Genomic DNA, 72,089 nt, shown 5'->3' on the forward strand with positions numbered 1-72,089 from the left:
ACTTCCTTATCTCCTCAGTCTATCCGCGTCTCATTATTTATTCTTCAAACTATCTCAAGGTTTTCTCGAATCCTCCCAACTTACAGGGGATAAAATATATGTATCTCTTATGCCCTCAACCATCAATTTTTAACTCATGGTGAATCACCCTCATCCTGACGATTACATACTTTTTTTTCTATTGCTACGAGTCTTTAGGGTTTCCTCATACCCAACTCCCTTATCATTCCTCAAACTCTATTGCCTTTATATTCCTTTCCACTTCAATTCCTTTTTATTTTCCTTTCTCTTATCATTATTTCATGAACCAACACAACATAAGCATTGATTTTAAACATCCCGTCATTCTGGAGTTGTGTCCTCAGAACGAATCTTGATAACTTTTACATCTTAGATTCATAATTTATCATACTCTTCTGCCTTTGTTCTGGCTCTAAAGCTTTTACACTATCTCCATAACCTTGGGAAGTACTTTCCTGAAAATAATTGACTGAACTTAAATCAGTTTATTATAGTCTCTTGCTCCGTGCCTTCCTCGGCCTTTCATCAGCGGGTGGCCTCTCTCTTAGGAGGGTAAGTGACAAAACAGTCTTTTGTGATTCGTCAATCATTTAGAATCTCAAATGATTCCTATATTTCCTTTAGCCAGACTCTTGCCTCGACTGGGTTTGCTTGTTCCTTGGAACTCTGAGAGCTTAGAGACTTAAAGGTCCTGAAAGAATTTCCCACCGCACTGTCCCCTCAGGGTGGAGGTTGGGGATAATAGTCTAAGTTCTCTTTAGACAGGTCCATGAATTGCCGTATAGGAGTACCGTCCTGGTTCTCCCTGTCTTGCTCGACTTCTGTTTCCTCAGTATGAAATGTTTCATCCTTCTCCCATACTTGGTGTTATCTTATACGTTAAAATCCTCATTTTCCACTCCATTATGTTATGGGCTCCTCTTATCTTGATGGCGACCTCCCTGACTATCACGTTCAGGGTTTGCTCTAAATCTTATTCCTCAAACTAGCTTTCATCTAAGATTTCATCTTTAGGCTCTTGAACATTTGGAACCCAAATTCTGTAGGAATACCTCATTATTCCCTTATCATTTTTCTCGGTATTAATCTTTTATCTAATTGTTGGCTCTCTGCCTTCATTCATCACTTTTTCTTGGCACAATATGATCTTTTCCAATAATTCGGGCTGTATTGCAATCTCAAACAGCTTTTCGGTACCGGCTCCGCTTACCTTCACTTCTATTTCCATTTTCTCAAAATCTCTTATTAACTCTCCCAAAGACATTTTCATTTTGAGTCTCTCTTTTATACTAAGGGCGTTAGCCACCATTTTGGCTTTCCCCGAATGATAAAGAATCTCCCACTCATAATTCTTGATTAGCTCTAACCGCCTCCTCTGGCGTCTGTTGAGCTCTTTCTTCGGGAAAATGTACTAGAGTACTTATGGCTTGGGTAAATCTCGCACTTCTCTCCATACAAGTAGTGCCTCCAATCTTTAGGGCAAAACTATTGCCACGAGCCCAAGCTCATGGGTGGGGATATCGAATTTTATATTCCCTTAACTTTCTTGACGCGTACGCGAGTACCTTGTTGTGCTGTATAAGAGCACCCTAATTCCTTATGCGAAGCGTCAATACAAATCAGAAAATCTCCTTTTTCCATCCAGCAATGCCAACATAGGGGCCATCACCAATCTTTGCTTCAGTTCTTGAAAGTTATTCTCGTGTTTCTCTGTCCATTCAAACTTCTCAGCCTTACGAGTAAGCCGCGTTAAAAGGGCTACTATCTTTACGAACTTGAACGAACCTCTAGTAGTGACTGTCCAATCCTACCTCTGGGAGTTGCCCTAACCATGGTCATCAATTCCTCAGTGGTCCTTTATTCATTCTTGTCAGGATCCTCCACGGGATCCTCCTCAGCAACAATCCCTTCTAGGACAGCATACTCAACCGCTACATCCTCAATATCAACATCATTCGGTCCTGCGTTAGGATGCTCTATCGGATCCACAATTCGATCTCCAATTACTAATAAAACACCATCGCGCTGTTACTCCTCAACCTCAGGGTTCGGAGTCCCACTACCATATACAATAACGAACTACGCTTCTATCGCTACATTTATAAGGGTTCCCATAAGGGTTTTAAATTTCAGTACTACGTTAGGTAGTCTGACCATGAACTTGGCAAGAGTTCTTATTATCTTAGTGAACTTAATATTTTAACGCCACTTCATCTCTGAGGTTTATAACGCTTGGCTCTGATACCATTTCTATAACACCCCAAAATCCGGAGTCGGGGATCCGGGTTGTCACGAGTTCCATTTCCCTTAATAACACCCAATCTTAATAAATAATCAACTATTCTGTACTGTGACCCCACCATAAACACACACACCACAAGTTATAGTCTCAGAGATGAATATCCAAAAAAATAATCACAAGTCGTTTTATTCCACAATTATATGCCAATACACCTTAAAAGGGTTTCTGAATAAATTTACATTTCTTTGCCATTATTACAATTGATAAATATACATAAATCTGGTACATCAAAAGTTGAAAGCCTAGCCTATTGGTAGTTCCTACCTCAGCTACAGCGACATCAACGCCTATAGGAAACTGCGGAACGTTTCCTATCCGCTCGCGAATTTGGAAGCTTGGTCATGTTCATCTTGTCTATCTGATGTTGTGTGATGAAAGAAGAAAGCAAGGGTGAGCAGCAAGCCCACCAAAATAATATGTATAATGATTAACAATATATGAGCCTTCTCATAGTACTCATGGAAGTCTTGGTCAAAAGAAATGGACCAAATTTGATATCTTAATGCGATGAAGTCGCAAAATATTCAGTATATATACATATATACTTTTCAAAATATTGGAAGTCCTCTTCCATGCATAATACACACAGAGTTCCAGTGTATAACTGTATCAAAATATCGTTGCAAGGTGATCTCATATATCTAACCTTGTCTCAACGTTTTTCTGAAAATCTTTGTCATGCATAAGATAATCATTTACTAGATATAAGTTTAAAAGATGAAGTTACAAGATACTCCAATATACTTATATCTTTTCCGAATACTACTTGAACTACCACCGTTCAAGTTATAATTAGTTTCAAAAGTTCATCACATAGATGAGACTACAAGACAAGATTTGAATAGATTAAATCTTTGAAGTATTATTGAAGGAAATCAAGTTATGATATACTTCATTAAGTTCCGATATATATATCCACGTATATCTCTTCTTTATACATTTCCTGAAAACCTCTGTCATGAAAAGTATGGACATAGTTTGTAACATCCAATAAATTTTTGGAAGGAAAAAGAATTGTGGCATAAACCCGATATCTTGCTGATCAGGCAAAGATACCAATAAGTAACCTTTTCTACTAGTAGACGGACGAATTCCCCACTGGTCATCACCCTGGTCGCAATAGGACCTTATGTTGGACTGCCACTCAGCCACTTACGCATTTGATGGACTCCCACTGAGCCACTTACACTTTTATGGACGCCCATTGAGCCCATGTTGCTTATGCCGACTCAAATAGATGGACTTACTTCCCGAACGTTGGGTAAGTAATCAATTCATTTACCAAAACCGCAACCTTGTTGCGAATATAAAATACACCACAGAGCCGGATCCCTCTGGTTTTGAGCGAGTATTTAAATCCCCTTTAAAAGGAATATCTTAAATATATAAAAAATGAGTTTTGGGATCCGCTCTAACTTTTAAAAATCATTTTAAAGACTCGAAAACACTTTAAAGAGTGTTTGGAGTAATGCTGATTTAATAAAGTAAATCAGTCCCAATATATTAGAGAATATCTGAATATTATTATTTAAATAATATTCCCATAAAGAATAATCTTTATACAAATAATTGAAGTAGAAGTTGTAAAACTTATACTTGAAATGAGTATTAAATAACCAAAGATATACTTATACGAAAGTACTATCTTTATTTGAATAATCAAAAATAAGTTTGATTATCGACACCTTATTCTTTAATAAAATAAAGAATATATTTCAGTAAATAATCGGAGTCATAGGTCCTCAAATGGATATTCAAATAATATTCATTAAATAATATAAACTGAGTCATAAGTCCCCGAATGAATATTCAAATAATATTCAGGTAATAAAATAAACTGAGTCATAAGCCCTCGAATGAATATTCGAAATAATATTAATTAAATAAAATAAAAGGAGTCATAAGCCCTCGAATGAATATTCGAATAATATTCAATAAAAAAAAGAGTCATAAGCCCCCGAATGAATATTCGAAATAATATTCATTAAATAAAATAAAAGGAGTCATAAGCCCCCGAATGAATATTCGAAATAATATTCATTAAATAATATAAAGTTATCGAATAAACCTTATTCAATTAATAGTTTCGAAAACTACATCAACATATATATATAAATATATATATATAATATACTCGGGAACATCTACTCCCAGTTTTAGAAAAGGGTTCACCTTTGGGTCCCCTACACTTAGGGTATACGCAATTACCGCTTATCTCTAGCATAGGTATTATGCAACTAATAAGCATTTGAACCAACAGATATATAAATCAAGAATACGAAACAGGCATGCATATATATCATATCAACATGCTCCAATATATCGCAAGAATTTGCTAATAACAATCATGCACTTATCACAAGATAATGCATATACATATATACATCACAACAAAAGTATAACGGGTAGAAAACTTGCCTGAGCGACTGGGGGTTACAAATGGCTCGGGACGAGTCTGGTAACCTATAAACAACATGTGAGTTGGAATTAAACCAAAGTCACTTGTAAATCTATACTTTAACCAAATTAGACTATAACGCTCGCTTTGCGCTTACTGATTCTCTTAAGTCACTCGAGTACCCTCGGCTCCACCATTTTTAATAATTTAACCATTACGAGTTTTAAGGAGATTCTTTCGCGAGTGTCTTACCAACTGCCTAACACACTCTACATAAATGTTTCATACTCCAATTAGTCCTTTAAGGTCTTTAACCAAGGTTTCAAAGTAAGGCGAGGGGTAATGATTTGTTCGTGAAACGTCGTTACTTAAAACGGTCGTTTCTCCTAAACCGTACATCGGAATCAAACGAATCACATATCAAAACGAAGCTCGTAACATGAACTATCTAAAAATGGCAATGGTCAAAACCTAGCAGGGAGTTCTCGGGTCCTAATGTTATGAACAAAAGCAGTCTAAAGTAAATCGGACATTACGACGGCTATGTTTACGCGATTTCCCAATTTTATACCATTCCAATTCAATCACCAATCAATCCCAATTCATTCATACAACCAACATCCATCCACACTACATCATAACATCCCCAATCAACTCAATATTAACAATTATACTTATTTTTAAACTTGAATTTAAACTATATTTAAGTCCTTTAACCAAACCATAAGATTTCAACATTCAATTCACCACCATTCCAACCCAAACTCTAAACCAACAAGCATTAAGCTACTCTATTACCATAACAACCAAAATCATCCTAATATAAAAAGTAAAGCTAGGGTTTGGAGATGATATACCTTCCTTGAAATGATGTGAGTAGCTAGGAAGCCTTAAGAAGTCTTGGGATGTCTTAGGGATGCTTGGATCTTAAAGGAAAAACAAGAAAAATCAAGTTAAAAATCTTGAAATCACTATTCATTATCTTCTTCATTGATTTCTTGGAGAAGATTGTGAATGATTTGGAGGCTTAAACTCATAGGATAGCCATAACTATGCATAAGGAATACTAGAGAATTATCTTACCAATTTAGGAAGCTTGGAACTTGAATTTTGAAAATTCTTCTCTTTGAAATGGGAAAAAGCCGAGAGCAATGTGGGAGAAATGAAATGATTTTGTGTTTTTTGATTTGCTTAGCTTAGCTTGGTTGTTTTTGTTTTGGTTTTGGTTAATTACCTTTCTAACCTTGAAGTTTGTGTGGTTTTAAATCAACCACATCTCCTTCCCCTTATGTCATGCTTATGTCATGCTTATGATGTCATCATCCCTTACTTGCCCTCTTCTTATTGGTTGGATGACCTCATCATCCCTAACCTCCTTGATTAACTCCCTAATTGTTTGCCTAATGACCGCTGATCTGTTATACGGTTCGCTTAACTTTCGTTCTCGTTTCTCGTTTGAGGGATCATACCCGGGATCTTATTACTTGGGTTTCCTTAACCTTTCTCAATACATTATATTCGTTTTATGATCCTCTCTTATAATCCTCTAATTTAAATCCTTTTTATCCTGTTATCTTATACTCAATTCTTTCCGTATCTATTGGATTTCCGGGAAAAATCAAAGTGTTCGGAATTGGATTCTGACGATTTTTACATACACTTATTTACCATATAAAGTACTAATAAAATCTCAGAATATCCATAAAAGAAACCCTACATAGTGTGGCATGAACAGTTTTCTTATTCAGCAAATCAGCAAAAACACTATTCATAAGGGTTACAAAAAGTTCAAAATTTTGAGGTTATTACAGTGAAGCTGGGTTGTTTTGTTTTTGTATTTAAAGGTGATTCTATTCAAGATTTATTTTCATAAATATGGGGATTATCTCTAAAATCATTTTTATGGCTTCATAATTTTATTAATTATTTTAGGAGTTTTTTTTTTAGAATTGAGAAATCAATATTTCATCAATTATTTAGCCCTGTACGATTTTCTGATTGTATTTAATTGTAAAATCAGTATTTAATTCTAGAATTCTTCAAAAATTACAAAATTCATATTTTATTAAGTTTGGAATATTACGAGAATTTTAAAATTTGTTCGGAGATTTTTGGGATTTATTCGCCCCGCGCGTTATTCCGTTTAACTGTAAAAATGCCGATCCAGTGTACGTTTTAAAAAAAATGATTTAAAAATCTTGAAAATCTTATTTTATTAATTCCTATTTATACCGAGAAAAGTTTTAGTTGTTCGGGAAATTTCCAGGTTATTTCTACCCGTAATTTTGTTCGTTAAATTGCTATATCGCGGAGTCGAGTCCAGCCCTTGTTTTTGGAGTTTTATAAAACAAAATTTTTATTTTCTTAATCTCATCTCTCTCCCTCAATCTCACCTCTTCTCTCCCACCTCTCGATTCTTCCTTCTCCTCCGGCCGTCGCCGTTGTTGTCTCGGGTTTCCGGTATTCCCCCCACCACCAGTGCTTCATCTCTCCTCCTCTTTCTTCCTCCCTTTTTTCTCTCCTTTCCCTCTGCGTTTCTTCCCCTTTGCTCCCCTGTTTCATAGCTATATGTGTATCTGTGTGTGCGATTATGACTGTGTGTGTGCATGTTGCGCGTGTGCGTGTGTGTGAGTGTGTTGTGTGTGTGCGTTGTGTGTGTGGGTGCGTGTGTTTGTGTGTGTTTGGCCGTGTGTGTATGTGTTGGTTCAATTGTTCAGTGTTGTTGTTGTTTCCAGTTACTTTGCCGGCTTTTAATTATTTTCCTTGCTGATTGTTTTGATGACTGGTTAATCATTCTGTATAATTTGAGTTTGTTTCGTGAAAAGATTTTGGGTGCAGAATTTTTTTATTATTATTTAATCGGTGAAATTCGTAAGGAAACCCGAAATAATCGGGTACCGACGAATTTTACCGACGTCGGCAATGAGCCTCAGCGAGCCGCGGTGGACAATGATGATTCGATCTGAGTCCTACGATTTAAAACACAAAATACGAATAAAAAAGAAAAAGATTGTAAAATACGGATCAAAACATAAAAATACGGATGATAACGATTAATAATTATATTTAATTGGTATTGGTGAAATTGCGAATTGGTGTTGTTAATTGAAGTTGGTGATTAGATTTTTTGGATTGCGATTGACTGTATTGTGATTGATTTGGCATCTGGATGTTCGACGGGTAGGCCGATAAACAAAGGAGACGCTGCCCGATTTTCGGGAAATTAATTCTGAAAATACGGGAACGTAACCTACGATTATCGGAGACGTCGAACGAGGATATGTAATTTTACGAAACCTAATTACGTGTTGTTGGGACAAGATATCTTATAAACAAATCGTTCGTCCGTTTAATACGAAACGAACGCTTCTAGACTCAGAAAAATATTCTGATTTCAATAAAAGTATTTTTGAGACCTAATTTCTTTTATATTGAAGGACCGTTTGATTTTTATATCATTTTGAGTCAATTTTTGATCGATAAATCATATTTTGGACTCGATTTCAGTTTTAAACGTACCAAGTCGACCCTTTTGACGAACCGAGGCATGTGTTATATGAATTATGTGATACATGAGTTATGTGTTTATGTGTTATGTGAATTACGTGCGTACGCGGGTCAAGAGTTTTGTGTTTGACTGTTTCCTTTATGTGTGGGCTATCGTATGGGTAGACATTAAGGTTTTGACGCGCAGTTCGTCGAGTTATTATCGTTTAGACGATTAAAGCTATATCTTTTAATTATAGATGCGGATCATTCGAGTTGATCAGGACCAGATGGAATGGATGAAGACTAGAGTTGAATAGTATGGAATATTGGGTTGCAGCACTGCATGAACAGCAAGCCAAAGGATTAGTAGAATAAAGGCGGTGATATTTTGAGATAATATGTCAGAATAGATGCATTTCTACTAGTGTGACTAACTGCTAAAACCCAAAGGCAAGTATCCCTATCATCACTTATTGTTCAAGTGATATTTATTTTAAATCTTATCATGCAAGTATTGATTTCCCTATTTTCAGTTCTGAATAGATAAATGTTTTACATATCGCTGAATTATATGATTCTGTTTATGCAAGTACTCTTCTGTTATTCTATGTTCAGAATAACTAAATGATTTTACTTATCAAATGAATGGATTTATAAATGTTTTGGGTTTTGAGGAAAAAAATGAGTTGGTTTTGCGAGTATTCCTGCCAAAGTAAATGGGCGAATAAAATTTTTTAAGGGTGTCGAGTATTATGACCCCTCTCAATAAAACGTTTTAAGATTGGATGGTTGCGTAAGAGGTCGCGGCGGCGGTACAGCAGAGAGTTAGGTATTATACACGATATACTACCAATAGGCCAATATGTGCCATGGGTGCCCCATTTGTTTAGTTGGATATGCTTAGGCATACCGGTGTTGCTCCGCGGCTGATCACCGGCGGCAACACACCGTCGTCCGAGGATTTCAATCTAAATTATTATATTGCTTTGATAATTTTATAGAATAAATGATTTATCAACTGTTTCTATTTTGGAATAATGGTAAAATGCAGTTTTGATTCAGATTCTGATTTATGCCGATACTTACGTTGTTGTTAAATATCAAAGGTGGTATTAGTATAGATGATTGATGTTGACTTCAGTATGGGATGTTGTGAGCATCAAAGTTCGTATTGATATCTAATTTGACATGACAACAAAATAAGTATTAATATCAAGAGTTCAGTTTTGAGTAAAGTTTATGATTCAATCCATAATCATTGTTTCATGTTATTGTGGGTTACGATATTTCCGTAAACACTGTTTTATGAGTTTTATTCTCGTCAAGATTCAAAGTATTGCTGAAGCATTTCGCTCAAAAATATCAAGATGGTTTTGAATACAATTAAGGAATCAATTCTGGGGTTCCTCAACTAAAATTTTATGATTCAGAAATTATGATTTTAAATGTTCAGCTCTAAGCAGATGTCGGTTTTATATCAAAATGACCTTATATTCACTGTAATGATCTTGCTGAGCATTTCTTTCGCTCATACTTGCCTGTTTTCAAATTTAACCTCCAGTGAGGATTAGCTTGCGCTGTTTAGCTGCGAAATTCGAGGAAGCAAAGAAAAAGCTCTTGGAAGGTGGTTGGTCCAGGGTTTGCGGGCTAGTGTAAGTTTTATTGTGTAAAGTTGTTTTTATTATATTATAGTTGTGTATTTTATAGTTGGGCCTAGTATACTTCTTTTCGAAGTTATACTAGCGGGTTAGTATTGAATTGGAATTTGTTGAAAAGAGTTTTAAAAGGAAGTGAAAAATTATTTATGGAATTTGGAATTTTTCTTTCTAGAACTGTAACCTTAAAAGATCTTGGATTAGTTTGGGGTCATTTATGATAAATATCTTCCGTTGGAATTTAATTATTGATTAAACAGGTTGATTTGGATTGAGGTTTTATAGTGACGACCAAATCCCCTGACCCCGGATTTGGGGGTGTTACAACATCAACTGCAGAAGCAGGATATATTGCTACAGGAAACTGTTGTGCACGGATTCTTTGGATGAAGAATCAGTTACTGGACTACGGTTTAGAATTTTCTAAATACCTATTTACTGTGATAATCAAAGTGTTATTGCTATGACATGAAATCCAGTTCAAAACTCAATGACAAAGCACATCAGCATTAGGTACCATTTCATAAGGGAACATGTGATGGAAGGTACAGTGGAATTGCATTTTGTTCCAACAGATCAACAACTAGCAGATATCTTCACAAAACCACTATATGAAGCTACTTTTACAAGACTGGTAAATGAACTTGGAATGGTTTCAGGTTCTTTCACAAAATCTGTTTAGTTTTTGTTCTCATACATTAGACTTTATGATCAGTGTTTGCAGATTGTCTTATCTCAATATAATTTGTGCTTAAAATGTATCATATTAAATACTGATTGTTATCTGATGTGATTCTATATACTCTGATAGTGTTTTGAATGTTCTGTGACTATTCAATCCAATGAGGATTACTTTGCTAGATGCTGACTTAGTAGTCTTTAACAAACTATGTATCACATGTTTGAATTAGTTGTTTATGTGGAAATCCATAACACAAGCAAACTCTGATTTTGATCTTAGTCAAATTTACTTCTTGTATCTTATTACTAAGTCACAAACTAGATTATTATTTCTTATCTGTCAAATTCTGATGTCAGTAAATCTTAAGGATGAACTACATGTTTGATAAGCCTCACTTATCTAAGAAAATAAAAGAAAAAAAAATTGAAATCAGGTACTCCTTTGAGATCTAGAGTAAATATGTGAAAGGGAAGACCCAAGTACATTGCTGGTATTAAGTTTATATGCATTAGAAAAGCAAATAAATTTTTCTTGGTGACTTTTCACATTCTCTGATTACTGGAGAAATATTCTGATAACAGCATAAATTCTGATAGCAGTTGTGACTCATTTATACTGAGAAGCCACTGTAAAAAGAATGTCAAAAGATGCATAAAAATGAGCACAAACAGTTAAGGTGAACTCTTGCATAAATTTATTCTATAGTAGACTTCAAAATTAAAGACAGATTTTAAGCATTTTTCTTAGTTATACCTTATTTCTAAGATATCTAAAGTTTATCAGACTTTAATCTTTATCTGATCATTTTCAAATGCACACACTCTCGCTCCATATGAATGATGAAAATTACTGTGGTGATTAAGTAGTTTCTGACAAACAGTTAAGTATTATTTGCATAAATTCTGAGGACAAGTTCTGATTATGTTCTGATGATTAAACTCTGAAGAAAGCAGTCAGTATTTGTGTGAAGAAACACAGAAACAGACATTCACTTTTTGAGTACAGAAGCCATTTTCTGATGACCATTAAATTATGATAATAGTCAAGTTCTGATACAAATCCTGATGGAAACTCTAATACTTACGTGGCATTATTTATTTACTTGACTTATTTTTAGTTTTTACTGTAACGGTCATTTTTATCAGGAAAAAATAATTAAGTGAGATAAAAACAGTAATAATCATTTGGTTTATGGGTTGCGTATTTATTTTGAAAACAACATGTGAGCAATAATTACTGCACATTTCCCGTGCCCACTAACCACTGTTTTGACTATTTACTGCGTCACAGGTGTCAAATGTCTGTTTTACTTACAAAAAGAGCCGTTGAGTGGAAAGATTATATATATTAGAGTTAAAATATTTCACAATCTTTTACCTACTCTTACTTTATCTATTCTTTCTTTTACTCTCTCTATCTTTCTCTCTCTTTTTTTCTCTCTATTTTCTGACGGACTCTCTTACAGGCATTTTATTAAACACCTTTCGTACACACAACTTTTCACTTAATTTCTTACATAAATGGCACCCAAGGACATCATCTTTAATGGAGCCAAGTTTGTCCCCAATAACTATATGACTATTCTCAGCAAGGATGATGCTCCATCAGATCTTCATTTTATTCAAGACTTTCTTACTTGCAGTGAGATTGGGTATGCTCTGACCCAATCACAATTACTCTCAGGAACACAGATACTGGAGTTTTGGAGGACTGGAGTTTATGATGATGGTGGTGAAGCTGGGTCCCCAAGTATTATTTTCACAATAAGGGAGGATGAGCATCTGGTTACTTTGTCTACTGTTCGACAAGCTCTACATCTGCCAGAAAATTGCAATTTCGATGCTCAGATTAAAGATCCACTACTACAGAGTATGATGGTCAATCTTGGCTATGAGAAAAGCTTGTCCAAGCTGTGACAACTGAAGAGACCCTACATAAGAAGGGAATGGAGCTTTTTCTTTGACTGCATCACCAGAGCTTTTGCCAACAAATGCTCAAATTTTGATGCCATTCCAATTTTGAGTCAGCAAATAGGGTATACACTTCTTAATCAAACTCATTTTGATTATGCTATTGCTATTTTGGTTTTTATTGGGGATAGGATGAAGGAGGACCCAAATACTGTTTATTTTGCTAGATTTTGTCAATTTATTTACAATTTTTGTTGTTCTGATAAGCCCCGAAACTTTAGTGAGTCAATTCAACCTTTTAAACTTGCTAAAAGGGCCTTCACAGACTTGTTATCTACTGATAATAAGAAAGAGATACTAAGACCCCTTCAAATTCCTACATCAGTAAAACAGTTCCTAGTAAACTCTGACCCCAACACATATACATCCCAATTTCCTGATATTGCACAATCTTCTCAACCTCCACCAACACAGCCTTCCACTACTAAACCACAGCCTACTATCAGAACCTACTATCAACCAACCTCTGATACTTCTCAAAAGGTGCCAGTTGTAAAATCTGACACAACCAAAAGAACTAAATATGTTCCTTAATCTCCACCAAGGAGAAGAAGGATGGTTCTTAGAGATGAATCAGATAAAGATGAACAGGTCCAGGTTCCAGCATCAGAACCTGTGACAGTAGAAGCTGAAGAGGTAACTCTTCAGAAAAAGAATGAAGCTGAGGGTTTTAGTCTTTAGAAAAGAAAAAGGTCTTCAAACTCTGATACAGATAATGTCTCTCCTATATCTAAGAAATCAAGATCAAAGAAGAAGAGAGCAGGTGTGAGAATAACACAAGCTCAATATGAAGAAGCTGAAGAAGGGGATCAGGAATCTCTGATCTCATCAGAACCAATAGTGATTGAAGTTCTACCTCAACTTGAAGACACTGTTCCAGACACAATGATCACACCTCCTATCTCTCCACTCGGAGAAATATCTGCAGTTGAAGATTCAGGATTAAGTCCTGAAATTGACATTCATAGGCTGAACATTCCATCTGTCTTATTTCTGGAAGCACCACAAGGACAAGTGACAAATCCACCTGTTTCTCCATTAAATGCTGAAATAGCAACTACTCCAATTCTGGATGTGGAAACAGATGAAGTTGTACCAGAATCCCATACAGCCACACACACTCTTGTGTTGTTAGAAGATGATGAGCTTCTAGCAAGTTCTGGAGAGTCAGCTCCAGTAAACACTCCAGCTCCAATTCTTGGAAAGGAGGAACTGTTGAAATATGTTGAAGAAGAAGCTCTTGTTCCTTGGGAGGAAACTCACAGAGGAGTTGAGTGGACCAAGAAGTGGAATGAGCCTGACTTCATTCCAAGCTCAAAAGTTCTGACAGATCATATTGCAAAGCTGATGAGTTGTTGACAAATTCTGACTTCAAAGCTCAACTTAAAGTCACAGCTCTCAGTACTAAAAATCTTTAGGGTCAACACTTCGTTACTCATGAAAAGGTTGATAAACTTCTGGAAAAAGCTGATAAGCTGGACATGGAGATCAAACTAGATAAAAAGCAGTTTATCATACCAATTAAAGAGAAAGTGGAAGCTATTGAGGAGGCTCAAGAAAAGCAACATGCCCAACTGAATGAGGTCCTGCAGAATCAAGCCTCTCAACAAGCACAACTCAATGAAATCCAATCTTCAGTGGAACTCCTTCTTTCACTACTCCTACCAGATGATGCCAAAAAGGGGGAGAAGGTAGTTAAGTCCAAATGCTCTACTATTCAAACACTGAAGAGGAAGGATGATAAAGAAGATGACCAGGGAAACCCTAGCAAGGGCAAGGGTCAACGAAAGCAAAGCAGCAAAGTTTCTTCACAGAAACTAATTTCTGATTCTAGCAAATCTTCTACACAGAAGAATACAAGTTCTGAAGTTGTGAATGCTCAAGTTCTGAAAGAAAGATCTGATGATCAAAGTCTGATGACAAATCCTGATGTTCTTATTCAGTCTAGAAGTCAAGACTCTCAGAAGTTTTTACAAACTCTGAAGCTTAAGGGAAGGGAGACTGCTGTCTACTATAAGGATCCCAAGATTCAAACTCTTGATGAAAAAATTGCTAGAAGATTATTTCTCAAGGATAATCCTAGAATGGATTTAGAGACTCTAAAGGAGGAAGAAGCTAGATTTTCAGCTGAGAAGACAAATTCTAAGTCTAAAGCTTCTAATACAAAGAAACCTCGTAGGCCTAAAGAAAAAGGCATTGTCATCAAGGAAAGGTCAACTTCTGAGGCTTCAAAGCCCAAGACAAGATAACAAGTTGAAATTGATCCCAAAGAAAAAGGGAAAGAAAAGGTTGATGAACCAACAAAGTTTCAGAAGAAGAAAATTCCTTCAGTTCTAATGGATCCTGCCTACCAAGCTACAATGCATGATGATGATACTCTGATAGAAGAGAAAGTTGAATCTTTGAAGAGAAGGAAGAAGCTGAAAGAAATAGAGTTAACTACTGATAATGCTCAAACTACTCAAACTCTGGAAGCTCAGAGTTTATCAAATTTTGAGAAGCTATCTACTCAAGAAGATAATGAAACAGCAAATCAACCTCTGACAGAGCTCAAGTTGATTTGAACAAGATGACAATTGCTGATAAGAAGAAGCTGCTATGGAACAAAGCTACTCCAGTGGAACCTAAGTCCAATCTAATGATTAATCAACTTGCAACATTTGGGTTAAGAGCAAAGCAGCCTAGAGATATGACTGGATTAGGTTTTGATAAAGAAAAGATACAAACAGGAGTAGAAGTTACTCTCAGAGATCCTTTCATGTTGACAGACAAACCATATGAACAAATCAAACAAAAGCACCTTGACAAAGTGCTGTCTGCTCAAGTTGTAATGGATGCTCATGATAAAGATGATCTAAAAGAGAAATTGATCTTATTTCTCAATGATGGCAGAACTTACAGACTAGATGATACTGATGTGCTAAAGAAGTCTGTCAAAGAGTTTCAACATATTCACTACCTTCTGGAAGTAAAATATGATGTTACAAGAAGATGGTCAGAATATATTTTGAAGGCTATAAGATATCTTCTCAGAATCTCTGGTACAAAGGCTTCTCAGTACATTCCAAAAATAGCTGAAGATGATGGAAGGGAAATTCCTATGAGGAAGAATTCTGCTAAGGTAGAAGTAATTCTGAAAGGAAAATGCTTATGTTATAATGAAGACTCTTCACATCCTAGAGTTATCAAACTTGGAGATGGTCTTGAAAGAACATCTATTCCAGCACTCAGAACAGCCATTTATCAGATTGGTGATAGTAAAGATGAAGAACTGATGCAAGTCAAAGCACAGTTAGTTGAATATCTGAGAAAAGCTGAAGACAAGCTGGTAAAAGACTTTCCAAGGAATCACTTTGGATTCAGATTGATCCAGTGATATTGGTAAAGCTACATGTATTGTAAGTTATAGTTAGTTGTCTAAATAAACTCTCATTGCATTTTTACTTAAATTTTTTTGACATATCAAATCTATTAACTTGTATATTTTTCATAATTTACAAGGTGGGGGAGATTTTTAGATATATTTGTGATGTCATGTCTAATCTGTTGTGTTTAGTTTCAGAACTTAATATCAGAATTTATCAGGACTTACTGGAAATCAGAACTTACTGAAGTCAGAATTTATATCAGAACTTAAGGTCGTCAGGATTTATATTAGGACTTAAGTGCGGGTACTTCAGATAAGGAATGCAGCTGATTTATAGGAGATGATCTGGACTAAAACAAAAGAAGATATGCATGAAGAGTTGGACAGCTATAGGACTACAGAAGATAACATCTGATTGATATATTTTAGGAGACAGAATTATATTCTATATCAATTAGAAGATATCTTGTAACTGTGTACTATATAAACACAGCTTAGGGTTTACACTATATGTGTTATCATTAACGAGAATATTATTCATAGTAACCTAGCAGCTCTTAGTGATATTGTTCATCACTGAGAGAGTAGTTTAACCTACTTTGTAACAGAGCTTATTATATTGAATAAACTTGATTACTGTTACATACTTGTGTTCTAAATCGATTTGATTGTATCAACACTATATTCAACCCCCTTCTATAGTGTTGTGTGACCTAACAACACTATTTCCTGAGAACATCTGCAATAAATGCAAAGTTATTACTTTTATTTATTCTAACCTTCCCATCTCTGTTTTTCTTCTTCTTTACTGCAGTTTTAACTTCCTTGATTGGTTTCTTGGGAGTTTGATTCACCGTGAGCTTCTTCTCAACTTTAGGAGTTGGGGTTGTTTCTATGCATTTCTTCTCATTATCCTCATCAGCAAGCTCTTGCTTTATCATTAACTCAACTTCACTAAAATTTGCTTCACATGCCTTGAACAGAGGTGCATCTACTTTCCTCAGCATAACTGGGACATTTTCATCTATAATTGTTTTGCCTCTGTCACCTTCAATATTTTTGTTGTTGTTCAATGCGTCATAATCCAAGCCAATAGCTATATTTGCACATGGCTTGTTCTTCTCATGGTACTAAACAACTAGCTAAGATGCATTCCTAAATGACTTCAGTTTTACTTCAGTCTTCTCTATCTTTTCTCTTAACACAGTATCTATTTCATTAGCATACTTCAGCTTGTTCTTTAAATATTCATTCTCTTGCTTGACTGTATCAAGCTTCACAAGCAGTAGCTCAAACTCTTGTTTCTCACTCTCAAGCATCTCATTAGCTTTCAAAACTCACTTAATTTTGTATTAAAATTAAGCTAGTGTTTTGCTACAAATTTTGGGTTCTTTGTAAGTAAAGAACTCAGCTTCTTTCTTGATTGAGTACAAGAAAAACTAGATATGTTTGATACGTCTCAAAACAAAGGATCAATGTTTACTTTATAGATTAGTAAACACAAGTTTACACAGCATGCAATAAGATGTACTAAACCCTACTTTAAGTTATCTCTAAAGCTTTCCATTTCTGACTTAGTGTATCTTTGTAAATCGTGTAGGTCTGTGACTTTCCTTTGTCAATTAATCTTGGCCTTTGATCTTGAACTCTTCAAGCTGCGTTTGTAGACTTTTCAATCTAAGTGATTAGATCATTTGTTGATTGATAATCTTGAATATTTAACTTGTCTGCATTCTGTACTTGAGGTTCATATCGAGATCTCCAGTTTGGTGTATAGAGAACTGACATATTGATAAGTATAATGGTTTATCGAGATCTCTTAGTTCTCTATAAGTGTCTTTGACTTGTCGAGGTCTCTGAGTTCTCTATAAGTGAATTTTGGCTTGTTGAGGTCTCCAAAACTCTGCATGTAGAAATGACTTGTCGATATCTCTGAGATCTCTAGTGAGAAATTTGACTTGTCGATATCTCCAATCTTCATATCTTTATTTTAACTTGTAGATATCTCTGAGATCTCTAGTGAAAAAATTAACTTGTCAATACCTCCAATCTTCATATCTTCATTTTAACTTGTCGATATCTCTTAGTTCTCTATATGCAAAATAACTTGTCGATATCTTCAATATTCATATCTTCATTTGACTTGTCGATATCTCTGGGATTTCTCGATAAGTCATTCCGGAGTTCTCGAATGACTTCTCTATATGACTTGATCTATGACTTGTCGATATCTTGACTTAAAATATTTTTCATAAAACAAATTTATTCAACTTCAAACTTCTGTATCATTTCTCTGAGGTATGATTTGTCTTGATATTCTTCTAGAGTTTATTCCTTAGGCATGAACTTTTTACAAGAAAATACTCCAGTCTGATTTTTTAACCATTTTACTGACTCAAGTAATACAATACAAAATGCATATTTAATTACCAATACAACTGAATCTTAGGGCTGTCAGTTTGACTTAGTCATGTTATAGTACATGCATGTCTTGCACAATAATGATGTAATATATTTTGAAGTAATTGTCTTACTAAAACCACGATATCATATACAAGAATTAATAACAATGTCTAATGATATTGTTTACACTTATCCGAATAATAAATAAACAAATAAAGTCTATAATGCATGTTTATATAATGAAAAAATTGTTAGATGGTATATGTCATATAATTTGAAGGATATATAATGTTAAATTTTAGTCATTTGATCATTATCAAATAAGTAAACAATTATGGGATAAATAGAGTAGTGTAAAATGTGCCAACAATTCATATATTTATACAATTTTTAATTTAGATCAATGTATTCAAATTTATTTTGAACTTAGTATCAGAATCTCCTCGATTTTAAAAAGATCACAAAATTTGACCGTTTTTCACAAATGTCTCAGAGCTCGATCGAGCTGGAGTGTATTTTTCAATTAGCGAATTTAGAAAACTTGTTTATTGGATCGATGGGGATATACCAATAAAATATGGTGTTTGTAACATCTTACATCCACGCGATTATTGTGTTAGAGGTCTTTGTAAGGCCAAACCAAAAAATAATGTATATCAAAATTGCTAGCTTGATTAATTGTAATTTGTCATGAACTTGACCTAATTTATTAATAATATTCAGTATTTCGTCCAAATTATCCCACGATAGGTTAAAGCTATGTGTGTTGTACTAAACTAACTTTTTCCCGCATATTACATTTTGTTAAAACAAAATATACATTAATATCAAATTTAAACTATGTACACGTGTCTTTTAATAATGGTGATTTCTTACCGAACAAATTTTAACTACTAGTTTATATTTCTTACATAATTAATATCACTTAAGTATCATAATCATTGAGCATCGTCTCCTTCTGGTACTATTTTTTGTAAATTTTAATTTAATTATTAGAGATTATGTTGTCTTTTTTTACAGTAATAAATTAAAATTTAAAATATTATATACGTTGCATTTCAATACATTGTTAGAAACGATATGTGCGGCCAGACGCATTTCAAGACATGGCTAGAAATTGGTCGTACTGCTAGGCTAGTTTGTTAGTAATGATTGATTTTGACTTCAAATATTTTTGTATTACTTTCACAAATCAGAAAAAATATTTTTAAATATTAATATCTAAAAATTTATCAATTGAAATAAATAAAACTTACTTTACATTACTCTTTAATTCTTTTTTTTCTGACAAACAAACGAAATTTTCATTAAAACGCTAAAACACATCTGGAACAAACCTCCGAATTATCAAATACAATCTAATTATGAAACAAAAACAGGCTAAATAAATAGATATTTTGTTTTTTGATCAATTAACAACTAGAATATAACATTACAATTGACCTTCACATTAGTATAATCTGTAACTCAATATTCAGAATTATGAACAATTTTTTGTTGTGAAAGGTAAACTCTTGCAATATTCACCATCGTCCCAGTTTTGATGCGAGTTTTACATATCTCCCAAAATATCATAGAAATTATTCTCAGAAAAATTACCGAATCGTAACAGGACACACGAAAATATCAAAACAGAACATTAACATCCCAAAAAGATGGGTACACAACAACCTTGATGAAAATGTACTTAACAAGATTATCCAAAAATGTTTAAATCTTGATTTTATTAAAAAACACAAAAAAATGTTGTAGAAGAATGTAGGGGTGGAGGGAGGATCAAAAAATGAAGTAGCGGGTATGAACCCTAGATTTGCGGACTCTCAAAATCTTAGTAGAGAGAGGCTTAATTTTTACTCTTTATTCTTAATTATCCGTTAAACAGCACAAACACATAAACTCCCTAATAGGTCTATTTTATGTTCTCCTTGTACAAATCGAAAAAAAACTCTAAATATCACTATTTGGTACTGAATGTCACTTTTGAAAAATATGGTCACAAATGTCACTCTGAAACGGAGAATCGGGTTATGTTTTTGTTATTAAAGAAAAACGTAAATGCGGTTAGGTTGTCTCTATTTGCGTTTTTTAATGTTTCTTAATTTATTTATTTTTAAATAATGTTATGTCACCAAGCTCAAAATTTTATTTCAAGGGGTGTTTTGTTCGTATTTTATTCATATTTATTCATATTTTAATATTTTTAAAATCTAAATTAAGAACTGGTAAACCCCTTTTGGGTTTTAAAATATTAAAAAGTGAGCCATAATTTAACAAATTTTAACATTTTAGGGTTCACCAATCCCCTTTTCGGTTTTAGAAATATTAAAAAATAAATTAATAAAACGTTCATCGATTTAGGGTTTAGGGTAAAGGCCCTAAACCTAGAGCCTAAACTCTAATTTAATTTAGGGTTTAGGAACCGAACTGTAATTACTAACTGTTTTTAATATTTTAGTGTTCATCAAATTTCAATTTAAGTTTTAAAAATATTAAAATATTTATAGATATGAATAAAATACGAACAAAATATCGCTTAGAATAATGTGTTATGCTTAGAAACATAACATTATCTAGTATTTTTAGTAAAATAAATAAATGCAAGTAAAATAAATAAATGCAAAACGAAACTCCAATTTGAGTTTTCCCACAAAACTCAACATCAATCTCCGTTTTAGCATAAAAAATAAAAAAAAATTGAAAAACACAACACGTATTAACGTTTTTGCCTAAAACAAAAACGGACTTCGAAACCACATTTTGAAGCCATAGTTGGGGCCATATTTCTCCGGAATGAGCTTTTCGTTTTTATAACATCTAAAACATGATTTAAAACATGATTTCAATTGTAAAAACTGAGTTCATGTTTGGTTTTCAAAGATGAACGTTGTATCTGTTTGCTTTTTTTTTTAATATTTTTTTTAGATAATGTTATATCTCCAAACTCAAAACTTTATTTCAAGGGGTGTTTTGTTGGTATTTTATACATATTTATAATTATTTTAATATTTTTAAAATCTAAATTAAGAATTGAGAAACCCTAAAATATTAAAAAATGGACTTTAATTTAACAAATTTTAACATTTTAGGGTTCACCAATCCTCTTTTGAGTTTTAGAAATATTAAAAAATAAATTAATAAAACGTGCACCGATTTAGGATTTAGGGTATCGGGTCTAAACCCGCTAAACCCTAGGAATCGAACTGTAATTACTAACTGTTTTTAATATTTTAGTGTTTATCAAATTTCAATTTCAATTTAAAAATTATTAAATTATTTATAAATCTATACTATACTATAATAACCGGAATGAGGTATAATTTGGTATGCCTTTTTTTGGTTGGTATGACTTTTTTTTGGTTAGTTTGGTTATCCTCGTTTATAACCGTCAGATCTTTTATATTAAGTGATCAAGACCGTTAGATTCAAATACTAAAATAGTATACACTACTCAAGCTCACAGGTTCGAACCCCGCCAACAACAAATATTTATATTATTATTTATACACTGCTAAAACTTCCAGGTTCGAAGCTCACCAACATCAAATATTTATAATATTATTTATACACTACCCAAAATTCAGGTTCGAATCCTGCCGACAACAAATATATATATTATTATTTATAAATATACTCATAACGTAATGATCCAAAAAAAAATTATTATAATTTAAATAATATAAAAATATAATGAAGACTCGTGCATCGCACGAGTTGTAAAGCTAGTATGAATAAAATACTAACAAAATATCACTTAGAATAACGTGTTATGCTTAGAAACATAACATTAAATAGTATTTTTAGTAAAAAATTAATAAATAAATAAATACAAAACGAAACTTCGATTTTTGTTTCCCACAAAACTCGATATCATCTCCGTTTCAGGATAAAAAACAAAAAAAAAGTTGAAAACGCTTCAGGATAAAAAACAAAAAAAAAAGTTGAAAACGTAACTAGCATTAACGTTTTTGCGTCCGAAACCACGTTTTGAAGGCTCTTATATTGTGGCCAACACCCTGCAAAAATTCTGCAACTCTGAAAAGGGCTTTATCAGGGTTTAGTCTGTCCTCCTGTATGTGTAATCCATTTTCTTGATGGAGATTCTGAGCTCCACAACCACTAATACTTGTCATATCTTTCCAAAGCTCTCATTTTTATGTCCCAAGATTTGTTTCAAAACAACCCATTTCAAATTCACCTCTAAACTCTCCATACACTTTCCATTTTCACCCACTTTACCTCTCTCTAATTCAAAAAGATTCAAACTTTCAGCTCATTTTGGGGGACCCACCAGCAGAAGAAACTCTCTGAGGAAGAAGCTCACTCAACACAAACAGGTGTGTGATAATTTCCCACTCCTTGATTCTAATGATGATAATCTTGAATTTAATGTGGATAGTTATATAGTAGAAACTGAGGGTGGTGATGAGTCTAGTGGAGTTAAGAAAGAAAGTTCTCAACTTTATGATGATTCTGTTTTGTCTAGTAAGTTGAGGAGATGGGTCGATCAGTATGAGGCTGATACCGAGTTTTGGGGAATTGGGTCGGGTCGAATATTTACTGTTTTTCGAGATTCTGATGGTAAGATTGAAAGGGTGGATGTTGATGAAGAGGAAATTATGAGGAGAAGTGGATTGGAGCCGACTTTGTATAAGGCGAGTGAGCTAGAGGACTTGAGTGAAGTGAATTCGAAGATTTCTCATGCGAAAGCTTTAGCTGGAGAGATGGAGAATGGGAATAATGTGATCTCGGAGTTTAGTTCAGTGGCAAAGTTTGTGGATTCTAGAAGGGATTTAGGTTTTGGAAGTTTGATACAGGGGTTTACTCTTCCACCTGGTTTATTGTTGAAAATGTCGAGAGTTGGAGTAGTGGCATTATGCGGTTTATGTGTATTTTGGGCCGTGAAGAGATTGTTTAAAGGTGATGAGGATAAGTCGGAGTACTCAATGATGGAGAAGGAAATGTTGAGGAGAAAAATGAAAGCTAGAATGGAGAAAGATAGATTGGTCAAGGGTAATGTTGAAGTCATTCAGGCATCTAAAAAAGTAGAGTTTCTATCTACTGAAAAACCTCTTCTTGATAAACAAGCCGTAATGGATAATATTACGAAAGCAAAGGCATCAGTTAATTCTTTGGCGTTGCAAACATCATCTATTGTAGGGGCTGTTGAGTCTACTGATTTTGATATTAAAATTCAGGAAATCAAATTGATGGCGAGGCATGCACGGGTACTTGAGAAAAAGCAACAGGGTGGACTTGATGGTAGTGATGAAGAAGATAATCCAATCGTAAATGAGTTATCCAGCGGAAATAAAGTGATCCAAGAGGAAAGAGAGAAGAGTTTTAGCTCTTCAAATGGTCAAAATCATGGATACATAGGAAAATCGGAAGATGTTCATGAAACTATAATTGCCACACCTCTTGATGATCCAAAAAGTAATGGCTCCTGTATACATGTCAAAACTTCAGTAGAGAACAGTGAGGCCATTAAGCCTAGCACTTCAGAAATTTATGTATCAAATGTTAGTGAAAACAGAACAAAGAAAGATAAGGATGATGACCTAAACTCCTTTGGCACTACTGAAATGAACAATGTATCTGATTCTAATGCCACTCATTTCAGTGAGCCTAACAAAATTTCTGTCAAGGCAAAGCCTAAAGTGATTAGGTCAGTTAAGGAGGCAAGAGAATACCTTTCTAAAAAACGTGATAGACAAGAGCAAAGTGGGGAGATACTGAGTAAAACTCTTCCTGAAGATGACTCGTCAAGTCAACACAGACGTGATGGAGAGACAAACCAGCAACTTGATAGAAATCACAATTTACATGATGTTTCTCTGTATACCTCCCCGGATCTGGTGCATGGAAAATTTGTGCCTCCAGAGCATGCCAAAGAGTCTAATTCTCTTAAAGGTGTTGACCCTAAAACTACTGAAGATTTGTATAAAGAAGTTGATCATCAGATCCTCAGGGCTTCCTCTAGTACTAAAAATAGTACGGAAGAAGAACCATCCACTATAAACATTTTAGCAGATGGAGATTTGGAGAGGCAAAGAAGTCAGGAGCTACATAAGAAGGACAAATTGGCATGTACTCCCAATTTAGAAGCAAAATCAGATTCTACAACCTTCCAGACTGCTTGTGAACCTCATCTGATTGCAGAGGAAACTATCTCAACGGAGAGTAATACTGCGGAAGATCTAGTTGAGAAAATTAAACATCAAATGCCCGGCTCAAATGACGTGGAAGCACCAGCAGCGACGAAAGGAAACTGGATGGAGAACAATTTTCATGAATTTGAGCCTGTAGCTAAGAAGATTGCAGTGGGATTCAAGGTTAATTACTCGGTTGCCAGGCAGAAAAAGATAAATCAAGAACTAAATCTTGATTCAGAGAAGAGAGTACCCGAATATGATGAAAGTGATGGTGAACTTGACTGGATGAAAGATGATTGTCTTAGAGAAATTGTGTTTCAAGTCCGAGAAAATGAGCTGATGGGGAGGGATCCTTTTCATTTGATGGATGCTGAAGATAAAAAAGCATTCTTTGGTGGTCTCGAGAAAAAGGTTGAGAAAGTGAATGAAAAACTACAGAATCTTCATCAATGGGTCCATTCAAACATTGAAAACCTTGATTATGGAGCAGGTATACTTTTAGTTCGATCATGATCTAACTTCTAAAGCAGATTAGCATTCTAATGTACTCCTTTTTTCTCTTTTGGAAGTCCGTCTAATAATTTAGGAAAACTTTCTCACTTAGAATTTGTTTTGTCCTCGAGACTTGTTGATTGTAACCAGATTTATCAAACCAAATATGTACTTGATTCAACTATTTTTCTCAGACGTGTGATGTTTTTGTACTGAAATGAACATTATATCTTGTGCAGATGGCATCAGCATACATGATCCTCCAGAAAAAGTTATTCCGCGCTGGAAAGGTCCCCCAGTAGATACTAGTCCTCAGTCCCTGGACGACTATCTGAAACAAAGACAGGCACTTGTTAATGAGAACATAAGAGGCCAATTCATTGAAAAAGAAGCTGAAAGTCCCCTTCAAACCTCACTAAAATCCTCACCATATGAAAATGGTGTCACTAAGTCAATTATTAGTAATCAAAACAACAATAATCAGGATGGGATTGTGAAACCTCCAAAGATCATTATAGAGGGCAGTGATGGTTCTGTTAGGGCTGGTAAAAAAACTGGAAAAGAGTACTGGGAGCACACAAAAAAATGGTCGCGGGGTTTCTTAGATTCTTATAATGCAGAGACAGATCCAGAAATTAAAGCTACTATGAAGGATATAGGAAAGGACTTAAAGAGGTGGATAACTGAGAAAGAGATACAGGAGTCTGCTGATTTAATGGATAAATTACCTGAGCGAGGACAGAAATTCATCCAGGAGAAACTTAGCAAGGTCAAAAGAGAAATGGACTTGTATGGACCACAAGCTGTTATAAACAAGTATAGTGAATACACGGAAGAAAAAGAAGAAGATTATTTGTGGTGGCTAGATCTTCCTTTTGTTTCGGTAAGTGATACATCTGCCATGTTGATCTAGTTGGTATCACTTTTAACTGATATATTACTTATTTACCTAATACGAGGATGTAAAATTGAATTTCTATATTATTTGTGCCAACCAGTGCATTACTCATCTTAAGAGGTACATGTTATTATAATAAACTCTTAAACTTCAAGTCCCAATTTTCACCTCTTTTTCTACTACTACTTCTGTGGTTATCAGTTATATCTACTTCTTCATGTTAGCAAATATGGATATCTTTACACAATTTATCTATTGCAGTGTATAGAGTTATATACAAACCAGGATGGGGACCAGAACATAGGATTTTATTCATTGGAGATGGCAGCTGATCTTGAATTGGACCCAAAGCAGTATCACATGATTGGTTTTGAGGATACTGGTGATTGCAAGAACATGTGCTACATCATACAGAGTCATCTGGAAATGCTTGGAAATGGCAATGCCTTTGTTGTTGCACAGCAACCCAAGGTAAGAGTTGACGCATGAATCCCCCCTCCCTCCCCGAACTGTAACTTACATGCATTAATGTATAAATCGGAACATGCTGCACCCAACTGAACAGTTTGAAATGAAATTCTTTCTTAATTAATTAACAACATTGTTCTTACCTCCTAGTTCCTGTTTCTTGGCCTGATTTACATCGATTTGTCTAGGCATTGCATGATATCTTAAGGAACATATATGCACACATCATTTCTCTAGGAGAATTATAAATTGTCAAATGGATCTTTGTAAGGAATTTCCTGAACTTTTCATTGATCCAGAGGAACCCAGTTGCATTTACTTGTGTACATTGCAAAAATCCAATCACACCTTACATATTGGTTTACTAATTTCCGTGCTATTATAATAAAATGCTAGCAACTCTGCTTTACCACAATTCAAACTAGTTTCATATGTTTTAACATTTTTTTTTGGGAGTTTGAAGTTTATAATCCATTTCAATTTAAACATAAGAAGCTCATTCTGTCTGACCATGTGCTACATTTTCTTTAGGATGCTTACCGGGAGGCCAGGGCAAATGGTTTTAATGTAACCGTTATCAGAAAGGGGGAGCTGAAGCTCAATGTGGACCAAAACCTGGAAGAGGTGGAGGAACAAATTATCGAGATTGGGAGCAAAATGTATCATGATAAAATGATGAAGGGGCGCTCAATGGATATAAGCTCCCTAACGAAGGGTGTGTTCGGCATCAAAAAACCAAAGAAGAGGTAGTCTATGAATCTTCAATTTTTTTGCAAGTTTCTGCAATATCAAGTGTTTATATATCATAAATTCATAATATCATCTAAGTAATATATTGCTGTATATTTGGCAAAAATTGAACACAGTTTAGCAAATTTCTAATTTCTTCGTGGATTATTATATATTTTTTCCAGGAGGTCAAAGAAGAACCTGACGAAGCCAGCAAAGCACTGAGTTATTAGCTAAATGTCGTTGGGGTCGGCTAACATAAATTGTCATCCAGACTTTGACTGTTATCATCTTGCCTGGTTTTTTCTCAACTGTGTTGTTAAGCTTACTAGTGTTTTTCTTTTGTATTTCTAATATGTTTTGTTCATATTAGTATTTCTCAGTAAATTTAGGTCATACGAATTTTAATGATTAAGATTATTTTGTTTTACTTGTATACTTGTCATTTACAAACACATTCTCATTTGCACTCCTCATTTGCACACTAGCTTATATGTTTAAAGGAATCGATGTATTCGGCGTGAGGTATGTCATTATATTTTTTTAGAGAACCCTCCATCTATCACATTCTTTTGATGCAAAATAATCTTGTTAGTGCAATTCTGATTTATTATATTAGTCTGATATAATTCTTAAACCAAATAATCAAAAATATGTGTTTTTTTTAATAATCTCTTTAGAGCCTTTCCGGTCAATTATTATGATATAAACGAATCTCACTTAAATTAAGTTAGAAAACAATATAAACTAGAACAAGGATTTTAAGTTAATTTATATATTAGGATAATAAAAGTCTTGTATAGTAATTACATGGCACAAATATCTAATACGTCTTGGGACTAATACGTCTTAGGAATTTCAATGATTCTATTATATGTTCTACTAATTATTTAGATGAAGTAGCCGTAGCACTGGCTTATGTAATTGTTCATTATTATTGAATTTGACCTTTTTTAAATTGATGGAGGAAGCCATTTTACAAAATTTTTTAATAAAAAGTTGTCAAGTCAGAATAACCTTCGACTAACATAAGCTTGCTACCTTAGCCTTACAATTAGACTCTATAGTAGCACTACTAGACTGATCACCAAGCTGATAAGCTTTTCAGATTTGCAAATGTTTTTAAAGATGGAGGAGAATTTGCAGATGTAAAATGTTTGGCTCCAGCATGACCATAAGAAATTCTCCGTCATTATAAATTTTCGTAATACAAACCATGATGGGAACTAATATAATGAAGTTGGTTATTTGCAGGAGATTCAATAGTAGGCTGGCTGGAGTATGGAGTAAATTTCTTTCTAGTAATTAGAACAAGTACTTATGGCAGAGGTTGGAGTTTTAATCTGGATAAGATTAAACCAGTAGGATTTTCTCAGCTTTCAAATAACTCATGGAGTATAATATAATCAAACCGTTGACAAAAGTAATATAAGTATAAAACCACTGACAAAAAGTGAAATTACGTGGAACTCTCGGAGGCAGATGTTCAATAGATTCTGAGGTAGATGAACAAATGAAACAAAAAGGAAAGGAAAGTAATGTACTTGGTTTATCCTGCTCTGAGGAGTAGGATATTCATTTTATTCCGCTATAGGGTAGGGGTGAGGAGGGTGAGATGTGTCTAATCTCTTCAAAGGAGAATAGAGAGAGCTAGATGAACAAATGCGACAAATCAGTGATTACAAGTGAGAACGTTTCATACTTGAATTTTGAGAAATTATATAGCTTTGCACCAAATATAGTTCAATTTTTTATACTACACTAAAATAGTGCAGTTTTGAATTTGGATTGATTTTTTTTTTGAAGCTGAATTAGAGGTGGTCGGATCAAGTATATAACATATTTCTAGTTAAGATGCAAACACAATATGCATATGCCTAGACGATAAGACAAGAATGCCCAGATTGTCGTCGTTCCATCTGGTACTAGGAAATAAAAATCCATGGCGGCCTGAGGAATCCCTGGTACCTAAACAGGAGCTGACTTTAATTTTGCACCAGCCATTAGCTCCTCCTCCTCCTCCTCCTCCTCCTCCTCCTCCTCCTCCTTCTCTTAGGCCCAGTGATTATGTAATTATCTCCTCGGATGAAGGGATATATTCTTTTTGTCTTCCTTTTCCTTCGAATAGTCAAGGGATAATCATCAAGCACTTCCTACCAATAATATATATTGGTTAATGGTTAGTGGGATGGTCATCCCTGTGACTCTTTATCCACTGAAGGATATAGGGTCGTGTTCTATGTTGACTAGTGTTGCTAGCGGTGGTTTGTTGCCTTGTGTTGGTAGTGTTGCAGGCCTGGGCTGGGTAGGATTACTCTTCGTATACGTTGAGTGTGAAGTTGAAATATATGGTCATTTTCTGAGGAACATGTATGACTTTACCCAAATTGTATCCCTCAGAAAAATGAATTAGGTAAATAAAAGAGCAGCAGCAGCAATGTTACATTCTTCAAGTTAGATTCTACATGTAGTCATGTAGATTCATCTGAAATGAGTTTCATCTACTAGCAATGAAATCCCAAAACAGAACCATCACTAACTTGCACAACCACTCTACATTTCACTCCACTCTCTACTCTATGTGTCAACATTTTCAAAACCCGAACTCTCCCTACTAACCTCATCTTAGTCTCTATTTCCAATGCCTTCGTCGTTGCCCTGCTCCCTGCTGTAGCTGCCACCGGAAACTCCTCCACTGAGAATCTTGCAGACATATGCTGTGTCCTTCCAGCATTAATGTTTCCAGCCGGAATAAACACGAAACCTACAGGACTTCCGGAGTAATCGAGCTGTAATGAGCTGTCATAATGCGTGAAAGTGTCGCGGTTAGGATTGGTGATGGTGACGTACTGGAAGAACGTGAAGTTGACAGTGTTGTTTGAGAGGGCGAAGGTGGGGAATTTGACGGAGGTGACGGAGACTTGAGGGTGTTTGGGTTTGAAGATGAGGAGGTAGATGGCGGTGATCGTTGCGGCGATGAAGAGGAGGAAGAAAAAGGCGACTATGCACGAAGAGAGGTTTGTATGGCAGCTGCGAGGTTTGGATCTTCGTGGCTCGTGCATGGTTAATTCGTGATCCAAACAGATACAGTATATTCCGCTCCTAAAGCAAGAAAATTTAGATAGAAAGGGTTGTAAATTTATCTATTCTGGTGTTAATGAATGCAAGTTCTTAAAACAGTGTTTTGTATGGAGATATGGGGAATGCATAGAGTAAAGATAGGGTGTGACTATGATGGTGTTAGTAATGTGGAAAATACTTAAGCTGATGCTTTCATGTTTTGTTGAATTTTTAATAAAGAGGGAAATGAGTGTGATATAAAGAAAGGTATAATTGCATTACAAGGAAAGGACATCACCTAATCATATTACTTGACATAACTCCCTGCTTTAGTTCTTTTTCCCCTTGTCCTTTTTGACTATAGTGGCTGCAAAGAGAACAGAAGAGGAGATGCCAATACTTAATACACTCAAATCCGGGATACTTGGACTATATCATTCTTTTTTGCCTTAACTAAAGAGGAACACTATAAAACATGAAATGCTTTCTGAAACCAATCAAATGTGAAAAAAGTGTGCATTCTTTTGTTGGCAACTTGCCGTATAACCCATCTGGGAGTCCGGAACACTCACCTTAACCTCGTTCAGCAATATTCACAAACCGTACTCTAGCAAGAATAATATGCTCCCAGAGTTGTAGAGGTGTAAATACATAAAACTCGCACAAAGAGAGATCATAGATATAAAAGTTCATATCTTTATCAGCAAATAGACAGACATGCCAACACCTTCTGCTGGTTTATCTGTACTGATTAAACATTATAACTCAAGAACTGTCATCTTAAAAGTTACAGTCATCCAACTGGTATTAAATGATCAGGTGCACCATAAGGGATCAACCACACAAACTCAAACTCTGACAGGAATAATAACCCGACACAGAATAATAAGCAACATCGAGTATAATAAAACAAACTATTTTATCATATTAAGTTGTTACAAAGCTTTAAAAATCTAATTTATTAAAACCAAATCACAACATGAGACAACAAGTATGGAGGTTATAGTATTTCCAACCTTCCAATCTCTTCCTATTAACTGCTGAAAAGAATTTGAGACCACTTAGAACATTTAGATGAGAAATTAGTCCTTTAACTGAAACATGGAAAACACATTCATTACATACTTGAGAGAGCAGATATATATCTCATTTGTCCCCAATGGACTTTTATTTAGCAATTTCTCTGAGGCGACGATCCATGATCTGGGAGACTGATTCAAGAAATGCACCTTCACTTGTACAAGGAAGGACTGAATCCTCTGCTTCTTGGACAATCTCTTCAATCAAGGATTCCTCGTTCAAGGTTTCTCTGCACATGATGTTTCCAATGTCAACGGGGGTAAGGCCTCTCTCCACACCTTTCTTCAATAACATGGTTGAGATGCGAAGGGTGCGAGCACAGTCTTGAGGTAGGTCCCATCCATGAAACTTAAGCAAGGCAATATCTTCCTCTGCATCCAATGACTTAATGTACTCTACAGTGTCAGGACTGTATGGTTTACGAGCTTGTGGCCAGTAGAGCCAGTCAAATGTGCAATCCTCAAACTGCATCATATAAAACATAATAAATTAGAACTAATATAATTTGTATTATTAATGATAAAAACTGAAAGGAATAAATGTGGTCAATTTTTTACATACTAGATTAATTCTTTCAGCTAATGCATCCAAAAATATTAAGCGCCTTCAGGCTTCCACAACATTTCTAATCAGGAAAGAAAAAGACAAAGAACAATTCAAATGCAACATGATGTTTTGACATACAAATACTAGAGAGCATCGGTTCAAGCCTACGCAGAATATTTTGTCAGCAGACAGACTAGATGATGCTTTAACTTTAATCTTTTGAAGTCTGTACATGAACCCGAAAGTTCAGGTCTTTCACTGTGCTTGATACTAGAATAACCACCTCTACATGTTTGGTCAACATACTCAGTTGGCTAATCCATTTAGTTCATCCCAAGTAGAAACCATTACATAGATCAGTGCATGGGCAAGGATTCGGGTGTTTAAAGAAAAAAAATTATAAAGTACAGTGGGAAGCATGCATATAAACTGCAAACAAATAAAATACAAAAAAATTTATAAGACCAGCCAAGGAATACAAAGATTCAAATCAAACAAGATTGGCCCGGCAATAAGGCTTGGTCTCAAGGAGATTACTCGAGAGCAATTCCAAGCCAACATGGTGAGAACACCTCATATGAGAAATAACGTTAATAGAGGCATACTCACCAAGCTGGTAGTGAGGACGCCTCACAAGAAATAAACAGTAATCGAAGCATATGCACCAAGGTGTTAACTAATATATTCGGATAAAACACAAAACTCAGAGAAACAGATATGGTATGAGATACGTTAAAGAGGATAAAGTAGCTACATACACTTTTGGGCAGACAGTAGCCATGATCTATTGGAATCAAAATAGTCTTTCCATCTTTATCCTTGCCCACCAATATGTTCCCAGCATGCCTATCCGCATTTGCCAACCTAATATCAAACACTGATATTTTATGTACTTCCTCCACTGGAAATGAACTTGGTCCCATATCCTCACAACTTCCATGGTTCTCCATGAACGTTTGCAAAGAGCCTATCTTAACACTTAGGCTCTCACGATGATTAAAACCAGTATGCAAACACTTTGCCATAACTGTAGGAGGAACGCCAGCAAAACCTATATCTTCACCGGAGAAGGATCGTCGTCCAGCTTTAGGATGATCTAAGACATAGGCAGCTACTTCCCTAAATGCACCTTCACCAACACTTGTACCCTTTTTCAATCCTTCACCGTTCTCAGATAAGGGCAAGCCGCGTGGATTGTTTGCAGCCATGGGCTCTTCATCAATTGGCTTAAAAACAGAGACATGCTTATTACCGGTTGCATCCTGCATTAGGTATGCTCCCCCTGTACCCTCTGAAGATCTAATAGGACAGTGTCCGCTATCTAATCCTTCAGCTGTAGATTTGAGCATATCCAATACTGCCGAAGACAACTCAACCTTCTGGTTAACAATTATTGGTTCCAACAAGACATCTTTTTCCGGAGTCTGCTGAATAATTTCCTCATCAAATTTCCTTACATCATTCAACTGTGATGCAACAACAGAAAGCTCAAAACTCTTCTCCCGAGGTGTAGCTCTAATTTTTGCAGACTTCCGAACAAACAAATGAATCACCGCATCATTATGTTTAGAAATGTCGTTTATGAGCCTCTGATCTTCAAGCTCCTCACCATCACACAACACTTCTTGCTCATCAACATCAGCTAATTTCCTATTCTTGTCAGCAATCCGACGTTTAACATACCCAACATCACAATTCCTCTTGACTTCAAAAGCAAACTCTTCACCACACGAAGTCTTAACATTAATAGTTTGAAGATCAGAAAGACGAATCACCAAATGAAGCACATTCCCATCCTCAACCCCATAATCACGTACCAACGAATTGCTCCTAGCTAATTCCCTCCCTTTACAAACCAACTTCTGATCCTTAGCCACAAACCCCTTATACGACTTAATCCTAAGCTTCACAGACTCAATCGACTCCGATTTCAAAACCCTCATCGGGACCATGGAACCAGACAAAGCCACATATATATGTATCGATTCATTGAATTCACGACTAAATACAGGCGACAAAAGTCCAGAATCCTCCCTAATCGGAATGGCAAGAACACCCGCAGAAGACATCTTAACAACCCTAAAATTTATAAATCCCTAAAACCCCTAAAAATAATCTGACCCAAAACACCCTATATATACAAATAGGATCAAGAAACTGTACAAGAACCCTAAAAATCTAAACTTTAACCTTCCCACGCATCAAAATCAAAAAATAATTAAACCCCAAATGATCAAAATCCTAACTTTACAAGAAAGTTAGCAATTTCAAACACTCCAAAGCATACAAAATCACAATAAATCCATCAAGTCTCTTGAAATCCTAAATGAATTAGAAAATTGAGACCAAGGGGGGGGATTCTTACCAGAGACGAAAGCAAGAACCGAAGAGGATGGTGATGATACAAGAGCTTATATATTATATATAACTGAAGAGACGATGAACTTGTATGCAACGACTTTTTCGGGGTTGAATATAATGTGGGTGTGTTTTTTGAGACGCCAAGAGAGAGAGATAGAGATGGAAGAATATGACGCGTTTTTGATTTGACGATGACTTGGACAGGAATTTTTATCTGGTGTTAACGGTGTCAAATACGAAAGAGAGTCCTTTAACGGATGCTACATTTTCTTCTCCTTATTCAACTTATTTTTCGATTTCGGGTTCACGCATATCTGATAGAGGTTGTCAAAATGTGGTAAGATACCTTACCTTTGGTTCCGAGAGTTGTATGATCGGTAAGAGGTTATTTATCCAGATTGCCAAAACTTGGTAATTTTATAAAATAAATAAAATATATATATATATAAATACAAAAATTTATATCAATAATATTTTTTTAGTTTATGAGTCATTTACAATTTAATTTAAGTGATCACATATGCAATAATTAAAGGTTGCTAACTATTGTAGTAAAATATTATCAAGTTGATATAAAATTTAATGAAAATAAAATATTAATATATATGTTGATTTGACAAAGTTAGCAAGTAGTTTGACAATCTTTATAGGAGATGCTCTTAAGTACCTTCTAAAATTTATAGGATTGAATAAAAGATTAAATATTATAATATCATTGAGATTTTAATTAGTGAAACTATTAAATCTAAATAGAATATAGCCGAATTCTAAAAGTTCAAAAAAAAATTTGAATCTTGATCAAAAACCCTCCTTAAAATATAGATCGAGTAAGTTAACCAATGTTGAATAAATTTCTTAAAATATATTTAATTCATGTTTATGATACAATTTAACTAGTTGAAAGTTTTGGTAGTATTGATATTTTTTTTTATAGGTTTCTAATTTTGATTTAGAGGTTTCTAATTTTGATTTAGAGGTTTTTTTTATCGTAATGTGCACTTGATAAATTGTATAAGTTTATCCAATAACCTGTAAAATACGTTAATTAAGATAAGTATAACTAAAACCAAATTTTCAAAAATGATCATAAGGATATGCAGAGATTTATTTGACAGTTAGAGACCGAGATAGTGTAGTTGCTTTTTACTTTTCGTTGATGCTCAAATATTGGAATTATTACCTTTACAGGCTTTACTTTTTCTTATAAATTAGGGGAGTCTTGAATTGTTAGAGCTTTACCGTTGCCAGCCTTTACGAAAAGACGAAAATAATAAATAAAAATTTATATTTATATACTATTATACAATAGACGAAATATTAAGTCGATCGGTCAATATTTATTAAAATTATTTGATTGTCATTTAAAGTCGATTTTTACTTATTCAATTAATTTATAATTATTAATGGACTCAGATACCAATACTCGCCAAATTTAACTACAATTCTAGGTCTATCACACTTCTGGGACAAAACTATTTATTATTTGGTAATTGTCGGTCGATACTTACTGAACCTTATTATTTAATATATAATATTAATATCATATTAATTATATTAAAGGGGGACTTTTCCTTATTCAATTAGTTTATAATTATTAATGTACTCATACTCGCCAAATTTAACTATAACTCGGTCTATCACACTTCTGGGACAAAATTAATTCCCAACTGACTAAGTTAAAATAACTCGGAAACCTAAAATATCGGAAACCTATAATATGGCACGATTATATATATATATAGGCAATGCTCAAATACAAATAAATATTAAAATACAAACTACAAATCAATGAGAATCACGCGTTTAATCACTTTCCCGTTCGTTTTTAATTTTACTTTTCCCGTTAGTTGGTTAACTTTTTAAAAAAAATAATTTCATCGTATTTTTATTCATCTCCCACTCATCGATTTGCATAACATATTTGCTATATTTTGACAACAAATCAGTATTTAAACTTACCCGAATCAGTAAACTGAAATCAGTACTAATTCCAGAACCAGTACTTTTAGTGATTCCCGTAGACATAATTAGTGATTATCGTCGAAACATATCAAATATGGTATTCATATTGATTGTTGGATAATGTAGAAAAATATAATGAAGTTAGATTTTAAAAAGAGTTCGCTAATTTACGGGAAAAATTCAATTAAAAATGGAAGGAATTATGTGTAGTTGTATGTGGGAGGTGTAGTTTGTATTTTAATTTAGTTTGTATTGTAATAATACTATATATATATATACATACACATATATATATAGGCAAATGCTCAAATATAAACCAATATTAGAATACAAACTACAAACCATTGAGACCCACATGTTTAATCATTTTCCCCTTCGTTTTTAATTTTACTTTTCCCGTTAGTTGGTTAATTTTTTTTTAAAAATAATTTCACCGTATTTTTATTCATCTCCCACTCATCGATTTGTATAGCATATTTGCTATATTTTGACGACAAATTAGTATTTAAACTTACCCGGATCAGTAAACTGAAATCAGTACTAATTCCAGAACCAGTACTTTTAGTGATTCTCGTAAACATAATTAGTGATTTATCGTCGAAACATATCAAATATGATATTCATGGATGATGTAGATAAATATAGTGAAGTTAGATTTTAAAAAGAATTTTAATTGATGGTAAAAATTCAATTAAAAATGGAGAGAATTATATATAGTTATGTGTGAGAGGTGTAGTTTGTTGTTTGTATTTTAATTTAGTTTGTATTGGAGTACGACTCTATATATATATATATATATTCTTATTAACTATATAATATTAAAGTTGAAGCTTCAACAATTCGGGTGCGATTTCACCGGATCTAGGATTTCATGCTATCGAGGTTGATAAAAATATTGTGTTATACTTCCTAACTAAAATAAACTCATTTATGTATTTCTATTTTATATTATTATAATTGAAACGTGACTTCGTTTGATTAATTTGTTAACACATTCTCTAAAAAGTATGTTAACACCTTCTAAAATTTAAACAAACATAATCTAATTAAAAAATTTAAATCATGTATATCTAATATAATTTCAAACTCTATGAATTATTATCCAACTTAATTTTCAACTTCTTACTTACCTCTTTTGTAAGGAACCAACAACTTTAAATTCTAATTTTATTAATTTAAATTATAATATAATGAAATAATAAATAAATCAGGAAAAACACGCAAATTAAAAAAGAACAAATTTGAAAAACAGAGAATAAGACATACTAGAATACCCCGCAGGCCGCAACACGATGATTGTTTCCTACGCAACACACATAATCATAAAATAAAGGACCTAAATTGCAAGTATTTAAATAAAAATCTACTATCAAATTTTTAATATTTTGATTTTAATAATATTATCCTAAAACACGTGCGATGCATGGTTATATTAAATAATTATCATTTTATTATTTGTATTTTGATATTTTATTAATTATATTTGTTAAAAAAGTATGTATATCTCAATAAGTATAACCGAATATACCGTTCATTATATTCTAATAACTATTTATAATAATTAGATTTTAAAATAAATAAGTTTATACACCAACATGGTTAATAGATACTGAAAAATATGTATCCGACCGAATTAAATAGGTTATGTACTTCAATTATGATATTTTAATTTACAATTACTTAAATTGTTGATAGGATTCAAATCTTTTACTAATTTATATGATTAGTATTATATCTAATTATAAATTTGATTTAAAAATTCCAATAATTATAATTTACGCGCTAAAACTACAACTAATTATAATTGGAGTTTGAATTGATTTTTATTAGTGATTTAGCTTGATATAAGCATGTTATTACTAGTGTTGATATGATATATATTCTTAGAAACTTTTTGTTTGGGATCAGTTTCATAATGTATAATGAAAGCCGAGACGTATGCAATCTATCAAGTGAGACGGATATGGAAGTATAAGTCCATGTCTAATTATTTTCTCTGATCTTGTAATTTATATTAAGAACGTGTGTGATACATAGATTGTTTTTAATATATTTTTTAAATTTATTTATATTTAAAATTTTTAAAAAATGAAACTTGTCATTTAAAATATTTATTAATATTATTTGAAAATAATTAAAAATACACATAGACGTATATGTAAAAGTGATATCCTTGAAATAAGACGTATCTTATAAAAAACAATATTATTGACTGTGACATATAATTTTATTGATATTTATAGTTATGTATACATATGATAATAATGTTTTAATTAAAAGATAAATTTTAATATTGATTATAGTAGAAATTACCATTAATTTAATTTTTGTCTTCTTTTGACCTAAATCAATTGTACACATTATTTTGTTACAGTCTTAGACCCATTATACCCACTAAATTCAACTAATTATTTTCAGTTTTAATTTAATTTGTTTAAGTTCAAATATATGATATAATTTTTTTAGCCCGTGTAAAAATATTTTATTTTATTTTAATTAGTCTAAATATTTTTTTATTTTAATTTTTTCATGGAAAAGTAGTATTAAACTTTTTTAGCCTTGTTGAATTGTATATAATATTTTATTTTATTATGACACTGTTTCACAAAGTGATGAATTTTAATCGTGCAAATGCAACAAAATAGTATGAAAATTAACTTATAGTTACATAATCCCATTATTTCAACCAAATCCAAGTATATATATTTAGTTTGTTTGGAATTTTATTTTAGTGCAGGTTTAATATTATTTTGTTTTAGTCAGGATAAGTAGTATATTATCTTAGTCTAGTTTGATTATTAATTTGTTTTAATCCGATGTCACAAATCAAATTAATTTTTTTTTATTTAGCGTGGATAAACGGTTTAATTTTCTAAGAGTGAATGAATATTGTGTATTATTTTCTTTTATCCCATGACATTGTACCTCCCAGCGAATTAACTATTAATTTGAATAATGTTTTAGTCGGTTCAATAATATTATTTTTTGGGCTCGGGTAAATATTATGTATTATTTTGTTTTGTCGCGAATTCATTATACATTTTTTTTTCTAATTATATTTATGTTATTGTGTTGTTTCTAATTAAATTAAATGATAAAATTATGATTTTTTCTTAAAATAATTAAACTTGAAACATATGTCTATATTTTATGTTATTTGTAATTAAGTAATTATTTTGACAGATGTCGCGTATCTTTTGATGAATTCGAAAGAGAATGAAATTTTTTATTTTAGCTAAAAAAACTTTAGTTTGCGATAAGAGTTTGTTAGGAGGAAGGTTTCAGGGGTGCTAATTAGATTCGACTGCGTATAAGCCGTAAGGATATGGACTGTTTTGTCGGAAGGTTTCTGGTTAAGGATCATGGGTCCCGCGTTGGTTTTTTGAATTAATATTAAATAGTTAAATAAGAATAATTAATTAGTTTAATGAAAATAATAAAATAAATTCTAGCAAGTACCGACCGACTACCAAACTTTTAATATTCGTCTTTATATAATAGCATAGATTGTATAGAAGATAGATTGATAATTAACGTATATTAAAAAGAATTGTCCATAATATGTTTAGAGAAAAATTTGTTTTATTTTGAGAAAATAAAAAAGATAACATGTTTTACTTTAAAATGTAAATATTAAAAATAATTGTATAAAATATTTGCAGAGAAAAAGTTGTTTTAGTTGGTGAAAATAAAAAGGCAACATATTTTACTTATAAAAGTAATTGGTTAGATATTAATCAAGTAAGCGCAATTGAGTAAAATATTAATTTTTTTAAAGAAATGGCAATTTCTTTTTTAAAAGACAAATATATAAAGGGACAAGCCCAATCCGAATACAAGCCCAATTGAAAATGAGCCAAGAAACAAACCATACTAACTTTAACCATCTAAATCCACTAAAAATTTACTTGCTAGGAATTAAGCCACTAAAATATTCAATTAAACTTAATTAAACGTAATATTAAAATTAATTAAACAACTGTTGGGCTACCCCAACAGCCTTCTGCAATGGCTCTCTAACTTTCAAAAACCAAGCAACCCAGCTCCAGATCAAAGCTCCATCTCTTCAGCCAAACCCGGACCATCACCAGCTCCTTACGGGACTCCAATCGCCGGCAAACCAACTAGCTCAACCAAATCAGCACCAGCAGCTGAAGGGTTTCGAGCACATAAATGGAACGAAAATAGTGATTAAAAACGTGAAAAATCAGAATTTTCGAAACCCACCGCAGGATCCATGCGAAAAATAGATATTTAATTCGTAGATTAGATTGTTTACCTTAAGAAATTTTACAAATTGGTTGAATAATGGAGATCCAATGCTTGTTTAATCACCACGCATCCTGCTCTTGCGATCTACGCTCTTTCGGTATCCACACGAATGCTTGAACTCAAGGATTGGATGTGTACTAGCACAAACTAATTTCTTCTTGCTCTCTTCATCTTCTCTCATGGTGGTTAGGGTTTTAGTAAAAGTCTTGCCTTAAAAATTAGCCACAAGAGAAATTATATAGAGAGTAGAAAAATGAATTATATCTCTTAACTAATTAGGAGTTATTATTAATTCAAAATTCCTATTTGTATAATAATTAAGTCACACTTAATTATTTAACAACTGAATTTCATAATTAATATTAGTAAATCCGAATATCATTATTTATCTAATTAATTAAGTCATACTTAATTAATATTATATATAATTCAAATTGCTTTAATATAATTTAAATCCAATTTAAATTAAATAAAACATTCTTTGTGTGTGACCCTATAGGTTATTATTACGTTGGCAACGAATTTTAAATCTAATTTAAAATTGTAAGTAATGAGCGGCATCTAGTAATACATCATTGCTACCCAAGTAATAATAATTCAATCAGTGATCGATTTAACCTTTTGTGAATAATGTACAAAGTAACATAATCCCTTTAACAACATATTATATGTTAAACTAGAGGCATGTAATGTGTCATCCTCATCAATATTTAATCCAGGTTTCCTTGATCAATGAGTAGACTATCATATCAAATCAGCATTTGAGCTTGACCACGCATTTCATAGTCTAGCTCACACAAGAGGCCAATAATATCACTCCTAAAATTAGGAGGGTTAAATTCTTTCTAGATCATTCATCATTCTCATTCGATTCATAATATACCCAAAATACACTTTTATCATTACTCGCTCAAAGGTAACTTTTAATGTAATCAAAGTACATTAATTCTCGTATAAAAATATAATGATTTAAAGTCTAAGGACCATTACATCATTATCACAATGAGAATTACTTATGACACAACATACATGTAGAATCTCACACTGGGTCTGTCCAACACCATGTACATATACATTTGTCTGTGTTTTTTACTTTAGTATCACTATACCCATGATCAATGAGATGTGATCATCAGTCAATGTTAGGGCGAAAACATGCGCTAAAATTACACACAAGTATACGCATTCGCAAGTAGTATAAGATATAAATCAGATTTGTTCCCATAGAGACTGGTTTAGGTTATTTATAGATTATGCACCTATGCAACAATGTATGGTTATCGTTCAATGCTAAGACAATAACAAGTTGGGTTGTTTATAACTAAAATTAAACTAATATGCAAATAACTAAGAATAAAAGTGATTGAATTAACTATACGAGACAAACATGTGATTCTAACTTCATTACTACTTCATTCAAAGTCATCATTTTAACCTTAGCATGCAATGATGATGATAACTAATCAGATAACATGAAACTAGTAAACGCTAACTTTCGTTGCACGAATACCCTACTGATAAGTGGCATTTTATACCACTTAGAACGTCTTATAATGGCTTGAATTGATGTCTTGAAATCAAGTATTTTGTGTATTTGATGCGTTTTTCTAGTGTTTGTGCATTTCAGGGTATTACTTGCATTTGTGGAGAGATTTCATCATGATTTGGCCTAAGTATGTGCTTGACATTGCACGTGGGAAGTTAGGAGCAGAACGCAGCAGAAAACAGGATTAAAATAATAAATTTTCCAGTGAGGTGTTGGGCGCCCGCTCAGCCTGGCTGGGCGGCCGCTCAGGAAGCTGGGCGCCCGCTCAGGATTGTTGGGCGGCCGCTCAGGGTCGTGAATTAAAATTCTGATTTTTAGACTCCTGATTCTGTTGGACTTCCGACTTCTGAGATAGCTGGGACTTGTGGGGCTCCTATATAAGTAGTTTTCAGAGACGTTTCACGTGTGTTGAATCATGGTATCAATCGAGGAGCAAGGAGATAAGGAAGAAGACCGTTTTAGCACATCGCAACGAAGAAGAGGGAGCATTGTTTTCTTGTGATTCTTTTATTCGTTGTATCAGTGAATGCTAGTTTTCTTTATTTTAAACCTTATTACTCTTGTGACGTACTCTGGTTTAATTAAGTATTTTTATTAGTTATTCTCGTGTGTTATTATCATGTTTTCATATGAACCCATGGTGACGATGAGTTCAATCATGGGCTAATCGTGATCATGGGGTCATAACGGATTTGTTATGGAATTCTTTAGTTAGTTGTTTAATACCTTAGTGTGATGATTGTATGATATCTAGTATTGGTTGTGCTTATTCATCTTATGTCCGTCGCGAACATATAAGATATGGTGTTAATCTCTTATGAAGCGATGATGGATCTTGAGATTTAGAATTTGCCATGCTAGCATAGGTTCATGTATGTGTACGCATGATTAGTGGGTAACTCTAACCGTTTTACTTGCCCTGTGTAATCATAAGGAATAACTTGTGCTTAAATCATTATGTTGTCAAATTCTGTAGACATATAGGGTCTCAACATAATTGATGACTATTCAACTTCTATCTTAATTGTGGATGTTTGGTAGAATGGTATTAGTACAATGAAAGTTGGCTTTTATCAGTTTCGTGTTGTTCGATTAATATCATCACCGTTACATGCTAAGGGTAATAACAATAACTATTGAAGGAAGTAGTAATGAAGTTATGATCTCATGTGTGTTTAATATTGTTAATTCAAGTGTCAATTAAGTGTTTAATTCTCGTAGTTAATTATAGTTAATACTTAGTTAATTAATTCTACATGTTATTGTCTTGACATTGAGAAGTAATCATACATTGGTGAGTAAGTGTTAATTGAACATAATTAGTCTGAGTCTCTGCGGGAACGAACTAGAAAGTATTCTATATTACTTGTGAACGTGTATACTTGCGTGTATTATTAGCGCATGTTTTCCGCCCTAACAAGTTTTTGGCGCCGCTTCCGGGGACTCGGCGTATTTGTTTAGTTTATGCATTTACCATCATTGTTCATTAGGACTCATTGATTAAGACGTGTTACTTATCGTTTCCGGTTGTGTTTCAGGTACTTTAGCGAGCGTTTATGCAAACACGTTCTCGTACTCGCAAGAGGACTTTAGATACGGCTGAGGAGACAGACTTAGTTCTTGATATTCCGGAGAAGATAGATTTTGAAGATTCAGATAAAGAGAGTGAGCAGAAAGAACCAGTTTTCATGGGTGATCGTATAGTTCCGGAAGATCCAGCTTTTATGGACTTTTCTCGGCCTAAAATTGATGACATTCAGTCAAGCATCCTTCATCCGGCTATTCAGGCTAACACTTTTAAAATCAAGCCGGGCACTATTCAGATGGTGCAGAATTCTGTTTCTTTCGGAGGTGCTGCAACTAAAGACCCCAACATGCACATCAGGAATTTTGTCGAGATCTGTAGTACTTTCAAATATAATGGTGTGACTGATGAGGCTATCAAGATGAGGCTTTTCCCATTCTCTCTGAGGGATAAAGCTAAGGACCGGTTACATTCTGAACCAGCCGGGTCCATCACTATTTGGCAAGATCTTGCGCAAAAGTTTCTAGTAAAGTTTTATCCAATGGCAAAGACTGCAGCTATGAGGAGTGCTCTTACTCAGTTTGCGCAGCAACCAACAGAATCTATGTGCGAAGCTTGGGAGCGCTACAAGGAGATGTTGAGAAAGTGTCCACATCATGGTATGCCTGACTGGATGGTGATCACTGGTTTCTATAATGGTTTGGGGGCCCAATCTCGGCCCATGCTTGATGCAGCAGCTGGAGGCGCCTTGTGGGCCAAAAGCTTTACCGAGGCTTATAATCTTATTGAAACTATGGCTGTAAATGAGCACCAAACCCAACTCAAAGGATGATGCCTGGGAAGGTAGCATGTATTCTGGAAGTTGATGCAGCTACAGCTATTGCAGCGCAGCTCCAAGCGCTGTCTTTGAAGGTCAATTCTTTAGCCACCTATGGAGTCAATCAGATAGCTATGGTCTGCGAGCTTTGTGCAGGTTCTCATGCTACGGATCAGTGTTCTCTTGTTAATGAATTTGTTCAATATGTGAACAATTATCAGCGACCGCAGCAACCTGTGCCAGCTACCTATCATCCTAACAACAGAAATCATCCCAATTTCGGCTGGAGCAATAATCAGAATGCTATTCAGCAACCATATTAGCAAGGCGTAAGTAAACAGTTTAATCCACCCGGATTCCAGCAACCACAGCATTATGCTCAAAGGCAATCATATCCTCAATAAGGAGGTGCTGCGCCACCTTCTAGTGCTGATTTCGAGGAACTAAAGCTGTTGTGCAAAAGTCAGGCTGTTTCTATCAAGACCTTGGAAAATCAAATCGGTCAAATAGCCAATGTAGTGCTCAATCATCAACCTGGCACACTTCCCAGTGATACTGAAGTGCCAGGCAGGAAGGAAGCTAAAGAGCAAGTCAAGGCTACTACCTTAAGGTCTGGAAAAGTTGCTGATGCTGAAAAAGCGAAAGACGGAGAAGCTGAAGTTATTGATGAAGAAGAGAAGCAAAAGGAGAAAGCGGCGAAACCAAGGAAGACTACTGTTGAACACACTCTGCCTGAGGGTAATAAAGGGGAGAAATAACTCTATCCTCCACCACCTTTCCCTAAGAGATTGCAACAACAAAAACTGGATAAGCAGTTCGGTAAGTTTTTGGAGGTGTTCAAGAAACTTCGCATCAACATACATTTCGCTGAGGCTTTGGAGCAAATGCCTAGTTATGCGAAATTCATGAAGAGTATTCTTTCAAGAAAGGTGAAACTGGATGACCTTGAGACCATTGCTCTAACGGAAGAGTGCAGTGCTGTGCTGTAACAAAAATTACCTCCAAAGCTTAAAGATCCAGGTAGCTTCACCATTCCTTGCACCATTGGCAAGTTGTCTTTTGACAAATGCCTGTGCGATTTGGGAGCAAGCATCAATCTGATGTCATTGTCAATCTTCAAAAATTGAATTTGCCTGATCCAAATCCCACCTAAATGTCTCTACAATTGGCTGATCGTTCTATTACATATCCACGAGGCATAGTGGAAGACGTGTTAGTAAAGGTGGATAAGCTCTTCTTCCCTGCAGACTTTGTCATTTTGGATTTTGAGGAAGATAAGAAGATCCCCATAATCTTGGGAAGACCTTTCTTGGCTACAGGCCGTACCTTGATAGATGTGCAGAAAGGTGAACTTACTATGAGGGTGTAGGATCAGGATGTGACATCCAATGTATTCAAAGTGATGAAATTCCCTACAGAAGACGAGGAGTGCTTAAAGGTGGATTTGATTGATTCTGCGGTAACTTCAGAACTTGATCATATGCTAATGTCTGATACATTAGAGAAAGCCTTAGTGGGGGAGTTTGACAGTGATGATGAGGATGGCAATGAGCAACTGCAATATCTAAATGCTTCTCCTTGGAGGCGAAAGCTAGACATGCCATTTGAATCTCTTGGTACTTCTGATTTCAAGAATGTTGAAGGGAAGCTCAAACCATCTATTGAGGAAGCACCTACTTTGGAGCTTAAACCATTGCCTGAACACTTGAGGTATGCTTTTTTAGGTGATGCATTTACTTTACCTGTTATTATTGCATCTGACCTTTCAGGTAGTGAGGAGGACAAGCTCTTGAGGATCTTGAGAGAATTCAAATCGGCTATCGGATGGACTATAGCAGATATCAAAGGGATCAGCCCTTCGTGCTGCATGCATAAAATTCTGCTAGAGGAAGGTAGTAAGCCAACTGTTGAGCAACAACGATGACTTAATCCTATCATGAAAGAAGTGGTGAAGAAAGAAATTCTGAAGTGGCTGGATGCAGGAATCATATATCCTATTTCTGACAGTTCTTGGGTGAGCCCCGTGCAATGTGTACCGAAGAAAGGAGGTATAACTGTGGTAGCAAATGAGAAGAACGAGCTCATCCCCACTCGAACAGTCATAGGATGGAGGGTATGCATGGATTACAGAAAGTTGAACAAGGCCACGAGATAGGATCACTTCCCTCTTGCATTTATTGATCAGATGCTTGACAGGTTGTCCGGTCATGAGTATTATTGTCTTCTGGATGGCTATTCGGGGTATAATCAGATTTGCATTGTACCAGAGGATCAAGAAAAGACTACCTTCACTTGTCCATTTGGCACGTTTGCTTTTCGCAGAGTTTCGTTTGGCTTATGTGGCGCACCTGCCACTTTTCAGAGATGTATGATAGCTATATTCTCTGATATGATTGGAAATAATGTCGAAGTGTTCATGGACGACTTCTCCGTCTTTGGACATTTGTATGATGAATGTTTGAATAATCTTCGTGCGGTGCTCAAAAGGTGTGTGGAAACTAATTTGGTGCTAAATTGGGAAAAATGTCACTTTATGGTGCGTGAAGGCATTATTCTTGGGCATAAAATCTCTAGCAAGGGTCTTGAGGTGGACAAAGCCAAGGTGGAAGTCATCGAAAATCTTCCACCACCTATTTCTGTGAAAGGAATCCGTAGTTTTCTTGGTCATGCGGGTTTTTATCGGCGTTTGATCAAGGACTTCTCGAAGATATCTAAGCCGTTGTGCAACTTACTCGAGAATGATGTGCCTTTCAAATTTGATAATGAATGCTTGATGGCATTCGAGACTCTCAAGAAGAGTTTAATAACTGCACCAGTTATTACGGCACCTGATTGGACAGAGCCTTTTGAGATGATGTGTGATGCAAGTGATTATGCGGTGGGAGCAGTTCTTGGGCAACGCAAGAATAATCTTTTTCATGTGGTCTACTATGCTAGTAAGACTCTAAATGGAGCTCAAATGAACTACACCACTACAGAGAAGGAGCTTTTGGCTATAGTCTTTGGTTTCAAAAAATTTCGATCTTATCTGCTTGGGACAAAGGTGACAGTATTCACTGATCATGCTGCCATTCGCTATCTGGTTTCCAAGAAGGATTCGAAGCCTAGACTTATTCGTTGGATGCTCTTGCTACAGGAATTTGAGTTAGAGATCAAGGATCGAAAAGGTACTGAGAATTAAGTAGCTGACCATCTCTCTAGATTTAAGAATCCCGGTTCTACTTCACATGATAAAACATTGATCAACGAATCTTTTCCGGATGAGCAGTTGTTCGCAGTTCAGGAGGAAGAGCCATGGTTCGCAGATATTGTGAACTATCTTGTCAGCAATATAATGCCTCCTAATATGAATACAGCTCAAAAGAAGAAGTTTCTGCATGAGGTGAAGTGGTACATGTGGGATGAACCATATTTGTTTAGACAAGGAGCTGACCAGATCATCAGGAGATGTATCCCATTCTGTGAGACGGAGGGGATATTACGAGACTGCCATTCCACAGTTTATGGTGGACATTATGGTGGTGAAAAGACATCAGCTCGTATTTTGTAAGCAGGTTTTTTCTGGCCTACTTTGTTTAAGGATGTTCATCAGTTCGTTTTAAGGTGTGATCATTGCCAAAGAGTGGGGAATCTTACGAGGAAGGATGAGATGCCGTTAAATATAATGCTTGAAGTCGAGGTCTTTGATGTTTGGGGAATCGATTTTATGGGACCATTTGTCTCATCCTATAATAATCAGTACATCTTGCTGGCAGTCGATTATGTCTCAAAATGGGTAGAAGTCAAGGCTCTACCGATGAATGAAGCAAAGGTAGTGTTGAATGATCTTCATAAGCAGATTTTCACAAGGTTTGGAACGCCACGAGTAATCATAAGTGATTAGGGGTCGCATTTCTGCAACCATAAGTTCACTTCTATGATGCAGCGCTACAATGTGAATCATCGTGTTGCTGCTGCCTATCATCCGCAAATGAATGGTCAAGCTGAAGTGTCTAATAGAGAGATCAAGTGTATTCTAGAGAAAGTTGTTTGTCCGTCAAGAAAGGACTGGTCTTTAAAGCTCGATGAAGCTGTTTGGGCTTATAGAACAGCATACAAGATTCCACTTGGGATGTCCCCGTTTCAACTTGTTTACGGTAAAGAATGTCATTTACCTGCGGAGCTTGAGCATAAGGCTTATTGGGCATTGAAGAAGTTGAACCTTGATCTAGATACAGCTGGGAAGAAGCGAATGCTTCAGTTAAATGAACTTGATGAATTTCGACTCCAAGCGTACGAGAACAACAAAATGTACAAGGAAAAAGTTAAAAGGTGGCATGACAGGAAGCTATATCCTAAGTCATTTGTGTCGGGGCAGCAAGTTCTTTTATTCAACTCTCGTCTCCGAATTTTTCCTGAAAAGTTAAAATCAAGGTGGTCTGGACCTTTTATTGTCAAAATTGTGTTTCCACATGGAGCGGTGGAGATTTTTGAGAATGATCGGGGTCAAGCATTCAAGGTTAATGGTCAGCGTTTGAAGCATTACTATGGGGATACGACAAACCGGGAAGTGGTTAGTGCCGTTTTATTGTCAACTTGAGCAAGGTACTCTACGTCAAGCTAATGACGTAAAAGAAGCGCTTCTTGGGAGGCAACCCAAGATTTGTTACTATAGGAACCCTTAGAAGTTAGTAACCTATCCAAAACCACAAAAAAATCAGAAAAAACGGGGCAGGAAAATATTTTTCTAGAGACCACCTGGGCGCCCGCTCAGCCTTGCTGGGCGCCCGCTCAGGATGATGGGCACCCGCTTAGCTCAGCTGGGCCCGCTCAGGACCCGTCTGCCAAAAATTTTTTTTGCCTTATAAAAATTACAAAAAAATAGAAAAACACAAAACTAAATACAACCTACAATCCCACAAATTCTTTTCCTATAACCCACATTTTATCTCCTCAAAACCCCACTCCTAATCAATTTCTAACCCTAATCCCTACCCTATACAACTTTCCATATACTCTCCCTTATACCTTCAACCTTAAAACTCTCTCCCATATTCAAAAACAGAACTCTTAAACACTTTTTCTCAGTTTCAATGACATCCAAGAGATCCCGGACTATCGATAGCAGCAGCACTGTGCCTACTGCTGATTCTTCGAGGGGTACTGCTGCGAGACCTCGTTTGTTTGATAGGGCTGCTGAGGAGGAGTATACTAGGCTTCTGGCTAAGCCGATTCTGAAGGAGAGGGGATTCTTACCATCGGGGAGGGATGGTGAGTTGTTGCCAATGATTGCTGAAAAGGGGTTGATTTCGTTTTGTGAGTCACCGGAGGCGGGTCCGATGAGCGTGGTTCGCGAGTTTTATGCAAACGCAAAGGCTGAAAAGAATAGGTTTACTGTTGTTCATGGGCTTACGATGGATTATCATCCTGAGGCGATTCGCCGTGTGATTGGGCAGCGACAGAGGAAGCCTACGGAGGAGAATTGGAATGAGAAGCCCTTCGAGGAGTTTGATTTGGATTTGATTTGTGCTACGCTCTGTCAGCCGGGCACGGTTTGGAAGTTTAAGACGGGAACTAACGAGTATCATTCTTTTCCGGCGATTGTGATGAATAGGTATGCCCGTGCATGGAATGCCTTTATTTGTGCTAATATTCTGCCCACTTCACATGCACATGAGGTTACAGTTGAGCGAGCAAGGTTGTTATGGGGTATTTTGAATGAGGAGTATTATGTGGACCTTGGTGAGTTCATCTACCAAGGAATTCTGAAGTTTTTAAGGGGAGCGAAACACATGAACATGCCTTGTGCATCTACTATCACGAAGCTATACCGAGCAGTTGGAGTTCATTGGCCTTCTCACGAGCAGTTGCAGATGTCGGCCGCTCCAATTGATTCAGCGACTCTGAATGCGATGCAGGAGTGGACGGGTGGAGAGCCCGAGGAGCATGGGTTGGGTTATCGTCTTTCAGGAGGACGTCCTGTAGCTGGTGCTACCATGGCTAGGCCGGGTCATGATGAGGCAGGCTCTTCTAGAGCCCAGGATGGTGCTGGGATGGCTGATGCCCAGTATAGGAGGCTGTCGAGGAGGATGGATGCTATGTATGAGACGCATAGTAGGTTTGCTCAAGAGCTCACCCTTGCACTTGGGACTGCTTTCAGAGGCCTTGGAGCTGACATCTAGTGGCCCATTTTTGGTGAGGACTCTGCTTATCCGCCTCCTGATACTCAACCCTCTGAGGGTGATGATGATGATTTCTCCGAGTAGGTATACCCTGTGTTCCTTTCTACTACCTTCATTGGGGACAGTGAAGATTTTAAGTTTGGGGGTGGTAGTTAAGGAATATTTTAGTGTGTGTGTCATGTAGTTGTATATTCATGATAGTTTAGTTCGTATAATTGCATATTTTTGCCATATAGTTTTTTTTATAGCTGTATTTATCATGACATTTAGCTCATGCATTTACCATGATCCCTTTTGCGTTGCTTTACCAATTGATTTGTGATATTGATGCGAGTGTAGTGATAGCGTTAGAGTGATGTTGAGTCTTGTAGGTTGACATGCATGCTAGAAACACTTGTAATTTCACTAAGTATTAGAGTATGCTTGAGGACTAGATTGTTGTCATGGTTTGATGGTTTTTTGAGGTTAATCTATTGATTATGCTTAGAATTTATAATAGGTTCTTAATGATAAAAGGCATGAAAAGAAAAAAATTAGAGTAAAAATTGGAATTCATTGCTAATTGTGGCTAGGTGTCAAATGGCTAGTAGCCGGCTTGTATTTTTATGCGAGTAGTCTAGGGTTGAGCAAGATGGAGCGAAACGCACTTGCTCAGAAATTTGAAAAAAAAGGAATAGAAAAAAGAAAAAAAAAAGAAAAAAAAGAGAGTTAATGCATAATTGATCACGAGTGGGCTCTTTGGTATTCGAGTTATTAAGTTCTTAGGGGACTTTGTGCCTAGTGACCTAAGGCTTTTATAGTTTGGGATCCGCTAACCTAACGCTCGCTAAATGGATGCCATTGCATAAGTCTTTTGTGGACCTCACTCATTGCACGGTCAAATAAGCATTTGTGGTTGTGTTGAATAAAAGCATGAATCCGTAATAAGCTCCAGTAATCTTGAAGTGTTTAAGTCATTTTGTTCCTAAAATTTATTCTTCGTATAATCATGTGATTGCCTTGAGGATAATTGAGTTATGATAATTGATCTAGTTTCGAAGCATATCTGTTAAGCATCCGCACACACCACGTTTCTGGGTGTATGTTAGTTTGCATGATTTGATTGATCTTTAGTCGCCTAATTGTATTTGTTGAGATGTCGTGAATTGGTTGGTTTAGTCGTAGTGAGGGGGATCGCTGCATTTTATATAGATTGCATTCATGCATGTTTTTGTTTTGTTTTTGAGTCTGTGACGCTTGAGGACAAGCATCGATTTAAGTTTGGGGGTGTGATAAGTGGCATTTTATATCACTTAGAATGTCTTATAATGGCTTGAATTGATGTCTTGAAATCAAGTATTCTGTGTATTTGATGCGTTTTTCTAGTGTTTGTGCATTTCAGGGTATTACTTGTATTTGTGGAGAGATTTCATCAGGATTAGGCCTAAGTATGTGCTTGGCATTGCAAGTGGGAAGTTAGGAGCAAAACGCAGTAGAAAACAGGATTAAAATAATAAATTTTCCAGTGAGGTGATGGGCGCCCGCTCAGGAAGCTGGGCGCCCGCTCAGGATTGCTGGGCGGCCGCTCAGGGTCGTGAATTAAAATTCTGATTTTTAGACTCCTAATTCTGTTGGACTTCCGACTTCTGAGATAGCTGGGACTTGTGGGGCTCCTATATAAGTAGTTTTCAGAGACGTTTCACGTGTGTTGAATCATGGTATCAATCGAGGAGTAAGGAGATAAGGAAGAAGACCGTTTTAGCACATCGCAACGAAGAAGAGGAAGCATAGTTTTCTTGTGATTCTTTTATTCGTTGTATCAGTGGATGCTAGTTTTCTTTACTTTGAACCTTATTACTCTTATGATGTTCTCTGGTTTAATTAAGTATTTTTATTAGTTATTCTCGTGTGTTATTATCATGTTTTCATATGAACCTATGGTGACGATGAGTTCAATCATGGGTTAATCGTGATCATGGGGTCGTAACGGATTTGCTATGGAATTCTTTAGTTAGTTTTTTAATACCTTAGTGTGTGATGATTGTATGATATCTAGTATTGATTGAGCTTATTCATCTTATGTGCGTCGCGAACATATAAAATAGGGTGTTAATCTCTTATGAAGCGACGGTGGATCTTGAGATTTAGAACTTGCCATGCTAGCATAGGTTCATGTATGTGTACGCATGATTAGTGGGTAACTCTAACCATTTTACTTGCCCTGTGTAATTATAAGGAATAATTTGTGCTTAAATCGTTATGTTGTCAAATTCTGTAGACATATAGGGTCTCAACATAATTGATGACTATTCAACTTCTATCTTAGTTGTGGATGTTTGGTAGAATGGTATTAGTACAATGAAAGTTGGCTTTTATCACTTTCGTGTTGTTCGATTAATATCATCACCGTTACATGCTAAGGGTAATAACAATAACTATTGAAGGAAGTAGTAATGAAGTTATGATCTCATGTGTGTTTAATATTGTTAATTCAAGTGTCAATTAAGTGTTTAATTCTCATAGTTAATTATAGTTTGTTAGATATATTTGATAATGTCATGTCTAATATGATTTGTGTTTAGTTTTCAGATCTTACTTAAACAGGATAAATCAGTACTTAACTGGAAATCAACACTTATACTGAAGTCAGAACTTAAGTTATTAGGAGATATTTATCAGGAGATAATATCAGGACTTAATGAGACTTTCAGATAAGGAAGGCGGCTGATTGAAAGGAAAGAAGATCAAGTCAAACGCAAGAAGAGATATGCATGAAGAAGGAATTCTATGAAGAATAGAATAATTGGAAGAAAAGATAACTAGTTGATATATTTTAGGAAGCAGAATTATATTCCATATCAATTAGCGATTATCTTGTAACTGTGTAGTAAATAAACATATACATAGGGTTTACACTATATGTGTTATCATAATCGAAGTTATTATTTATTGTAACCCTATCAGCTCTCGTGATAAGTTGTTCATCACTGAGAGAGGACATTTCCATATTGTAACAGAGTTTAATAAAGTTTGTTTTCTGTTACTTGTTTTCTTTAATTCGATTTGATTGTGATAAATACTGTATTCAACCCCCTTCTACAGTGCGTGTGACCTAACAAGTGGTATCAGAGCTAATCTGTTAACACACAAACAGTTTAAGATCCGAAAACAATCATGTTTGAAGAAGAACAAACTCCAACTAAGCCCACCAAAACTGAAGAACCTCCAAAGACTCAAATCCATAGTCGATATGAGACTATTAGAGTTCCCATACTGAAACCATCTGAATATTCCATATGGAAGGTGAGGATGTCTATATTTCTGGAAGCTACTGATCCAGAATACCTTGACAGAATCAATGAAGGACCACACAAGCCAACCAAACTCTCTGTTGTAGTTACAGGTGAACCAGCAAAGTCTGTACCAAAGGAGAAGAGTGATTATACTGCTAAAGATATCTCATCAATTGCTAAGGATGCTAAGGTACGACACTTGCTGCATAGTGCTATTGATAATGTAATGTCAAAGAGGGTAATCAACTGCAAGACTGCAAAGGAGATATGGGATGCTTTGGAGACAAGATGCCAGGGAACCGAATCAATTAAGAAGAACAGGAAGACTATACTCACTCAAGAGTATGAACATTTTGACTCAAAGCCTGATGAGTCATTAACTGGTTTATATGACAGATTTGTCAAACTCTTGAATGATTTGTCACTAGTTGACAAGGAATATGATCTTGATGATTCAAATCTTAAATTCCTGTTAGCACTTCCTGAAAGTTGGGATTTGAAGGCCACCACTATAAGAGACAACTATAATCTTGGAGAAACAACTCTTGATGAAATTTATGGGATGCTCAAGACTCATGAACTTGAGATGGAACAAAGAAACAAGAGAAAAGGAAGAAAGTCAAGGACAGTTGCTCTTAAGGCTGAGGAGGAATCCCCCAAAGCAGTTGCCTCAAGGAAAGGCAAGGGAAAAGCTCTCATCACTAAGTCTGATACTGAATCATCAAGTTCTGATACTGATGATGACTCTGAAACTGAAAGCTTACCTGAGATGGATCCTGATGAAGAGATGATGAAGCTGTGTGCTCTTATGGTGAAAGGAATCACAAGGATTGCATACAGAAAATTCAGAAAAGGAAAGAAGTTTTCCAGGAAAGGTGCAAGTTCTGATAAGAAGAGTTTCAGAAAATCTGAAGGCAAATGAGGAAAGTCTGACAGAGGAGATTACACAAATGTCAAATGCTATAACTGTGGTGAGAAAGGCCATATATCTCCTGATTGCAAGAAAGTGAAGAGTGACAAAGGCAAGGCATTTGTCACAAAGAAGAAAAGATGGACAGACACTTCAGATTCTGAAAGTGAGGTGAACTATGCCTTGATGGCAAATGCTGATAGCAGTTCTGATGCTGCTGAGTTAAAGGTACCTCAAACTACTTATGCCTTTCATATTGATGATATTAATGAGTTGAGAAGATATCTTAAAACCATGTTCATTAGTTATAGAGATCAAACTTTAACATGTGAAAGATTAACTTCTGAAAATCTTGCTTATAAGAAGAGGAATGATTATTTAGAAAAAGAGTTAGTCAAGTTCCATCAAACTCAGAAAGATAGAGATGATGCCTTTTATGTTAGGGATGAAATTCTTAAAATAAATGAATCTCTAAAAACTGAGTTAGAAAAGGAAAAAGAGATTATCAGGACTTGGACTAACTCTGGCAGAACAACTCAGAATCTGTTAAGTAGTGGAAACTGCAAAGAAGGCTTAGGTTATGGAGATGATAAGAATGATAAGGGAACTGTAGAGGTCGAACCTATAGTTGTTAAACAAAAACTAAAGGTAAATCCTGTTAAGTTTGTAGTTGTAAAGTCTGATATTGATAAATCAGAAGTTAAAGAGAAATTAACTTCTGACAAACCAAAACAGGGTAAGCCAAGTGAAGTAAACATAGGCTTAATGACAAAGAAGCATCTTAAGCATAAGCTGAAAGATTTTAAAAATGTGAACAAGGTAAAACCACCTAGGAAAAATAGGAATAGAAAGGAAGGTATGAATAAAAGTAATGATTATAAGCCTATTCCTAATGCTCCTAGAAATAAATGTTATAACTGTAGAATTTCTAATCATCTGGCTTCTTTTTGCAGGAAAAATAAGAACATAATCTCCTTACCTTCAAAGTCAGGAGTTAAGAGTCAGTCTGTTAGATATAGGCCACAAAATCCTTATTTTCATTGTGGTAGTTTATGGCATTCCATTTATACTTTTAAGGAATATCATAGTTTGTACTATGATTATTATCAAATAAAACCTTCTTTAAAGAAAGTTAGCATTGTTCCTTCTAGTGTAAGTTATGATACAAAGTCTGATAGTGTAAATGCTGATAAGAAAAATGTTAAAATAAACTCTGATGCTAAATCCGCTGCAAATGTTAACAAACTTAATAAGGCCAAAGTATCCAAGCAAGTCTGGGTCCTTAAAACTAATCATTAATGGTCTTTGTGATTGCAGGGCAACAAGAAAAACATCCTAGTTCTGGACAGTGTTTGTTCAGGACATATGACTGGAAATAAAGCCCTGCTATCAGACTTTGTGGAGAAAGCTGGCCCAAGTGTTTCTTATGGAGATGGCAATATTGGAAAAACCTTGGGATATGGCAATATAAATCTGAGGAATGTCATCATTGAAAAAGTAGCTCTGGTTTCAGGACTTAAACACAATCTGCTGAGTGTTAGTCAAATCTGTGACAGAGGTTACCATGTGGATTTCTTTGAAGATCACTGTGAAGTTGTAAGCAAATCTACAGACAAAGTTGTTCTGAAAGGATAAAGGCATGGTAACATTTATGAAGCCAAGCTTTCAACAAGTACTAATGGTTCTGCAATCTGTCTGTTAAGTAGAGCTTCAATTGAAGAAAGCTGGAATTGGCACAAGAAACTCTCTTATTTAAATTTCAACAATATAAATGAACTAGTCAAGAAAGATCATGTGAGAGGACTGCCAAAATCAGTATTTGCTCCTGATGGCCTTTGTGATTCATGTTAGAAGGCAAAACAAAGAAAATCTTCTTTCAAGAGCAAGACTGAATCATCAATTCTTGAGCCTTATCACCTACTACCTGTTGATCTATTTGGTCCAGTGAATGTCATGTCTATTGTAAAGAAGAAATACGTTATGGTCATAGTGGATGAGTTCACCAGATACACATGGGTGTATTTCTTGCACACAAAAAGTGAAACTGCATCTATTTTGATTGATCATGTCAAGCAACTGGATAAATTGGTCATAGATTCTGTGAAGATCATAAGAAGTGATAATGGCACTGAATTCAAGAATTTGATCATGAAAGAGTTCTGCAAAGACCATGGAAAAAAGCAGGAATTTTCTGCTCCTGGAACTCCACAACAAAATGGAGTTGTTGAAAGAAAGAATAGAACTCTTATTGAAGCTGCACGAACTATGCTTGATGAAGCAAAGTTGCCAACCTACTTTTGGGCTGAAGCTGTGCAGACTGCTTGTTTTACTCAGAATGCAACACTCATTAACAAGCATGGAAAAACACCATATGAGATGGTGAAGAAAAAGAAGCCAAATCTGAAGTATTTTCATGTATTTGGATGCAAGTGTTTTGTTCTTAAGACTCATCCTGAACAGCTATCCAAATTTGATCTAAAAGCTGATGAAGCAATTTTTGTTGGATATCCACTTTCCACAAAAGCCTTCAGAGTCTACAATTTAAGAACAAGGGTTGTCATGGAATCTATCAATGTCTCTTTTGATGATAAGAAGATTACAGGACTTGAAGATTTCAATGATCATGATCAACTGAGATTTGAGAATGAAGTTTTAAATTCTGATACTGTAAATCCTGACAGTCTAAATCCTAACAGTCTAAATCCTGATACTGCAAACTCTGATGGATTAAACTCTGATGTTATTGAAACTGTGGTGACTACGTCAAAGGGAGATGCACCTGTGGAGGGGGAGCATACAGAAGATACAACCACATTTCAAGAAGCATCAAGACCTACAACAGGCTCTTCAAGTTCTGATTCATCAAGTTCTGATGGGCCAAGTTCTGATAATTCTGGAAACTCAAGTACTGATATTTCTGGAAACTCAAATTCTAAAGGATCCAACTGAGAGAGCATAATTTCAGGGGGAACATCAGAAAATGTTGATGAAGACAACATGGATTATGGGGGAGCATCCAGTTCTAGAGAAAATCTTCCATCTGCAAGGAAGTGGACTAAAGCACATACACCTGACTTAATTATTGGAAATCCTGATGCAGGTGTCAAAACTAGAACAACTACATCAAATGAATGTCTTTATCACTCTTTTCTCTCTCAGACTGAACCGAAGAAAGTGGAAGAAGCTCTTCAAGATGCTCAATGGGTGCAAGCAATGCAGGAAAAGTTAAATGAATTTGAAAGAAACAAAGTCTGGACCCTAGTACCAAGACCAAAGAATAGATCTGTTGTTGGTACAAAGTGGGTGTTCAGAAACAAAACTGATAGTGATGGCATAATTACAAGGAATAAAGCAAGGCTGGTTGCAAAAGGATATTCTCAACAGGAGGGAATTGATTATGATGAAACATTTGCACCAGTTGCTAGATTGGAAGCCATAAGGCTATTTTTGGCTTATGCTGCTCACAAAAAGTTTACAGTCTTTCAAATGGATGTGAAAAGTGCTTTTCTCAATGGAGAATTGGAAGAGGAAGTATATGTTGAACAACCTCCAGGTTTTGTAGATTCAAAATTTCCTAATCATGTCTACAGACTAGACAAAACACTTTATGACCTTAAGCAAGCTCCAAGAGCATGGCATGAGACACTAGCTCAGTTTCTTCTGGAAAGTGGATTTAACAGAGGGACTATTGACAAAACATTATTTTATCTCAACCATGGAAAGGCCTTACTTTTGGTGCAGATATATGTTGATGATATCATTTTTGGTTCTACAAATGATAGACTTTGCAAGAAGTTTGCCAAACTGATGCAGTCAAGATATCAAATGAGTATGATGGGGGAACTTAGCTATTTTCTGGGCCTTCAAGTCAAGCAGAATGAAGAAGGCACTTTTATTTATTAATCCAAGTACACCTGAAATTTGGAATGCAAGATTGTTCAAGTGCATCCACTCCCATGGCCACTGCAACAAAATTGGATAAGGATACTGGTACATCAGTAGATATTACTGATTATAGAGGTATGATTGGCTCACTACTCTATCTAATGGCTAGTAGACCTGATATCATGTATGCTACCTATCTTTGTGCAAGATTTCAAGCAGATCCAAGAGAACCTCACTTAACACATGTGAAAAGAATTTTCAAGTACCTTAAGGGTACAACTGATCTGGGATTATGGTATCCTAGAGAATCAGACTTTGAGCTAATAGGTTACTCAGATGCAGATTTTGCAGGATGCAAAATTGACAGGAAAAGCACAAGTGGAAGCTGCCAATTTCTTGGAGGCAGATTAGTTTCTTGGTTTAGCAAGAAACAGAAGTCAATTTCCACATCAACTACAGAAGTAGAATATATTGCTGCAGGAAGCTGTTGTGCACAGATTCTTTGGATGAAGAATCAGTTACTGGATTATGGGTTAGAATTTTCTAAAATTCCTATTTACTGTGATAATAAAAGTGTTATTGCTATGACAGGTAATCCAGTTCAACACTCAATGACAAAGCACATCAACATTAGGTACCACTTCATAAGGGAACATGTGGATGAAGGTACAGTGGAATTGCATTTTGTTCCAACAGATCAACAACTAGCAGATATTTTCACAAAACCACTGTGTGAAGCTACTTTTACAAGATTGGTAAATGAACTTGGAATGGTTTCGGGTTCCCTCTCTAAATCTGCTTAGTTATGTTCTGATATATCAGATTTTATGATCAGTATTTATAGATATTACTATCTTTGTGTATTTTGTGCTTAAATTGAAATTTGCTTAAGTGCTAATTGTTGTCTGATGTGAATTTCTAAACTCTGATAGTGATATGCATGTCTCTGTGACTATTCAATCCAATGAGGATAATTGTGTTAGATGTTGAACTAATAGTCTTTAATATTCTAAAAATCCCATGTTTGAAGTAATTGTTTATGTGGAAATCTTTTAACACAAGCAAATTCTGATATTGAGCTTAGTTAAGTTTACTTTGTGTATCTTATTACTAAGTCAAAAACTAGAATAGTGCTTCTTATCTGTTAAGTTCTGATGTTAGTAAATCTGGTGAATGTACTAAGTGCTGATAAGCCTCACTTATCAAAAGAAAAAGAAAAGAAAAGAAATAAAAATCAGGTACTCCTTTGAGATCTACAGTAAAAATGTGGAAGGGAAGACCTAAGCGCATTGCTGGTATTAAGTTATATGCATTAGAAAAGAAAAATAAATATTTTCTTGGTGACTTTTCACACTCTATAATTACTGGAGAAATATTCTGATAGTAGCATAAATTCTGATAAGCAGTTGTGACTCACTTACACTGAGAAGCCACTGTAAAATGGAATTTTAAAAGATGCATAAAATGAGCACAAAACAGTTGAGGTGGACTCATGCATGAACTCATTCTATAGTAGACTTCAGAATAATGACAGATTTTGAGCAAAGTTATTAGTTATGCCTTATTCCTAAGATGTACTGAAGTGAATCAGACTTTAATCTTTATCTGATATTTAGCTTACTGCACACACATATACTTCATATGAATGATGAAAATTACTGTGGTGATAAATGTTATTTTAGATGAAAAGTTTAAGTGTCAGTTGCATATATTCTAAGGACAAGTTATAATGGAAATTCTGATGATTAAGTTCTGAAGAAACGAAATCAGTATTTGTGTGAAGAATTACAGAAATAGGCATCCACTTTTTGAGTTAAGTCATTTCATATTCTGATGACCTATTAAATTCTGATAATAATCTGATGACCTTTTAAATTCTGATAATAATCAAGTTCTGATGCTGACGTGGCAGTATTTATTTACTTGGTTTATTTTTGGTCATTACCTCAATAGTCATATTTGTTTGAATATTGGTTTATGAGAGATAAAACAGTAATAATCATTTATTTAATGGGATTACTTTGTTAGTGGGACGGTTTTTCTCCTTGAAAAACTGCATGTGATAAGTAATAATTGCTTATTTACCGTGCCCATTAATTTTTGCCTTAACTGCTGCTTGTTTGACAGGTTTAAAGGTCTGTTTCACTATTTTTTAACTGATGTCACGTGGGTGTCTAAGTAAAAGAGATAAAAGTCTTTTAAATCTTTTATTTTCAGTTTTATTGTACTCTCTCTCTTTTCTTATTCTCTCTCACTTTTTCTGACGGTTTCTTTACAGACATTTTATCAAACACCTTACAGGCAATTTTATTTCTCACTTGTTTCTCATGGAACCCAAGGATTTAATTATTGATGGAGCCAAGTTTGTACCAAACAACTATGCTGCAATTTTGAAAAAGTCTAAAGCTCCATCAGATTTGCACTTTGTGCAAGATTTTTTAGCAAATAGTGAGATTGGGTATGCTTTGACCCAACCTCAAACTATTTCAAACTATTTCACCATCAGCACATCCTGTGAGGCCTTCATCTTCCAAACCTAAGAGGACAAAGACTATACCTCAGACACAACAGAAGAGAAGGAGGATTGTTCTGAGGGATGAGTCAGACAGTGAGGAACAGGTTACAGTATCAGAACCTGTTGTTGTAGAAGCTGAGAAGGTCTCTTCTCAGAAGGATGTTGAAATTGGGAGTTCTAGGCCCCTAAAAAGGCTTAGAAAGCTAAATTCTGATGATGAAGCTCCCAAAGTCTCTAGTTCTGCAAAGAGACATAAAAAGCAAAGAGCCAGGAGGGCTGTCAGTGTATCATCACATTCTGAAGAAACTCTGGAGGAAGCAGCTAAGGAAGGGGGTCAGGAATCTCTGATCCCAACAGAATCAATTGTTGTTGAATTACTTCCTTCAGCACAACCAGAAAATACTCAAGACAGACTACCTGATTATGCCTGAGGTTCTGAGATTTATACTGAAGATCCAGGCACAAGTGCTGAGATTTATATTCACAACCTGATTGTGCCTGAGGTTCTGTACTTGGAAGCGCCACCAGCTCAAATCACTCCACCAACAACCCCAATTCTGGATGCTGATTTTAATGAAGATATTCCTACTACACATATTCTGAATCTGGATGATGAAAATTAGGTTTTAGGTGGGCATCAAGATTTGGATGTTGATCAGAACTTAGTTGGAGATCAGCACTTAGAGGATGATGTTGAAGCCTCAATAGCCACTCATACTATTCTTTTATCAGAAGAAGCTGATGATGTTGATTCTATAAGTTCTGATGCTGCTAATGACGAAGTTACTGGTGAAGCTGCTGCTACTGTAGATGCTGATGCAGCTGGTCCATCTGGGCATGCACCTCCACAAGCTCCTTCAAAAGCTGATCTTGTTAAAAAGTTTGTTAGAGGAGATGCATCAATACCTTGGAGTGAAACTCCTAGAGGAAGGGAGTGGACCAAGGAATGGAACAAAGTTAATTTCGTTCCTACTTCAAACATACTTGCTGAGCACTTGGAAAAGGCTGATGAGATGCTTGTCAATGAAGATTTCAAGATACAGCTCAGGGTTACTGCACTCAGTACAAGACACCTTCAAAGTCAACAATCTGTAACTCAGGCCAAGGTAGACAAAATTCAAGAATCTATCAATCAGCAAGATATGGTTTCCAAGCTGGACAAGAAAAGGTTTTTCAAACCTACCTTTGACAGAATTGAGTACATTGAGAAAACTCAAGAGAAGCAACAGGCTCAGATTGATGATATTCTTAAGAATCAAGCTTCTCAGCAATCTCAACTCAATGAGATCCAATCCTCAGTGGAATTGCTTGTCTCTCTTCTTTTACCTGCTGATGCCAAAAAGGGGGAGAAAGTAATTAACTCCAAATGCAAACCTATCAAGACACTGAAGGGAAAGGATGATGAAAAAGATGACCAGGGAAACTCTGGAATGGGTGGAGGTCATGGTCAAGGTAAAGGTCTTTCATCAAGTAGAACTGGAACTACAAGTCAAAGAACACGTTCTGATACTGGGAGAAGAATAAGTTCTGATACTGGTAAAAGGATAAGTTCTGATGAACATCTGGAACTTGTTGAGAAGATTTCAAGACAGTTATTTCTGAAAGAAAATCCAGGAATGGACTTTGAGAGTCTAAAGGAAGAAGAAGCTAGACTTAAGTTAGAAAAAGTCAACTCCAAATTTGAAGCTTCTGTTGTTGAAAAGAAAATTCCTAAGGTTAAAGGCATTGTGATAAAAGAAAGGATAAATCCTGAGGCAACTAAGGCCAAATCACAAATGGAGATAGATCCAAGGTCCAAGGGCAAAGAAAAAGTTGGTGAACCTGTAAAGGTTTATGTGCCTGCTATGAATGAAGAAATATCTGATGAAGATGCTAATCTTACTCTGATTTCAAGGAAGATTTTTCAAACAACCTCTGACATGGCTCAAGTTGTTTAGAGTCAAGATATAGTAAGTTCTGATATGACACTGAAGCAAGCAACCTCTGACATAGATCAAGTTGGCTTGATATCAGAAGATAAGTTAAAGGAAACCTCTGACATTGCTCATGTTAAACCTTCAAAGTTAATCCTACCAGGATTCACTAAAGCTAAACAAACTCAACCTTTGAAGACCGCAATAAGTGGTTTTGAAGCAAAAGTGGTTACAGGAAAAGAAGCAAGAGATAAATCTGGATTGGGTAGTGCTGATGAAAGAAGAATACAGAACACAGCCAATGATCTAACTTCTTTGAGTGAACCAGGTGTTAGAGCAACTCCTGAAAGATTGAATCAGCTTGAATCTGTACAGATGGTTTACCATACCTTCTTGAAAGAACACATCTTGTTATATTTTATGACAGATGGAAGGGTATACCATATTAGACAGAATGCTGTACCACTGAAGTATTATGAGGAATTAGAACATGTTCTATTATTATTTCAAGTGAAGAACAGATTAACAGATGGTGCTGCAAATTATTTGAAGACTCAAATTCAGAGACATAAGAAGCTTCTATGAAGTCTGACAGCACATACTGTCCCAAGTACAGAGATCACAAGGGTGATATTGTCGAGATGAAGCCTAACTCTGCTAAGATTATAACTACCTTTCGGGGTTATAAGGCTGTGGAATTCAATCTTGAGTCTGACAAGGCATATTTGATCAGACTAGATCAGGACATAAGAAAAGCTAGAATAAATGATCTCAGGGCTGCTATCTTTCAAATTGGTGAAGATACAGTTGAATTGAAGAATGCTAAAAGGAGGATGATTGATGAACTTAAATATGCTGAGAGATGTTTATTAAAGAACTATCTCAGAACAACTCCTGACATCAAAGAGATCAGTAATTGAAGCCAAGTCAAGATCTACAACTGCTCAAATTCTGATGTGTATACAGACTGAAGCTGTTATCAAAAGTTAAAGATGGTAAAGCTACAAGGACTATAAGTTATAGTTATCTAGTCAAATTCTCATGCATTTGTACTTAATGTTTTTGACATCATCAAATATCTGTTAAACTTGTATATTATGCTAATTTACAAGTTGGGGGAGATTGTTAGATATATTTGATAATGTCATGTTTAATATGATTTGTGTTTAGTTTTCAGATCTTACTTAAACAGGACAAATCAGTACTTAACTGGAAATTAGCACTTATACTGAAGTCAGAACTTTAGTTATCAGGAGATATTTATCAGGAGATAATATTAGGACTTAAGGAGACTTTCAGATAAGGAAGGTGGCTGATTGAAAGGAAAGAAGATCAAGACAAACGCAAGAAGAGATATGCATGAAGAAGAAATTCTATGAAGAATAGAATACTTGGAAGAAAAGATAACTGGTTGATATATTTTAGGATGCAGAATTATATTCCATATCAATTAGCGATTATCTTGTAACTGTGTAGTAAATAAACACAGACATAGGGTTTACACTATATGTGTTATCATAATCGAAGTTATTATTTATTGTAACCCTAGCACCTCTCGTGATAAGTTGTTCATCACTGAGAGAGGACAGTTCCATATTGTAACAGAGTTTAATAAAGTTTGTTTTTTGTTACTTGTGTTCTTTAATTCGATTTGATTATGATAAACACTGTATTCAACCCCCTTCTACAGTGTGTGTGACCTAACATAGTTAATACTTAGTTAATCAATTCTACGTGTTATTGTCTTGATGTTGAGAAGTAATCATACATTGGTGAGTAAGTGTTAATTGAACATAATTAGTCTGAGTCTCTGTGGGAACGAACTAAAAAGTATTATATATTACTTGCGAACGCGTATACTTGCGTGTATTATTAGCGCGTGTTTTCCACCCTAACACCTACTACCAGACATCCATAAAAGAGATAGAAGCTGAATAGACACCAATTATGTTGAGACCCTATATGTCTATAGAATTTGACAACATAAAGGTTTAATGAACAAGTTATCTATCGTGATTATATTGGGCAAGTAAGATGGTTAAAATTACCTACGAATCATGCATAACAAATACATGAACCTATGCTAGATGGTAAGTTCTAAATCTCTATATTCACTTTCGCTTCAATAGAGATTAACACGCTATCTTATATGTTAGCTACGCACATAAGACGAATAAGCACAACCAATACTAGGATATCAGTCAATCACCATACACCAAGATATTGAAATAAGTTAACTATTGAAATCCATAAGTAAATCCGTTAGAACCCCACGATAATGATTAATTCATCACCGAACTCATCATCACCATGGGTTCCAACGAAAACATGATAATAAATAATATAAGAGTACTAGGGTTCAAACACAAATCGAAAACAAGCATCCAAGTATCAACTATATTGAAGAATACAAAAGTCTTCTTCTCCGTAGCCGTCTTGTGCTCTTCTAGGTCTTCGTATGGCTCTCCCTTCACTCCTTGTTAAAAACGTCTTTTTATTGATATATATACAGGCTCCAGGATGACCAGGACTCTCAAAATCTTCAATTTCGACTAAAATCAGGATTCTGGTGTAGAAACAGGGCGCGGGAGTGCTACTTTCGGGCGCAGCGCGCTGGAATAGTGATTTCTGGAGTGGGGCATGCTGGTTCTGGAGCGGCCGCGCTGGCCTTTTGGAAATTTTCTGACAATTCTTCTTTTGGCCGTATCTTGAGTTCTACTCGTCAGAATTAAGCGATTAAACTGCCCACGCGAAGCTAACAAGATTCTCTACAACTTGAAAATGTCCTAGGCTTCCAATTCTGATCTCATTTCAGCATATTTCTTTGAAAAGCTTCTTTCTTCCTCCAACTACTTCCTGCAATGCAATAACATAAAAATATATTAAAAATACCAACAACTTGAGTCCAAAACACCAACTTAAACTTATAATGAAGCATTCCAAGTAGATATTAAATCCACTTATCACACCCCCAAACTTGAATCGATGCTTGTCCTCAAGTATAAACAGACTCAAAACTATAAAACAAACCTAATACATGAATGCAACTACGTGAATGCAACTAAATGATAATGCAATCGATCTCCTCAGAATAACCATAACCAACCAACAAAAGAATGCCTCTAAGAATACAACAACTTTTAACTGAGTTTGAATAAACCCCACAAACCAACTCACAAACCAGAAATGTGCGTGTGCGCAACGCGTAGCAGATTTACTCTCGATACTAGATCAATAACCATACTTATCTTATCATCAAAACAATCATAAGTTTATAAACAGAATAGATGTTAAACACATAATGACTCAGAACACCTTATTTCTACTAGAGTTATACAAGGATTCACGCTATTATTGAACATATAACAACATGTTTATTTGACCGTGCAATGAATGAGGTCCCAAAAGACTTATGCAATAATACCCATGTAGCCAGCGTTAGGTAAGCGGATCCCAAACTATAAAAGCCTTAGGTCACTAGGTACAAAGTCCCCTAGAACTTAATAACTCGAGTATTAAAGAGCTCACTCTTGATCAATTATGTATAAACACATATATATATTTTTCTTTTTTTCCTTTTTTTTCTCTCTTTTTTTCGGTTTTCTTCAAAATTTCTGAATCTTTGCGTTTCGCTCCATCTCATTCAACCTTAGACTACTCATAAAAATATGAGCCGGCTACTAGCCATTTGACGCTTAGACTTATTCATAACTATCAATGAAATCCTGCTTTTCTCCAGTTTAAAATTCAGTGTTCTTTTGCCATTAAGAGAATACCAAAAATTCTAAATATAACCAAGTGATTAAATCTCAACAAATAATAAACATGATCATGATCTAGCTCAAAAGCAATCCTATAAGACTTTGTGAATTTTTTTCCTGGCATGAAAATCAATTCATTAGGACTTAAACAACCCTCTATTCGTCATCATCACACTTAAATTAACATCAACTTATCAATCATAAATAGCTCAACCTAAGGGATCATGTTATATGCATGCACATGCGACTAAATGGACTCACATAATAACATGAATAAACATGTCCTACATGAACAATCATGCAAAAATATGAATGAAATACAACTAAACATGCAACATGAATCTATATGGACACACACAAACTAATCCTTACATTATCACCCCCAAACTTAAAATTTTCAATGTCCTCATTGAAGGTAATAATAAGGATACAAGGCATACCTAGTTAGCGGGAGGATCACCCTCCTCGGGTGGAGGATCAGATGGCCAATCAACCTCGACACCAGTGTCTCGGAAAATAGTACTGAGAGTGTGTGTCAAATCTTCAGCAAAATGTCGGTGGATGTCATGCATGACCTCAATACACCGAATCAACCTTCTATACTGCACATCACCAAGACCAAACCTATCAACAACCTGTTGCGCATGAGAAGAACCCTTTGTAGGCATGGGAGGATCCATCCATCCACCTTCCACATCATAGATATATTCCAACCTCTTGTCAGGAGGTGCACCTAAGAATACATAACTCAAGTGATCTGGTAATGGGTTAAACTCAAACGGCTCAAGACACTCTTGAGAAATTTTCAGCTCTGCTAACCCAAGAGAATCGAATGGCATATCCAATTTCCTCTTCCACGGAGGTGCATTCAAAACCTGCAGTTGCTCTGCTCCTTCTTCATCTTTAATGACTGATTCCCCTATTAAGGCTCTCTCTAAGGTATCTCACTTTGGAAATTGCTCAAGCTCCGAATTCACGACAGAGTCTACCCACTCTACTTTAAAGCACCGCTCTTTATCAGTGGGTAACTTTATTGCCTTGAACACACTAAAAGTGACCTTTGGATCTTGAACCTTCATCGTAAGATCTCCTTTCTGCATATCGATCATAGTTCGGCCTGTAGCCAAGAATGGTCTTCCCAAGATAATGGGAATCTTCTTATCCTCCTCAAATTCTAGAATGATGAAATCAGTAGGGAAGATGAGTTTGTCCACCTTGACCAAGACATCCTCCATAATGCCTCGTGGATATGTAATAGAACGATCGGCCAACTACAAGGACATATATATAGGCTTTGGATCAGGTAGTCCAATTTTCTTGAAAACTGACAAGGGCATCAGATTGATGCTAGCTCCCAAGTCACATAAACATTTTTCAAAAGACAAGTTTCCAATAGTGCACGGTATCATGAAGCTTCCTGGATCTTTAAGCTTCAGAGGTAGTTTTTATTGCAGAACTGCACTACATTTCTCCGTAAGAGCAACATACTCTAATTTTATCGAGCTTCACTTTTCGAGAGAGAATACCTTCCATAAACTTCGCATAGCTAGGAATCTGTTCAAGGGCTTTCGCGAAAGGTATGTTGATATGAAGTTTCTTGAAAACTTCCAAGAATTTAGCAAATTGCTTATCCAACTTCTACTTCTGCAACCTCTTAGGAAAAGGAGGTGGAGGATAAACCTGTTTCTCCCTTGTATTATCCTCAGGAGGAGTGTGTTTCACAGTTTTCTTCCTTGATTCCACCTCGGCATCCTTCTACACCACTTTTCAGCTACAATCTCATTTTCTGGAATTGGCAAGGGTGCAGATGCACCTGTATTCTGGACAGAATTTTCAGACTCTATGTCTCGCTGAATTTAGAGGATTGTGACCTTTCCGGATCTCAAGGTGATGGTGTACACCTGTTCTTTAACTTCCCTCTTGCCTGGTTTGGCTTTTGTATCACTAGGAAGCATTCCTGATGGTCGATTCAATAAGGCATTAGCAATTTGCCCTATTTGGTTTTCCAGAGTCTTGATAGAAACAACCAGCCTTTGTCATATAAGAGCCTGGTTTTTGCACATAAGCCGCAACTCCACCAATTCAGATTTTTAATTCGAAGATAGATCTGCACCTCCATGAGTTTGTTTTTGAAGTTGGAGTTGTTGTCTTGCTGTATATTACGGTTGTTGAAAACCAGGAGTGTTGAATTGCTTTGCTGCATACTGCTGATAAGGCTGTTGCATCACATTTTGATTATTACTCCAGCTGAAGTCATGATGATTCCAGTTGTCAGGATAATAAGTGGATAGAGCTGGTTGCTGCGATCTCTGAAAGTTTCTCACAAACTGAGCTGATTCACTAGATATAGCACATTGCTCCATCACATGCGAACCTGCACACAGCTCACAAACACGGGTTATCTGATTAACACCATAGTTAGCCAGATAATTGATCTTCATAGACAACGCCTTTAGTTGAGCAGTGATAGCCGTAGCTGTATCCACTTCAAGAACTCCTGATACCTTGCCCTGTGGCAATCTCTGGGTTGGATACTGATATTCATTGGCAACTATCAATTCAATTAGACCATAAGCTTCCTCATAGCTTTTTGGTCATAATGCTCCACCTGATGCTACGTCAAGCATGGGTCTAGACTGTGCTCCCAAACCATTGTAAAAACAATTAATGATCATCCAATCAGGCATGTCATGATGAGGACACTTCCTAAGCATCTCCTTGTAGCGCTCCCAAGCTTCACATAGAGTTTCTCCCGATTGATGCGCAAATTGAGTAAGAGCATTCCTGAGTGCAACTGTCTTCGCCATAGGGAAGAATTTAGTAAGAAACTTCTGAGCAAAATCCTCCCAAGTAGTGATAGAACCTGCTGGTAGAGAGTGTAACCAACTCTTAGCCTTGTCCCTCAGAGGGAATGGGAACATTTTCAGTTTCACTGAATCCTCCAGCACACCATTGAACCTGAAGGTGTTGCAGATCTCTATGAAATCCCTGATGTGCATATTTGGATCTTCCGTTGGAGCATCCCCAAATGGGACTGAATTCTGTACCATCTGAATTATGCCAGGCTTGATCTCAAAAGTATTAGTTGCGATAGATGGCCTGACAATGCTAGATTGAATGTCATTGATCTTGGGTTGAGAATAATCCATCAAAGCTTTCAGATTTGCTACTGGTTCTCCCATTGCAATGATAACTAGAGTACCTGAAACACACGACTAAATAACTAGTAAGTAAAATATCCGAGTCAGTAAACTTCAACGACCACTAATGACAAGCACATAAACTAAAAATTAATACCGAGTCCCTGGCAGCGGCGCCAAAAACTTGTTAGGGCGAAAACATGCGCTAAAATTATACGCAAGTATACGCGTTCGCAAGTAGTATAAGATATAAATCAGATTCGTTCCCACAGAGACTGGTTTAGGTTAATTATAGGTTATGCACCTATGCAACAATTTATGGTTATCGTTCAATGCTAAGACAATAACAAGTTGGGTTGTTTATAACTAAGATTAAACTAATATGCAAATAACTAAGAATAAAAGATATTGAATTAATTATATGAGACAAACATGAGATTCTAATTTCATTACTACTTCATTCAAAGTCATTGTTCTTAATCTTAGCATGCAATGGTGATAACAACTAATCAGATAACACGAAACTTGTAAACGCCAAATTTTGTTGCACGAATACCATACTACCAGACATCCACAAAAGAGACAGAAGCTGAATAAACACCAATTATGTTGACACCCTATATGTCTATAAAATTTGACAACATAAAGGTTTAATGAACAATTTATCTATCGTGATTATATATGGTAAGTAATATGGTTAAAATTACCTACAAATCATGCATAATAAATACATGAACCTATGCTAGCATGGCAAGTTCTAAATCTCTATATTCACTTTCGCTTCAATAGAGATTAACACATTATCTTATATGTTAGCTACGCACATAAGACGAATAAGCACAACCGATACTAGGATATCAATCAATCACCACACACCAAGATATTAAAATAAATTAACTATTGAAATCCATAAGTAAATCCGTTAGAACCCAATGATGATGATTAGTTCATCATCGAACTCATCGTCACCATGGGTTATAATGAAAACATGATAATAAACAATATAAGAATACTAGGGTCCAAAGACAAATCGAAAACAAGCATCCAAGTATCAACTATATTGAAGAATACAAAAGTCTTCTTCTCCGTAGCTGTCTTGTGCTCTTCAAGGTCTTCGTATAGCTCTCCCTTTGCTCCTTGTTGTTAAAAACGTCTTTTTATTGATATATATAGGCTCCAGGATGACCAAGATTCTCAAAATCTTCAATATCGAGTAAAATCAGGATTCTAGTGCAAAAACAGGGCGCGGGTGCGCTACTTTCGGGCGCGGCCATACTGGAATAGTGATTTATGGAGCGCGGGCACGCTGGTTCTGGTGCGGCCGTGCTGGCCTTCTGGAAATTTTCTGAAAATTCTTCTTTTGGCCGTATCTTGAGTTCTGCTCGTTAGAATAGGCGATTCAACTGCCCACACGAAGCTAACGAGATTCTTTACAACTTGAGAATGGCCTAGGCTTCCAATTCTGATCTCTTTTCAGCATATTTCTTTGAAAAGCTTCTTTCTTCCTCCAACTACTACATGCAAGTAATAAGACAAAAACACATCAAAAATACCAACAACTTGAGTCCAAAACACTAGCTTAAGCTTATAATGAAGCGTTCCAAGTAGATATAAAATCCACTTATCAGTCAATAAACACACCAATCTTAATGCATTATTGTTGTCTCTTAATATAATAATACTTGACTAGGGACCTTTAGGAATATTGATATTATTCTCATAATCTCATTTCAAAGTCATGTACTTAGAGGTATAGAATTCATATCATATTCCAATGACATTTATTAATCTAACATTTATATCACAATAAATTAAGAATTAATAAATTATAAAAAGAATAATCGATAGAACATAAATATTAATAATCCAAATGTCTTAAACTAAAATATCATAGTGTTGTCTCTAGGGCACAAACACTAACAATCTCCCAGTTGCACTAGAGCCAATCACTTATATATCTAATACTCATAGAACTAGTATGACCATCGTGCTTCTGTTGTGACAAAGCCTTAGTCAGTGGGTCTGCAACAGTATCATTACTATGCACGTTACATTTATATCTCCTTGATCTTTAATCTCATTAATAAGGTGATATCTCCTAAGGACATGCCTAAACAGTCCCTTTGGCTATTTCAAAAATATCAATATATTCGGCTTTCATTATAAAATCATCAATGTTCTTGCTGTGAATTATTCTAGCTAACATCACTTATATTTAGACAAAACACAAAACAGACATAAACACGTAATCATCATTGTCTATCCAAAAATTAGGTTCAGAAACTATCATCAGTTTAACCCTTTACAACTAGTTCCCTATCTTCTCCATACACCAAA

The 72,089-nt window shown here is 35.4% G+C and overlaps 2 protein-coding genes and 2 non-coding genes across 5 annotated transcripts; 2 read left to right on the top strand and 2 right to left on the bottom strand.

The window, feature by feature from the left end:
* The first annotated feature begins 22,304 nt into the window (after positions 1-22,304).
* LOC141664284 (uncharacterized) lies at positions 22,305-30,292 on the top strand. 2 transcript variants are annotated; one of them, XR_012551939.1, is made up of 6 exons: positions 22,305-24,929; positions 25,171-25,814; positions 26,091-26,300; positions 26,829-27,043; positions 27,212-27,325; positions 28,281-30,292. XR_012551939.1 is itself a non-coding variant. In XM_074470207.1 (5 exons), the coding sequence occupies exons 1-5, from the start codon at positions 22,379-22,381 to the stop codon at positions 27,249-27,251; spliced, it is 3,660 nt and encodes a 1,219-aa protein (XP_074326308.1). In that variant the 5' UTR covers positions 22,305-22,378; the 3' UTR covers positions 27,252-27,536. The 2 variants fall into 2 exon arrangements, 1 of the variants encoding a protein (XP_074326308.1); XM_074470207.1 differs by lacking the exon at positions 28,281-30,292 and having other exon boundaries at positions 27,212-27,536.
* A 696-nt stretch (positions 30,293-30,988) lies between these two features.
* Positions 30,989-34,304, bottom strand: LOC141664285 (phosphatidylinositol 4-kinase gamma 4-like). The gene is made up of 2 exons (XM_074470208.1): positions 32,471-34,304; positions 30,989-31,631 (listed from the first exon to the last, which is right to left on the bottom strand). The coding sequence occupies exons 1-2, from the start codon at positions 33,779-33,781 to the stop codon at positions 31,254-31,256; spliced, it is 1,689 nt and encodes a 562-aa protein (XP_074326309.1). The 5' UTR covers positions 33,782-34,304; the 3' UTR covers positions 30,989-31,253.
* Positions 34,305-43,934: 9,630 nt separating this feature from the next.
* LOC141669750 (small nucleolar RNA R71) lies at positions 43,935-44,041 on the bottom strand. The gene has a single exon (XR_012554011.1). It is a non-coding gene; the product is annotated as a small nucleolar RNA R71 (small nucleolar RNA).
* A 25,256-nt stretch (positions 44,042-69,297) lies between these two features.
* LOC141669975 (small nucleolar RNA R71) lies at positions 69,298-69,404 on the top strand. Its single transcript, XR_012554228.1, has one exon. It is a non-coding gene; the product is annotated as a small nucleolar RNA R71 (small nucleolar RNA).
* The last annotated feature ends 2,685 nt before the right edge of the window (positions 69,405-72,089 follow it).

This window comes from Apium graveolens, chromosome 6, assembly GCF_009905375.1.
Source record: "Apium graveolens cultivar Ventura chromosome 6, ASM990537v1, whole genome shotgun sequence".
Taxonomy (NCBI): domain Eukaryota; kingdom Viridiplantae; phylum Streptophyta; class Magnoliopsida; order Apiales; family Apiaceae; genus Apium; species Apium graveolens.

Coding starts and splice junctions, on each gene's coding strand:
- LOC141664284 (XM_074470207.1), top strand. CDS start 22,379: ATGGAGATTCTGAGCTCCACAACCACTAATACTTGTCATATCTTTCCA. Junction 25,815..26,090: donor TAGATCTTCCTTTTGTTTCG/GTAAGTGATACA, acceptor TATCTATTGCAG/TGTATAGAGTTATATACAAA. Junction 26,301..26,828: donor TTGTTGCACAGCAACCCAAG/GTAAGAGTTGAC, acceptor CATTTTCTTTAG/GATGCTTACCGGGAGGCCAG.
- LOC141664285 (XM_074470208.1), bottom strand. CDS start 33,781: ATGTCTTCTGCGGGTGTTCTTGCCATTCCGATTAGGGAGGATTCTGGA. Junction 31,632..32,470: donor GCTACTGTCTGCCCAAAAGT/GTATGTAGCTAC, acceptor TATATGATGCAG/TTTGAGGATTGCACATTTGA.